This window comes from Silene latifolia, chromosome 9 (assembly GCF_048544455.1).
Source record: "Silene latifolia isolate original U9 population chromosome 9, ASM4854445v1, whole genome shotgun sequence".
NCBI classification, from domain to species: Eukaryota; Viridiplantae; Streptophyta; class Magnoliopsida; order Caryophyllales; family Caryophyllaceae; genus Silene; species Silene latifolia.
In genome coordinates, this window is record NC_133534.1 from 22537652 (window position 1) to 22609740 (window position 72089).

At 37.9% G+C, this 72089-nt stretch overlaps 2 protein-coding genes across 3 annotated transcripts; one reads left to right on the forward strand and one right to left on the reverse strand.

Annotated features, from left to right (window-relative positions):
* Positions 1 to 19167: 19167 nt before the first annotated feature.
* On the forward strand, positions 19168 to 19761 carry LOC141600708 (uncharacterized). The gene has a single exon (XM_074420954.1). It carries the CDS (start codon positions 19168 to 19170, stop codon positions 19759 to 19761), a length of 594 nt encoding a protein of 197 aa, XP_074277055.1.
* Positions 19762 to 21874: 2113 nt separating this feature from the next.
* LOC141602509 (GDSL esterase/lipase 4-like) lies at positions 21875 to 33950 on the reverse strand. Of its 2 annotated transcripts, XM_074422760.1 has the most exons (5): positions 33233 to 33950; positions 33027 to 33148; positions 31003 to 31230; positions 30662 to 30905; positions 21875 to 22254 (listed from the first exon to the last, which is right to left on the reverse strand). In XM_074422760.1, the coding sequence occupies exons 1-5, from the start codon at positions 33678 to 33680 to the stop codon at positions 22025 to 22027; spliced, it is 1272 nt and encodes a 423-aa protein (XP_074278861.1). In that variant the 5' UTR covers positions 33681 to 33950; the 3' UTR covers positions 21875 to 22024. The 2 variants fall into 2 exon arrangements, with proteins under 2 accessions (XP_074278861.1, XP_074278860.1); XM_074422759.1 differs by having other exon boundaries at positions 33027 to 33950.
* Between the last annotated feature and the right edge of the window lie 38139 nt (positions 33951 to 72089).

Genomic DNA, 72089 nt, shown 5'->3' on the forward strand with positions numbered 1-72089 from the left:
CAGGAGAGGCGGGTGGAGGAGGGCGAGTGTTCTGGTTGTTGGAGGTGGATGAGGTGTGACAGGAAAAAGTAGGGTGGGCGATGGCATGGAAGGAGGTAGGGTTGGGTGTGGGTGTCTCGGTCTGGTGATGTAGGAGTTCTCGATTAATAAGTTTTTCATGTAACTCGGAGAAGGTAATTGGTGTATCACAAGCGTTGACCGCATCAATGACAGGTTGATAGAACGAGTCCAACCCGTCAATGATTTGGTCAGTGACATCTTCGTGAGGGATGATGGTGCCTAGGAGAGCGAGTTCATCGACTACGGCCTTCACATTATTCATATAACCGGTAATGGACGATGAACCCTTGGTAATGTGTTTGAGTTTGTGTTTGAGATTTTTTATGTGACCACGTGACGGACGAGCATAGGATGCTGCAAGAGTATCCCACGCTTCCTTCGTGGTGTGGGTGCGGGTAAGAAGAGGGCTTATGGAGGCGGTAAGGGTGCTTGCCACGACGCCAAATAGGAGCTTGTCTTGCCGAAACCATGTACCATATAGGTCGGATTCGGAATTGGATCTTTGTCTTTTTCTGTGAGCGTGGAGGGTGGTGGTGGTACACTGTCACCGACGTAGGACGATAGTCCATATCCTTGAAGAAGTGACTCAAGTTGAAGCCTCCATCGTCAATAATTTGTACCGTAAAATTTGGCGACTGAGTGCAGATTGATAAGCACGAGAGGTTTATTTGGCTCGGCTTGATTTGGTATTGTATTGGACGACATTGTCGTGTTTTTTGTTTTTGGTTATTGAATTCTGGGCAGAGGAAGATGTGGATTCTCAAGGACAGATGCACAAACTTCCCGTCCATAATAATTGCATGGAAAAATAACTGATGCCACTGATTTTTTTTGGAATAATAATGATCATAAATTAAAAACCAGAGGGTAATAATTCGGTTATATCAAGGGGGGATCGCGGGGAAGCGGCATACTTGCCATTACAAAATCAATCGTACAAGTTTCAATTATAAAAAATAGGGCTTAATCTCAATCAAAACAACCATTACAAAAGATGCTATTAATTAAGTGGTGCCATATATGCATGGTAATAAATAATTGCTAAGTACTTCATAGAGTTCATATTTAGAAAATTAAAGTTTTTTTTGTTTTCTTTTTACTAAATTCACTAGTGGTTGTAATCAATCAATCAATATCAATCAATCAATATAAATCGATATTTGAGGCTTTTTTCAAGCGACGTGGTAGTCTCCAACTTTTTTAAAACACTTAATTAAATTTAAAATTAATTACTTACAATTTTTCTATTAGAATTAGGAAATAATTAATCATTTAAAATTTTCCTGTTAGAATTAGAATTTTTTTTAATATTTATGCACTTATTATTTTAAAATTACTTTTTTCAACTATTCTATTAGAATTAGAAGATTATTTCGTAATATTCGTGTTTATTTATATATATATGAAAACTTCGATATACTATATAAAAAAAACTTAGATATATTCATAGTCTCTATTTTTGTACGCATTATTCAATATGATAATTCACAACATAAAAAGAATAATATGGAAATAATGTTTAATAAAAATTAACATATATATAAAATAATATAGAAATATAGTTTAATACTGTAATTATCTAAACATCATATTTTAAATATTATATCTTATAATTTAGTAATAGTTTCAAGTCTTTGTAATTAATCCAAGTGACAAGCTGAAATTGTCCATTACACGATCCATTCATTGTGTATTTTATGATTATCAGAGCAAGCATGCCCATTTTATTTCATCGTAATAATTTCTCGACCCTCGCTGAAATTTTGCTATAATTGTGTATTTGCCTATATCATTCTAACATCTAGATTTGCACAAATGGGTTGTACAACCTCTACTACACACGTAGTAATATACTCTATATTAAACAACATTTTTTCTAAGGATGTTTACTTCAAAGGTATACGATAAGTTAGCTTAGAAAAAAGAAGTTTGACATTCCTCACGTCCCATCACTTATTTATCCTTTTAATTTTTATGAGGAATATATTAATCAAATAAAAAAATGAATTTAGGATGGAGATAGACCTGGCAAACGAGCCAACCAGGTTAGATTCAGGTTAGGAGTTAGGACAATTCAGGTTTTTAAGAATTTGGTTCGAAATAGGGAGTTGGGTAAGTGGTGGAGTTAGGGGGGCTAGTAGAGGCGAGGACGGTCAGAAATTTCATTGTTTTAGTTAAACTTTTCCAACTTTTTTCGAGTTTACCTTAAACCATTACCCGTTCGCCCCCTACTGAGATTTTCCGCCCCCGTTGGGGTTAATTTATGGCTCCGCCACTGGGTAGGGTTGTTTCAGGTTCAAGTCATTTTCAGATAGCTTATTATCACACTATTTAGGGATAACAGTCAGTTTCAACAATAAACATTATAACCCCCATTTTTTCCTCATTTTCAAAATTGAAATCAAACAATTTTAAAAGATTAAACTATACGAGTATTTAATGCTTCAACAATACTTATTTGTCATCATGCTTATATTGACCTAATAATAAAAATTATGTTATTTTACTAAATATTTTATTACTAAATGATTAATATATTGATAAAAAAACATTTGAAAGAAGGAGTGCACGCACATAAAAAAATATATAGTTTAGGAAAATAATATCATATGTCATATCATATATCTCATATTAGTTCATCTTCGACTTTTTTTGTGTAATAAAGACATGAAACAAGTAAAAAAATAATGTAAATAGATACAGAAAATAATGCTTTTGATGAGATCTCTCAAAATAATTATATACTATGAAAAAAGATAAATAGAAGTAAGACAAATATAGGTTAATCATCATCTTTATCTTCTTTTCACATACCCCACATTAATATGGTATAATTATTATTTTATTACCCTGCAAAAACCAAATGAGTTCTTTACCTTAAGTTGTTGCCTTTTTATTACTCTGAATTGATATCTTCTAATTTGACAAAATTTCATTAGGTTTCGATTCAAATTGGGCTTTCATGACCACTTGGATGGATTTTTCACTCCCCGTTCGTGGATAAATGTTTTCTTACTTATATTTCTTTAAATGTTGACATGCGTTTATGTGTTCAAACTGTAAAGCTAATTGGGATTTTTTTATTCGGTTTGATCAATTTAAAAAACTTCTTAAAAATATTATCAAATGACATTTTCAAGGAAATTTTAACATAAACAATTTTAAGTTTACACTACTTTTTCATAAATAGTCCAAGTTTTAACAACCCACGTTATTGCACGGGACATAAAGTCAACTTGAATGGCAAGTAATACACTCAAAAGGGGACTCTAAATGATCTCTGGCAATCCAACCACTACACACCAAAAGAGCAGACGGATACATTCATTTTGTGTCATGGGGAATCAGGAGGGGCGTAATAGATGGGTTAACAGGTGTTTGAGGCCCGATTTTATGAGTGTTGGTAATAAACCAAGAAGAGTAAAGAAAACGAATAGAAGAAAGTCACTGCGGGTCCAAGGGGTTTAACACTGAGTTGACCAAAACTACCAAAATATTAAGGAGAAAATATCAGAGTAAATCAAGACGAGTTGAAGTGATTAAGGTTTTAAAAGAGTATAAGATGAAGGTCAATTAATTAAAGGAGTAGAAGGTAAGCGGGAGCTGACAAAACGAGGGATTGACCCACATAGTGTGGATGATGTGTTGGAGTAGTGTCCTCCACAATACGTGCGTTTACATATTAAATCTCGTAAAATGAACATTAGGGATTTATCTTTTTATTTGTCCGCTGGTCATTGTTAATCGATAATGATTGGCTGACTAGAGTTTGACATTACTGTCGTGTGACGGCGGTGATCAGCTGATCCCTTTAGGTCACACCTATAGGAGGACGCCCAAATAGAATGAATTAATTGTTTGTATGAGATACGAGATAATTAATTCCTTGTATTATTTGACTTTTAATTAGTCACGTAAAAGTATTATTTGATGACGGGTTACGAACTCGGGTAGGGAAGATTTATTATTTAATTATGTGATATTTAAGTAATAAATTAATAATTTGGAATTTATTAATTAATTAATTTTATGTTTTATGTGTATATGTTTTGAGGTAGAATTAATTAGCTATTTATATTTTACAAGAGGTTGTAAAATTAGCTTATTGGGATAATATTGACACATTGTATGTTGATAAAATGGTCTTATGATTACTTAATAGTTAAGTAGTCATTGGTAGTTAATTTATATTATTTAAGTGTTAAATAATTAAATTAATATTTAATTATATAAGATAATTAAATATAAGACTTATAAGCATTTGTGGGGCAAATGTCGAAAAACGAAATGGACCAAATACAGTCCATATGTACCGGTTTTTTTAGGACTACATGTGTCCATTAAGTGGCAAATTCCACTTTCTTTTGTTCCCCATATTTGGCTATAAATACCCAACTATTCACCTCATTTTACTAGTTGAAAAAATTTGAAGAAAAATCTTGGTCTTAAGGGTGCCATAACTGGTTTCATCACCACTCTTGGAGACCAATTTTTCTTCTTATTTTGTTCATCATTTTTATCTAAAAACACATATAAATAACAACTAATAATATTATCAAAGTAATAATATTAATTAGTACATCAAATATACATATACAAGGTTACTACTACTATTAACTAGTTATTAATTTTAGTAGTATTTTTGGTTAATCTTGGGTGCCACCTTAGGAGACTACCTATTTTAGTAATTAAGGTGTTGGAGGATCATCCTTATTGTATAAGCTCAAGAACAATATCAAGGAAGGAGTCCTTGGGTTGTGCCCATATTCTACCATCAACAATGTAAGGACATTTTATCTTAAGATAGTTTTATACCATCTCTTTAATATTTTTCTTTGCATGCATGTAGATTTAGACCACAAAAGATTAACTTGTAATTTTGATATCATAAGATGAGTATTAATTTGGTCTAAATAACTAACATGATGCTCTTAGAATGATGGTGACGCATGCTAAAGAAGGCGAAACAGGCAAACCTCGAGAGGAGAGACTAACATTATGTGGGATTTTACCCCCACCAAGCAAGCTAGAAGAAAGGAAATTACGATGCTTGATACATGTGGAACATAATCATTTAAGGTTGGCCATGAAAAGAAGGGTAAGGTAAGGGCAAGAGCACTCTTTAGAATAAGAGAAGTCTAAGGAGTAACTTTTAATGTAGTACCAAGAGTTGATATAATGGTCACAATAGGGTTAAAAAGAAATTGAGTAACAAGAATATTTTGATGATAAAAAAAGAGCACATTAAACTCATTATCAGAAACATTTCAAGAGACATTGACAATAATAAAGATATGAAACACATGGTTGAGGTGGGGCGGATAAGGCCAAAAAGAATGGATCTAAGAGGCTTAAGGTTATACTGCATCTGTACTAGTCGTTTATCATACTTTAAATTCAAAGATCAAAAGAGAGGAGGCGTTTACATGTTGTATGTAACACATGCAAATTTAAACGAATTAAAATAAAAATGGATTGTCATTTTTTGTTTGTTTTACCATTTAAACCTCTGCAAACTACTATCTTATAGAAAAAATATGCTATCCAATAAGTGTTGATTAGTTTAGAATTAATTAACTACTATCTAAGCAATATTTATTGTTAATCAAATATGTTAACATTAAAATTGATCTATAGTCCCCTTCACACAATTAAGACTAAGGGTGTGTTTGGATAGCAAAAGTGGACGGAAAGGGAGGGGAGGGAGAAGGAGGGAAGAGAAAGGGAGTTAAGGGAAGGGGAGGGCAAATAGGGTGTAAGTGTTTGGATACAATTTTCTTCCAAATATTGTCTATTGTGGAGAGAATTTGATTTGCCTTTGAGGAGGGAAAATGGATCCCTCCAAATCTCTCCCCCTCTATTTCCCTCCACCTCTATTTGATATCCAAATAACGGATTTTATATCCCCTACTTCCCTCCCTTTCTTTTCCCTCCAAACCGCTCAATCCAAACACACCCTAAAACATCATTACGCATTTTACATTTATTTAGACAATTATTTTAAAATCCGTGCAATGCACGGGCATCACAGTAGTATGATTTTAGTTTACGGTATCCCTTTCGTCTCCGTCATTTGTTTAAACAAATAATTTGAACGGCTTGTACTATTTTTACTTAGCTTGTACAATATATATCCTAATTAATAGAGAACAAATTTTAAATATATATAGTGTCATAAAGTGATGGTTAAAACTCACTACCACAATAACATCCTCTCAATTTCGTTGCTCCATTATGTACAATTAAAAACTTGTTCTATATAATATTGGAGTGTTTTTTTAGAGTTTTTGGTGATGTAAAAAGATAAATACAATTAAATTTATGTAAATTATGTAACCAAGTATTTAGTGAGTCAAGCCAAGTACTTAGGCTTGATTGTTCTTAATTAAAAATGTATAAACTGAACGAAACTGAACTTACATAAATTTGTTGAACTTACATAAATTTAACGGAATTTGTGTTTCTCATCTTTGTATTTCTGACTTGGTGGCCTGTGCCAAGCTTTCACCCTACCCGACCTTAAACTTATATAATTTGGTTTGATTAATTTAATGAAGGTTTCTTCTAAACAAAAATAAAATAAAAGAAGAAGATCGAGTGGTGTTATATGTTGAACATAAATTAACAAAAAAAAAAGTGAAAAAAAATGCATTCGTTTTTTTAGTTCATTCATCTAAATATCATGTGTGATTATAAGTATACTAAGGACTTTGTTTGATTCATCCAAAAATTAATTGCATATAGAACGTTGTACTTTTTTATGAAATTAACTCCCACATTAAGTTCCCATGAATTTAGAAAATGCAATTCATGGGATCTTGAGCTCCCCATGAATTAAAGGAGTCGCCGAAAAGGCTACATATATACCGGGTGTACAAGGCCTTTGGTACAGAGGCTAATGAACGCGCGCCACGTGGGGTTTTGTAGGGGCCATATGAAATTTTTTTCAAATCAGTTTTTAGAGGGTTAAATTTGAAAATTTTGAATTTCAATTTCAAAATGAGACAACTTCTTAATTGCTCCACTTTCCAAAGGTCATTAGCAATATTAATATATTTTTTTTATACCAATCTCTATAGTAATTATTTTCTCTCTTATATTTATTTTTGGTTCTTATTTATTTTATCCATCTATTATTTCTTTTCTCTAACTAAAAAAAACGTTTCTCTCACTAAAAAAATAAGTATTTTTTTTTCCAAATCTAATAATCCATATTTATTTATTAAAATCTCATACTATATTTCAATTTTATCGACACCACCATCATCTTTCAAATATGAGTTATAGTCAATCTTGTTCTTGCGATTCACATTGTTCTCATGACTTGGTTCCAATCCGTCAACTCGTGAAGAAAAATGGACCTAACAAAGGGAGGTTTTTTATCGTTGTCCCTTATGGAAGGTATATTTATGTTTATAACTCTAATTAATTTAATTAGTAGAATATCTATATTTATAGCTCTAATTAATTTTAAATGCATCATTAGACGGAAGATTGTGGTTACTTCGTATGGGATGAAAGTGTGGAGGTTGATCGTAACATGAACAGGTTGATTGATCTAAACAACTCTTTGGAGGATAGATTACGCCAATTGAAATCGGAAAATATTAAATTGAAATCTCAGAAATTACGTGCTACTAAATCAGAAAAGTTTGCTCGTCGGTTACTTAATTATTCATGGGTTGTATTTGTACTATTACTATCAATTTATATTGTGATAATACTACATAAATAAGAGAAGAAGCTTTAATTTCGTATTCATTGTTGATCTAAATTTGTGTTGTGACAATACTTCTCTAATCTACTATTTTCGTATTCGTTGTTGATCTTTTTAATTTCGGTCTCGTTTTGTTATGGATGATTATTTTGGTTTTAAAAACTTAAAATCAATCAATTGCAAAAAGGAATAAATTTAATTTCTAATGTGTTAACTTAACTTTGCAAATGACATCTAGAATCGAAATTAAACAATATTGAGTAAGTAAATGAATCGACGAAAATGGCCCAATTGAAATACGTAGCCCATTTGAAATCACATACGTAACATAATTTTTCAATTGAGTAATAATGGGCCTAGTGACTGACGGCCCAAGTGACTTAGTTGATAAATACAATGAACACAAATTGTTCTATAAGACCTATATTTTGATTGGTTTTTCCCCTATTGGAGTCAGTCCTAATGCTCGGCTTTATAACATACAAACATACTCAATGAATAATAATGGCCCAAGTGACTAATGACCCAAGTCAATTAATCGATATCTATAAAATATAATTAAAAGGCTACCCTAAAATGACAAATAAACGCCACCTAGACAAAGCCACGTAGGATCCAAAAAGCCACCTAGATTAAAATTTAATGTGACGTGGCATATTTAAATGTGATATTACATATTTGGAATGTGACATGACGAATTAATGTGGAATGGATTATCAATTTATTATTACATGACATTAATTTAAATTATTTATCTATAAATTAATTTAATTCACTTATATCTATAATATTAAAGGATATTATCATTATTCTTAAATTAATTTTGTATATTAAATATATTGTCTTCCAAAATATATATAACCATTACAAATTTACATCAAATTTCATAATTTATAGTTAATATTGTCATTTTAATTGAATTTTTTGTAATAAAACATGTTAATAAATTTCATAATTTATAAATGAAATTGAAATTTTATTTGAAAATTTTGAGATAAAACATGTTAAGGAATTAATTAAACCTCTTCATATTACTAAACACTCACCATTATTAACATTTCCTATTTAATTCATTGTTTTTAAAATTTTTTGTAATAAAACCTGTTAATAAATTAATTAAACCTCTTCATATTACTGAACACCTACCATTATTAAAATTTTCATATTTTTTTTTAATTAAACATGTTAATAAATTGGTTACAACTCTTCATAATCCTTAACACACACCAAATTAATTAAAAGTTTTTCCTATTTAATTAATTTTTGTAATATAATATGTTAATAATTTTATTAAAATTCCTTATATTACTCAACACCGATAATTTTCATTAATATTTTATCCTATTTAATTCATCTCTTGAGGTCCTCCACAATCAGTTATCTACTTTAATAATACCACAAAATAAATTAAAAATTAAATTAAAATATGAGAATTTATGGCTGTATAACGATATAAAACTTATAATACCTTTAATAGTTTCTATTCATGTTATTTATTAAAATATGCCTATTTGTCATGAGTTTCTAAGTTGTGAATTGTATTTTATGGTTTAATTTATTTATTTGATTATATTGAGTATATATAGTATTATTGTCGAGTATTATTGTTGAGTATTGTTGTTGTTGTTGTTGTTGTTGTTGTTGTTGTTGTTGTTGTTGTTGTTGTTGTTGTTGTTGTTGTTGTTGTTGTTGTTGTTGTTGTTGTTGTGTCTAATAAAGTATATTTTAATTTGTTATGTTGTTGATTTTATGAATCGTTTGCTTTATATTTGAATTCATATTTTCCAGTTGGTTTAATTTAACAGACTTACATGTGACAATGTTTTGATTCGTTTGTCAATTTTTTGCCAGGTTGATGTTTTATCTTTTGGTCAATGTATTTTTTATATAATTTTAAAGCACCATAAAACATATGTGAATACAGATAAGGCAAACCATCATGTGGATAATCTGAAAAGGGAAGAAATACAAAAGACGCGAAACTGAGGTAAAATTAAAGGTAAAAAAATATAAGGTAGAAACTGATAAGTAATGGATGATTGTTGATCTCAAAATAGAAGTCTTATAATATTTTTTTTAATTTGTTATTAAACGTATATTGTGGTATAATTTTTCTATTATACTTTCCCGATCAACCTATTTGAATTTTAAAATTTTTGTATTCACGAGTATAATCATCTCTAACATATATTTTTCTTTTTCATTTTATATGAACTATTATCAAGGCATGTAATAATAGGAAGCGAAGGTGAACTTTCTGGTAAATATTAAATAGTATGATTTCTAAATTCTACTTCGTATGTTTTTAAGTTTATGTGTTTTTTTTTGTCAAAACAGGAATAATACATAAAACTTACTCTCATAATTTCCTAAAAAAAAAAAAAACTACTCTCATAATTAATGGTAAATAAATAAGTACAAATAATTGAATGAAATTTTTTTCAAATTTCATAATTTACTTTTTGAACCATCATGACTAATTAATCATTTTAATTATGTCATTCCCTATTCCAATTTAAGTTTTCTCCAACTCCCACCTTTTGAGGTTTTTTTATTAAATTTACTTTACTTTTTTAAGTGGTTTATGCTTTTTTAACCATTATAAGATGATCGTTGATCTCAAAATGGAGATCTTATAATATTTCTTTAAATTTGTTATCAAGCATATATTATTGTGTAATTTTACTATTATGCTTTCCTGATCAAGCTATTTGAATTTATATCTTTGTATTCATGAGTATAATCATCACTAACATATATTTTTTTTCATTTCATATGAACTAGTATCAAGGCTTGTACTAAAAGGAATCGTACTAAAAAGGAAGCGAAAGTGAACCTTCAGATAAATATTAAATAGTATGGTCTCTAAATTCTAATCCGTATATTTTTAAGTTTACGTGTTTTTTTTCAAAACCGGAGTAGATTATTGTATAGTCTTTAATACTATTTTTATTTTTATATAGGATCGTGGACATAAGTATAACAAGAGACGGATCAAATTCTTATAGTAGTAATAAGGAACTTAAAAAATTTTATGAACAATTCGGATTTAGGGAATATAGTTTTTTAGATTATTGAGATATTGAAATAAAAATTTAATTCGTAATACATGGAGTAGATACCGACCATACCGTTGAATCGTATCTAATGTTTTTCTATCGATATAATAAATGTTTTTCGGATGTAAATAATATTTGAAGCATGCACATGGTGATAAGACTTCAAAGATATTTCATTGGGAGGGTTGATGGAGATGTCTGGAAATAATTTGGAGATGACTATACTGAGGTGTTGCGTTTACAACCTTATAAGGCGTTATTGAAGATTTTTCCATACGGAATTTATTATATACAGATGGTTTCAACTTTTAATATTTAAAAAACTCACTTTATTATATTGGGAAGTAAAACACACGTATATATAATGAGTCGTCTTTGTCATTGCTCTGTTGTGAAGTTTCTCAAAATTAGTAGCTACTAGATTGTAACTTGCAGGATTCGATTTACAAAAATAAACCAAAGTTGTCAAAGAAATAAGGTATTAACTAACTAATTTCTATGTATTTCAAGACTGTATATTTTTAAATGGATCAACAACTAATTTCTCGAACAAATATTAACAATACAATAAAAATATCAAAACTAAAACAGATAAACCCGTGAATTTCACGAGTCACAAACCTTCGTTCATATTGAATAACCGACTTTATAACATACAATCATCCGAAATTCCATGAATTGACATCAGGCCTACCATCTTAAATCGCATCATGAATTGTAGCAGTATAAGATCTTGGTTTAGTTTCAAAATGAGACAACTTCTTAATTGCTCCACTTTTCAAAGGTCATTAGCAATTAATACACTTTTTTGTACTAATCTCTATACTAATTATTTTTTCTCTCTTATATTTATTTTTGTTTCTTATTTATTTTATCCATCTATTATTTCCTTTCTCTAACAAAAAAAATCGTTTCTCTCACTTAAAAAAATCGGTATTTTTTTTTCAAATCCAATAATCCATATTTATTTATAAAATCTCATACTATATTTCTATTTTTTCGACACCACCATCATCTTTCAAATATGAGTTATAGTCAATCTTGTTCTTGCGATTCACATTGTTCTCATGACTTGGTTCCAATCCGTCAATTCGTGAAGAAAAATGGACCTAACAAAGGGAGTTTTTTTTATCGTTGTCTCTTATGGAAGATATATTTATGTTTATAGCTCTAATTAATTTAATTAGTAGAATATCTATGTTTATAGCTCTAATTAATTTTGAATGCATCATTAGACGGAAGATTGTGGTTACTTCATATGGGATGAAAGCATGGAGGTTGATTGTAACATGAACAGGTTGATTGGTCTAAACAACTCTCTGGAGGATAGGTTATGCCAATTGAAGTAGCAAAATATTAAATTTAAATCTCAGAAGTGTGGACATGGGCCACCCGCGCCGCGCATGAAAGGTTTGAATAAGCCTACATTTATGGAGTCATCACTAATTTTTATGGAAAATTGGAACCGTTCGAATACCTCATGTCATGTCAAGACAAAAAGTGGTGACATGAACACTAAGAACTCGTTACCCTTAGCATTCTATGTCTAGAATGACTCTCGTGGATGTCAATGAACACTTATGTTCACAGAGTTCTGGAGTAAGGGGTGAGGGTGTTGGAATATGTGTCCTCCGACAATAATGCGATCACAACTGTCGATAATAATGATCACATGTTTAAGTCTCATTTTAAGAATACAATTGGGAAGTAATATTTTACTGTCAACTGGTCCACACATATCGGTAATGATTGGCTGACTAGAGTTTGACATTACTGTCATGCGACGGTGGTGATCAGTTGATCCCCTTAGGTCATACCTAAAGGGTAACACTCTTAATTGATTATTTAATTGATCGTATGACGATACAAGTTAATTAAATTACTTAAAATTGACGGACGATTTTGGAAGTAATATTTACGTGTCTCATTATAATTTGATTAAACAAGATACGGTCTAAGTGACCGAATTGTTATATTACTTAAATGAAATTATTGTTTAAGGAAACAATAGCATTTGAATGAATAATTTATTATAAATACAAGATGTTGTGATTTATAATTGGTAAATTATTTTGTTACAAGTAATTATGAATTACTAAGTCGATTTTGTATATGACGTATTTTTATTAATGCGTTGATTTTTAATATGTTAAAAATACATAACAATTTTACATGACATGTGACAAGTGACAAATTGACAAATTGACAAAGATAAAATGGAATCCATTTTATCTTAATATGGACCGAAATAATGGGGTGATTTAGGATTAATATTATGTTGATTTATTAAGTGGAAAACATAATCATTCTTCCTAAACCTAGACATGCAAACCTAGTGCCTCTTGTGAAGAGCACATTGCTCATGCATTGGCCCTCTTAACCCCTCCCCCTACCCGGTTTTATGAAGAGAAAACCATGGGTTTTTCTCAATAATTTTTACCATATACACTACTTGAATACTAGTGTATTATTCATTCAATCATCCATCAAAAATAGAGTTTTTAGAGAGATAAAAATTCTTCTTCCTTCTCTTTCTCTTAACCGAAATGAAGAGAACAAAGTAAAGATTTTTGGGTCAATTTTATTTAAATTAATATTGTTCTAGTATTAATAATATTAATTTTATTAAGTAGTCATCTTGGGTATTATTCCTTGGGAGGGATTCTATACTTGAATCCTTGTTCATCCATTTTAGGAAGCTCAAGAACAAGTGAGTAGGTGAACTCACTTGTGCCCAATAATCCGAAATCTTCAATGTAAGATGATGATTTCTTCCTTATTCTTATTATTGTTTACATGCATAAGATCAACATTTAATTTTATGACTAAATTAATTTGAAACATATATGAATATGTTAAGTAATGAGATATAGATTTCTAACAGAGGGTGCGTATTAGGAAGATCTTTAATCGAACACCTAATCCTGCCCACCTCGATAGCAGCCTCTACTAATGATTAGGGAAATCGTTCATATTTGATATGTTGTCGATATAATGCATGCAATACAACAAACAACAGATTAATCCTAGCATGTGAGATTAAACTAAGTCGGTAAACACGCAATTTAGCGAACAATTGGGTCGAAGTTGATGGTTAGGTTGAATTACATGTGAAGGCCACACAATTAAATCATATATAATAGATAATTAAATGTACTATAATAAATTAAAAGGATTAAAATTACAAGGATTACAAGGTTTAATTGATCTACGTCAAAGGCACGCTCAAAACGAAATTTTGGAGAAGAAAATAAAAGAAGAATTAAAAATAAAAGGTGAAAACTACGTCAGATTAGAGGTGGTAATATGATTAGTAGTTGATTTAATACGTAATTAGGAGCTACGTTAAAGCGAGAAAGAAGTTCAGGGACAGATGCCAGCCCAAAACAGGCGCAGCATCTGTTGCGTCCCTTGGAAGAGGCGCAGCTCCTTCTGCGTCTGTTCTTGAGCTGGACTCTGTCTGTGAAGTCAGAATCGTAGAATGTTAATGTTCATTGATAAATTTAAGATCGATTATTGATATACGACTCAAGTAGAAGTAATTAAATTGATTACATGCATCTGGAACCGTCATGAAACGAACTAAAGGTGAGAATTTACAGCGATTTACATAATTAGTATTAATATAATGTTTGATTTATAAAGATCGAAACTTGAACTTGAAAATGGAACTAGATTTGATGAACTGAAATCAAATAAAGAAAACTATGTACAAAAGTCGAACTCTTAAGACTCGATATAGGAAAATCGAACCTTTAAAATCCGGGTTTGAATAAGATGATGAAAACCCGCAAATATTGAATTATAAGGGATTTATGTCGAATTAAGCGTTATAATTAAAAAGGACTAATTAAAAGGATGTTTATATACTGAAACGAAAAAAAGAAATGAAAGAATAAGAGAAAAGGGAAAATTGCAGAAAGTCGAGGAAGAAGAAGAAAAGCAGGAGCAGGAGCAGCGGCAGGCTCAGGAAGAGGCGCAGCATATGCTGCGATTCTTCGCAGAGGCGTAGTTGCTTTTGCGTTTCTTCTCGACGTCAGACCTCCCCTAAATTTGTGAATACGGTTTGAAAAATAGTTTTTTAGACGGTTTTGAGCGTGCTTTTGATATAAACCTTACATTAATGATACAAAATAAAAAGTACAATAAATAAAAGTGGGATTTACACCTCATACTTACATGTTTGACGAAACGAGATTGACTAAGTTATCGTTTAGTGATTGCTAGACTCGAATAATGCGTGGAAAGTGCCCTTGTTAAAGGATTTAGATTAATTGATTAGATTGATTAATGTGGAGTAGGTCAAATTGGTCGGTCTATGCAACGTGACTGGGACTCAGAATATTTGGGCTTACGTGATCGATTGATCAAGCACGTAGGCGTCGAAAGCGAAGAGTGTGGTCTAGAATGCAAAGAGAGATAAAGAAGGGGCGGAACACTCGCGTGCCAAATATGGAGGCCGAAGGTCTCTATTTATACTAAACACACGAAGGAGTTTAGGTATGGCACGGATACGAAAACAAATCACGTAAAGATTCTGGAAAGCATGGAAAGAGGCTGGGGAAGAGGCGCAACAGGCACTACGACCTTTGGAAGAAGTGCAACACCTACTACACCATTTCCCCAGAGGTTTCCTCCTCTGCAAGCAAGATTTCCGCATTTTATTATGGAATTTCGGTAGATCTATAGTTCCTTATTCCACAAAACACAATATACGGGAGATATTTCAGTAAAAATATTTAATTTAGTAAGGAATTATATATCCAGAGAATTCCAGAACACTCCGAAATATTCCGACTCGGCATTTAAACTGTAGAAAATGAAGATGATTTTTGACCCGAACTCCAAATGAACTCTAATTACTGTCAAAACGACCGTACCGGTACGTAGATGACGACCATGATGTTGAATCAAGTGTTTTAGCTATCACTTGTCGATGAACTTATGAATTCTCATAAATCGCTCTGCATATCAAACATGCGACCCAATCATCACTGGGTGGTTGGCGGGAGATGCTGAAATGAGGTATCTAAAGAGCCCCCACTTTGACTGAGGCTTGGACAAGGCAAAAGTCAAAGTATAGCCATCGGGTCAATCGAAGATTACAACCTGACAACTATGGCGACGCGAGGCGGCTCAAAGGGTCTGGGCCAAGGACCTGTCGTCGGGAACATTTTAGAATCTGTCGACTATCGCCATAAGAAAAAACCGTACCTGGGAAATCTGCTTGTGTCGGTCCTCAAGCAAACTCTCACTGGGAACATATTGACGATTAGGAACATCTTGATCGTCATGGAAGAAATCTTGAGTGAGCAATACTGCAAAAATACCGTTGCGGAGAACATATATATTGACGACTAGGAACATCTTGACCATCATGGGGAAGAAACCTTGAGCAATACTACAAAATACTGCTGCGTTGGGGATATATATTGACGATTAGGAACATCTTGATCGTCATGGAAGAAACCTTGAGTAATACTGCAAAATACAGCTGCGGAGAACATATATATTGACGACTAGAAACATCTTGACCGTCATGGGGAAAAAATCTTGAGCAAGCAATATTGCAAAATACTGCTGAGGAAGATATAACGATTATTAGGAACATCTTGATCGTCATAGAAGAAACCTTCAGCAATACTGCAAAATACTGTTGCGATGGGGACATATATTGACGATTAGGAACATCTTGATTGTCATGGAAGAAACTTTGAGCAATATTGCAAAATACTGCTGCGCTAGGGACATATATTGACGATTAGGAACATCTTGATCGTCATGGAAGAAACCTTGAGCAATACTGCAAAATACTGATGCGCTGAAAATGAAGACTTGGGTGAAGTCCCCAGTTGGAGCGAGCACTGCTTCTTATACTCATTTGCATGGTTAGTAGCCACACAAGAATGCAATCTAATAGGCAAATAGCACATGTGGAAACAATTAGTACGTGAACCTTGAATGAGGAAGCACATAGGTTTTGCAAAAAAACATTCTTTACAAAAGTTGTTTAAAACTTGCTCAAAGAAATTTGTCGTGTGTAATGCGTTATGAATATTCAGTGGGCTTTAGACACACGACTGATGCAAACACCGACCTTATAGGGATGCGAAATGTAGACTTAATATAGACATATGACCGAAAGAGGCGACATGAGGATGACTCTGACATACTTTGTCTAAGCATGCGCAACCCCTAGCCAAGTATGGGTGACAACATGTATCATTTCCCAAGGTAGAAGAATTATAAGAATGATTTGTACATATAAAGTCGAGGCATGAGCCGTGGATCAGTTGTCTACTTGGACACCCTTTGTCACTGCTTGCTATAAAAGAGACCCCTTCTGAGGCACGATAACCTGGAAATTGATCTAAGACCTTTGTCATTGTCCGGACCAAGCACTATCTTGACTTTTGTGAGAAAGAATAAATGAAGGGTGGCATCTCAGAAGAGAATCCCCTAGGATGAGAAGATGACTCTGAAATTTGGTAAAAAGGAGATTGGGCGACAAGAATGAGCCCCCAGTAAAGAGGTAGAAATGGAAATTGTGGTTGGAAGGTTATTAAATGGAAAGGGATGGGTTTAAAATGGGAGTCGATATTTGAGGTTGAAATTTTATAATTGGGATGGTTGTGTTCATGAGGACTGCCTACATATTCACGTGGAGTGAAATCAAACCATATCGTAGTTCAGAGGTTTGGTTAATTTTGTTTGGGTGTTGCAGTTGTATCCTTCTTGTGTAAGAAATGGCTGCCTACGTATCTACCTGAAAAGGTGAAATCAAACCATATTCGTAGTTCAGAGGTGTGCCTAAGCTATATCGTCAGGGCCTTAAAGTGCATGGGTCAGGAGAATATATTCCTTTGGTGACTCGAAAAATTGATTTGAGATAACCCCCTCTGTTCATAGACCAAAGAGGTATAATTAAAAAAAAATCCTTGTCGTGTGAGCACACTTAAAAGTGAACCCTAAGGGTGAGTTGGGCATATCCCGTCCTAGGTAGCAAAGTATTTGAAGACTCCGTGTATGGGTCAAGGTGAAACTGGATTGGGTATTTGGGATGTGGGGCTCGAATATAAGAGGCTTTGATGAGCAAATCTCTAGAGCTTGATTTTGTGGAGTTAAGGCTCGATGGGGATTATGGCTTGGAAATGGAATCTCCTGACTTGATATAGCTTGAGCACATAAAGGCAGGTTAAAATGACGTGGGCTCAAGTTTCCATGTCTTGGCTCTAAGGATGGGTATACTCGACGAGCTTGAGAGGATTCTCAAAATTCCTAACTATCTCCCTGTGACGGTCTTAAGAAGGACTTAGGGCGTGTGATGGGCTAAGTGAGGGTGTTAGCTGACCATCTTCATCGATGTCTTGATTCTATATAGACTTCAGCATTATTCCGTTCAGCATTTGATTTCATACTCGTTCTTAATTAGGACTCAGATTCTTGGTCTGGAATATATCTCGGCTTTTGCTCAGATTCTTGATTCGGGTTTTTGAAGATAACTTTGACTTTGGATATTGACTTGCTTATTGATTGTGCCTTGACTCTTTTGACTTGGATTACAGGCATAACTGCGACCTTGGATATTGATCTTAGTCATTTCTCTTGATTGAGCCTTTGTCTTTGATGATGGCTCGTATTGTCTTGAATTTCCTTGCTACCATGGATTTGGGTTAGTGTAATACCCCGTAATTTAGTGAAGTTTATATAACTAATTTACGTAATTCAAATAATTAATTAAAAGGCATTTATATTAAAGACGATAATTAATTATAAAATAATAGGAGAGTCGGGGATTGGATATTGGGCCGTGAGATTGGTCGTGTATGGGTATGTTAGGCTCGTAGTACTCGAGTAGTATAATAATAATAATAATAATAATAATAATAATAATAATAATAATAATAATAATAATAATAATAATAATAATAATAATAATAATAATAATAATAATAATAATAATAATAATAATAATAATAATAATAATAATAATAATAATAATAATAATAATATTAATAATAATAATAATAATAATAATAAGAATAACAAGAATAACAAGAATAACAACAATAACAACAATAACAACAATAACAACAATAACAACAATAACAACAATAACAACAATAATAACAATAATAGTAATAATAATAGTAATAATAATAATAATAATAATAATAATAATAATAATAAAAATAATAATAAAAATAATAATAGTAAAAATAATAATACGTCCTGGTGCATCAATCTGGCTGGGAAATTGATAAGGTTGCCTCTCCCATTTGGCAACATATTCTGAACATCAGGGATGAGTTCATTTGCAAAGTGGGTTCCATGGATGCTGCTAAACAATTATTTTCCGCCTGGAAATTGCAGGGTAAGTTACCTCTGAGGGAGGTTTACAGCATTTTCCAGGGGCCATGCTCCCATTTGCAGTGGATGAAACCCCTTTTAGATGGTATAATTGTCCCTCAACATGCTTTCATCTCTACTTTGGCTGCTCATAAAGCTCTCCCCACTGTTGATAATATCTGTAGCAGGGGTATGCTCATGGTTAACCGGTGTGTTTTGTGTGGTATGGCTATGGAGAATCATCAACATCTTTTCTTCAGTTGCTCATACTCTACCAAGGTAATGCAGGGTCTTCTGATATGGCAGGGGTATACTAGGCGTATTCTGAGTCTCAAACATGAGCTCTACAAGCTGGCTAGGTATAAATGCAAAACTTGGAGGAAGAAGTTAGCTTGTTGCGCTCTTGCTGCTGGAATTTATGGGCTATGGCATGAAAGAAACAGGCGTATTTTTGTGGGTCAATCACGTTCAGTGGAGCAGCTCTTACGTTGGATTAAATATTGTGTCTGCGTACGTATGTATGCCTGGCAAAAGGGCATACTAAGTTATGATGTATTCCATGTACTCGTAGCTTAGGGATGGGTCGCCTTGTCTTCTTTTCTTTTGTGATCAATCATGTACACTCTGTTCTTTCTTATGAATGAGAATGCTGATCTCTTTCAAAAAAAAAATAATAATAATAATTATAATAATAATAATAATAATAATAATAATAATAATAATAATAATAATAATAATAACCTCGTCCGGGACACTCTTTTCGACATCTGTTATAGATCTGGTATTACTGCGGGAAAGGAGGTTGATATCGGTTTGGTTGATGGGCATGGGGGCTCTCTTCGTCCTGCGGATTTGTTGCTTTATTCTTGGGACAGAGGGCGTGATGTGTGTGTTGACTTGACAGGGTCTTCTCCTTTGACTCAGACTGGGATGACGGATTTTGTGCCTGGCCGGATTGTCGCTGATGCTGCTCAGCGTAAGTGTGCTAAGTACGGGGATTTGTGCGCGGCAGCGGGTTATGGTTTCCTTCCTTTCTCTTTCTCTTCACTTGGGGAGCTGGGTTCGGATGTTGTTGCCTTGCTCAAGCGGATCCAAAAATTCTCGGTATCTCAGGATGCGGGGGTTAGGGTGGCCGCTTACATTTTTACTAGACTTAACTTTGTTGTTGCTAAGGGTGTGGGAGCCCAGATTGTCTCTCGGCTCCTCACAAATTTCATGTAAACTTTTATTTTCCTTTTAATGAAACTGCGCGCATAATAATAATAATAATAATAATAATAATAATAATAATAATAATAATAATAATAATAATAATAATAATAATAATAATAATAATAATAATAATAATAATAATAATAATAATAAATAGTACTCCCTCCATACCATACAAATGGTAACATGGTAAAAAAATGAGGTTTTTAAGAAAAGAGGGTAAAAGAAGGGGTAAAGAGGGAAGAAAATAGGTGGGGTATGTAATTGTGGGTTTAATTGTGAGTTCGTAGGTGGGGTATGAAGTGACATTTTATGTAAATATCAAATGGGTATAAGAATAATTTGGTAATGTTGTGGGCTAAATAAGGAATGTTATCATTGGTGTGGTACGGTCGTATTAGGTAAGTGTTGTCATTGGTCTGGTACGGAGGTAGTATAATAACAATAATACCAATAATAATAATAATAAATATAATAATAATATTTTTTATTGTTATTAGTAATAATATATTAATATAATATAATAATAATCTATAAGTAATATAAAAAATAAAATAGTAATATAATAATAAATATAGTAATAATAATAATAATAATAATAATATATTAGTAATATAAATGATAATATTATTAGTAATATTATAATATATTAAATAATATAATATATTAATAATAATAACTAAAAAATATGATAAGTATAATATAAATATTATAAATACTAATAATTAATATAATTAATAATAATAATTATTATAATAATAATAACAATAATAATAATAATAATAATAATAATATATGTAATATAATAATTTATTAATACATAATAATAATAATAAAAATGAATATATTAATAAAATAATAATAATAATAATAATAATAATAATAAATATTAATATTAATACTAATACTAATAATATTTCCATTAATCATAATAATAAAATAATAAATAAATATAACTAAAGTAGTAATAATAATAATAATAATAATAATAATAATAATAATAATAATAATAATAATAAATATAATAGTAATATAATAAATATTAAAAATATTAAAATAAATTTAATATAATAATAAAAATAGTAACTAAATTAATATAATAATAATGATAACAATAAGAATATATTATAAAATAAGAATAATAATATTAATGTTGAAATAAACTAATCTGAATCGAATCGAACTAAACGATCCGAATCGAATCGAACTTAATCGAATGGAGTGAACTTAATAGAGTCAATCGAACGAATCGAACTTATTAGAACTGAAATTAAGTCCAAAAGAACAGGACCTTAGTTCAAAGAAGTACATTTTACAATGATTGCCTATGTTTTGTAGTCAGATATATTTGCATATCGAAGGAATTATGTTACGAGTAATTACGAGATTTAGATACGATGTACATAATTCATTACATCGTATCTAAATCTCGTAATTACTCGTAACAAATTATATTAAGTTTGACAATGATTATACAGAAAAGTAAACTTATTTACACTTGTATTTTTATTCTCTTTTGTCAATGTCTTGATATATGCGTATTTGTATTTCTCATCATAAAAAGAACTAATTACTGAAATTAAAACTACAAAAAAAATCCCAAAATGTAAAAGTAAGTATTAGAACATTAGTCAATGCTACATAACTTCTCCATATTGAAAGGCACGACGAGGTTGGGTGGGCCACTCCAAAATTCTTTAGCAAATTGTTCATTAGCTTTCTGAGTCGTATGTGCAGGATCAAAGAATAAGTGAGATGGTATATCTTTGCAAAGCGTGAAATTAGCCTTTTCCATACAAGTGAATTTGGCATGAAATCGACCACTTCCACAACACGCAGTTTGAGTTTCCTTGAAATCTAAAAAGAAGAATTAAAATTAACAAATTTAGCACCAAAACTCTAAAAAGGCTAAAATCAATTTTCATTATTATCATGCTCCCTCCCGTCGTTTTTTTATCTTAAATATGTCAGTTCGCATATATTAAGAAATAAATACAATAAATAATACGGAGTATTTCTCAAAATATAAGAATCCATATTATAAATGTGTTAACAATTATCATGAAAGAAATGATTCTATGAAAACTATGTCATCCCCTTTATTAAAAGAACAACCACAAAGCTGATGTGTCAGCATGTGGTTGAAAATTGAAACTATAAATTTTAAAGTTTTTTTTTTTCTTTTTTTTTTGAAAAAGTACCCCACCCACGTTCTTTTCAACATTTATATATGATTTGATTTCCTCTGTTGATATTTGAGTGAACTAATTTGCTATGATTAATTTACTTTATTAAAATTATAATTAATAATTTTCAGTGATATGATAAAAGGAACAACCAAGCGAATGGAGAGAGAAAGCTCTTCCTTCTCTCTAGTTTTTTAGGGCTTTCTCCAAGCAAATGGCCAGGAAGAAAAATCCAAAAAAATCACAGAGAGTAATTCGTAAACCTAAAGCAAAGACTCTATTATCTTTTAGTAATTGTTCTAATCTACGCTTAGACATGGATAGTCCTGAACCTTCGACGGTAGTTCCACAAGAAGCAACAGATGGAGTTCCAGAGGGAGTATCAGAGGGAGTACCAGAGGGAGTGCCACAATCTGCTGATGCACAGAAGGCTCGCACAGTTGGTGAAATTGTGGGCATTCCAGTTCTGGATATGACAGTTATTGTGGAGGATGCTCAAACGGATACTGAAGAGGAAGCAGAATCAGTGATTTTAGATGAAGAAGGGTGTACTACTGTTGGTAAGTCTCATTCTTCTACTGTCTCTCCTAAGGCGCCTGAAAAGCAATTGCTTCAGTTGACTCCTGAGGATGTTGAATCGGAAATTAATTATTGGTCAACTGCAGTAGTATGTTATGTATTAGGGGGCAATCCACCTTGGGAACATTTGTCTGGTTTTGTTAATCGTTTGTGGGGGAAGTACAAGTATGATAAAATTGCATTTCTTCCTAATGGTGCTTTTTTAGTTCACTTTCCCACTCTCGAATGCAAGAACTTGGTGTTGCAGCAAGGGTTTCCTATGTATGATAATAAACCACTTGTTGTCAAGCCATGGACTGAAGATTGTAGCTTAGCTAAGGAGAGAGTTAAAAAGGTGCCTATTTGGATACGATTATATGGGTTAGCCTTGAAATTTTGGGGTTCCTCGAGTCTGGAAAAGATCTCCTCTTTGATTGGCAAGTATATGAGATGTGATCGACCAACTATAGAGAAAACCAGACTTTGTTATGCCCTAATTATGGTTGAGGTGGATGTTGGACAAGATTTTCCAGAGAGATTGTTTTTTAAATATGAGATAGGTGTAGAGGTTTGTGTAGTTGTGGAGTATGAATGGAAACCTGATGTGTGTTCAGTGTGCAAGGGCATTGGACATGTGTCAGAGGCTTGCAGAAAGAAGGCTGAGACAAAGGCCCCTCCTGTTATGAAGCAGGTATGGAGACCTGTCCTCTTCCTCTGACTGCTGTGCCTCCTAGAGTGGTCCCAACAGTTCAGACTCCCCTTACTGTAGTTACTACAATGATCAGGCAGGAACATCAGTCTGTTACTGAGGGTGGGGTTCCTGTATCACCTAATTATGCTGAAGTTCTTACTAGCCCTAAGAAGACCGTGGAAGGGGGACTGGATAATCCACCTGGTAATCTTTTAAATGGATAACATAGGTAGCTGGAATGTGAGGGGTATGAATAAGCTTACTAAGCAAGTAGACATTAGGAGATTTCTTAATCAAAATAAAGTAGGCTTATATGGGTTAGTGAAGACTAAAATAAAGGACCAGAGTTGTGCTGGGGTGTTAACTAATCTTGGTCAGTAATGGCGAGGTGTGAATAACATTCTGCATCATCCTGGGGGTAGAGTGTGGCTTATCTGGTTAGATCAAGTTTTTAATGTTAATGTTTATTGTATTTCTGATCAACATATAACTAATAGTATCACTGAGATTTCTTCTGGGCATGTTTTTCTTTTCACTGTAGTTTATGGTTCTAATGATGAGGGGGAAAGATTGAGATTATGTGAGGAACTTAAGCTGATCAAAGATAGTTGTGCTGGTCCTTGGGTTGTGTGTGGTGATTTCAATAATATTTTGGCACTTAATGAAAGAGTAGGGAGACCTGTTCATTGGAGTGATATTGTGGATTTTAGGGATTGCATTGACTATTGTGAATTGATTGACATTAAAGCTCAGGGTGCTTATTTTATTTGGAATAACAAGCAAGATCCCTCTTCCAGGGTTTTTTCTCGTTTGGATAGATTTATGGTTAATGTGGAGTGGATGAACTTGTATCCTGATTCTTATGCCCATTTCTTGACTGAGGGCTTGTTTGACCATAACCCATGTGTGTGCTATAGGAGGTACCAGAGAATGCAAAGACCTCATTTCAGATACTTCAATATGTGGGGTGAGGATCCTCATTTTCATGAAATTATTAAGCAACATTGGCAAAGGAAAGTATCTGGTACCTGGATGTTCCAAGTAGTCACCAAACAGAAGTCTTTGAAGCAACCTCTTAGACAACTCAACAGAAGTAGATACTCTGATGTTGAGAAAGCTGTGGAGGTTTCTAAGCTTAGACTCTATGACTTACAGCAACAATTGCATCATAACACCAGTAACCTGACTTTGATGAATGATGAAACTACTGCTGCTGAGGAATATAGAGTTCTTGTCAAGGCTCATCACAGTTTTATCAGTCAAAGAGCCAAAGTGGGTTGGTTGTGTGCTGGGGATGAGAATACTAGATACTTTCATAATCAGATAAGAGCTAGACAAATGCAAAACAAAATTTTACAGATCCAGGATAAAGATGGTAGGGTGTGTTCTGAACCTCATCTTATTGAACAAGCTTTTTTGGATTACTATCAAGATCTCCTGGGAACTAGTACTACCACTCTTGATGTTTATTTTCCTTCTGTAAGAACTGGTTCTATGATTTCTGATCAGCATAGGAGTTTACTGATGAAGCCTGTTTGTCCTGAGGAAATTAAAAATTTCATTTTCAGCATACCTGCTAATAAGTCTCCTGGTCCAGATGGATTTACTAGCCAGTTCTATAGAGATTCTTGGGAGATTATAGGGAAAGATATCACTGGTGCTGTCATGGATTTTTTCTCTACTGGTGAGCTTCTCAAACAGATATATACTACCACTCTTACCCTTATTCCTAAGGTCAAACATCATGTGAGTGTGCTTGAATATATGCCTATTGCTTGTTACAATGTCATTTACAAATGTATCACAAATATTTTATGCAACAGGTTGGGTTCTATTTTACCTGACATCATAAATAGTAGTCAAAGGGGCTTTGTGAAGGGTAGAAATATTGTGGACAATGTGCTGATTTGTCAAGACATTGTGAGAATGTATAATAGGAGGGGGGCTTCTCCTAGATGCCTGATCAAGATTGATCTTAGAAAGGCGTATGATTATGTTTAATGGAAGTTCCTTCACCAAATGCTTCAGGCTCTAAAATTTCCTCCCAAATTTATTAAGCTCATAATGACTTGTGTGACCTCTCCTTCTTATTCCCTTCATGTTAATGGCAATACCTTTGGGTTCTTTCAAGGCAAGAGAGGATTGAGACAAGAGGATTGAGACAAGGGGACCCTCTTTCTCCTTTGTTGTTTGCCTTGTGTATGGGTATCTTTCAAGGGTTTTAGTCATTGTTTCTCAGCAGAAGGGATTTAGATTTTATCCTATGTGTGGCCATATCAAGCTCAATCACTTACTTTTTGCAGATGATCTTCTTCTATTCTGTAAGGGTAATGCTCCTTCTATTATGTGGCTACTGAGAGGTTTTAGTACGTTCTCAGCTGCTTCTGGTCTGACTTTAAATAGGGATAAGTCAAATATTTATTTTAATGGAGTCAGACATGAAGTAATGGAGGATATTCTTAAGATTTCTGGTTTTAATGTTGGTTCTCTACCTTTTAAATTTCTTGGGGTTCCAATTTCCTCAAAGAAAATCACCAAGTTTGAAGGGCACAAGCTAGTTGAAAGAATTGTAGCTCGTATCAGATCCTTAGGAGCTCATCAACTTTCCTACTCTGGTAGACTAATTCTGGTTCAATCTGTGTTGGCTACCCTTCACTCCTATTGGGCTTCCATATTTTTGATCTCTGCTTACAGGCAGGCAAGGCGGCAGGTGGACGGAGAGGGGGGTCGGCGGGGGAGTGTGGACCGTGGACGGCTGAGGAGTGAGACGGCAAGTGGGAGTGGGTGGTTGTATTTGGGGATTTTAAGGGTTTGGTTTTATTTTGTGTAGTTTGTGTTATTGAGTTACTGTATCTATGGCGTCTTTCCTATGCTAAATTATGGAATAAGGCTTTGATTGGTAGATATACTTCTTGGTTGGCAACAAAAAAGGATCATCTCTGGGTAAAGTGGGTCAATCACGTTTATATGAAAGGAGGGGATTGGGTTGATTACACTTATCCACCTGATTGTAACTGGTCTTGGCGAAAAATTGTGCAAGTTAAAGATGTTTACAAAGCTGCCTATGTCAATAATCAGTGGCAGGGCACCAGTAAGGACTATCGGGTTGCTGATGGGTATAATTGGTTGAGGCACAAGTCTACAAAAGTAGATTGGAGACATATCTGTTGGAATGCTCTGAACATACCTAGGACCTCTTTCATTTTCTGGGCTAGCCAACACAGACGGTTGCTGACTCTTGATAGGCTTCACAAGATGGGTATGGTACATCAAACTTCTTGTTATCTTTGTGCTGTAGCTCCAGAAACTCATGAGCATCTTTTCATTAGTTGTGAGTATAGCAAAAGGCGTATAGCATTGTTGCAGCAGAAAATACATGTCAACTTCCCTCCATCAAATATGGTGAATTGGTTCTCTACTGGTAGAGGCAAGAGTGGTTTAATGCGGGTGATGACTGGTGCTTGCTTTGTTGGACTGATATATGCTATTTGGATGAGTCGCAACAAAGCTAGGTTGGAGCAGCAGGTATTGTTGTCGTATGTTCTTGTATCCAGAGTGTGGAATGAAGTTAAGGAAAGATGGTTGCATCGTAACAAGACAACTCTCAAGCATGATGATCAGACTTGGATAGATGGCATAATCTAATTCTTTTTGTAGATGAAATGCTTAGTGTATTAGGCTGATATATGTTGATCTTGTATACATATTTGGTTCTATTTTTTGATATATATACTTACCCTTCACCAAAAAAAAAAATCAGTGATAAGTTGATAAATATTTAAAAATGAACAACTGAAAAAAAGAGTGAAAAAATTATTAAAATCATAACTTTAATTATGGACAAAATACATTATTAAAATAAAATTTAGCCAATTATTATTGGCGAAATGAAGAATAAATATTGAAATAAAAATAGAGTTAAATCCTCTTATTCTCTAGATGTACATCTTTAAAGATCTAAGGGTCGGCAGAAATTAATAATTAAAACTATAGGTTACAAAGATTGAAGAATTGAAGAATTCATTTAAACTCGAAACAAAAAACTCAAAATAAGTAATTAATATTATAAACATTAATAAAAAAAAGAAAAAAAAAGAGTAATTAATTGAATAAGAATATTTGTTTCGAAAATATTCGAGCGACGACTTCAATACTAATAAAAGCATTCGATCTCTAAAATTAAAGAGTAATGACACAAATAGTGATTAAATAGTAAATAATATTTCAAAATGAAAAGATGTACAATTAATGATTTATTAATAAAGAGTGAAAATTTGTTTGAAAACAAAAATTTCTACATAAGAAAAAGAAAATTAATATTGCCTTTTAAAACATTAGGTAGACTTAAATACAATTACCCATTAGATTTACAAAATTTGGGACAAAATAGTGGAAGTACAAGATTTTTCCAACCGATTGCATTAGAGTCAAGTCTTATAGAGTGGGTGGAGGCGGCGTTTCTATAGAGAAAAAAAGGGAGGTGGAGCCGTTGAGGGAGGTAGTAGTGCAAAGAGTTTTAATTAGGGATATTAATTGAGGGAGAATTTATATATACGAGATTACGATGGTGGGTAGAAATGGTAAATGAGGGAGATTACGGGTCATATACTAAGTTTAGACTTTTCAGATACAATTGTTCTCATTTAAAACGGCGTATTTATCTTAATTTTAAGGCGAGTTAAGTAAAATGGGTAATATAAAATTAAAGTCTAACAAAATAGTAATTGTACTATCTAGCTAAATAAGGTGTTATTTGACCCGTTTTATTTATCTTAATTTTAAGACGAATTAATTAAAATGGGTAAGATAAAATTAAAGTTCTTATTAGGTACTAACAAAATAGTAATTGTACTACCTAGCTAAATAAGGTGTTATTTGACCCGTTTTATTTTTGAAATAGATATACCCATTTTAAGTGAGACCAATTAAATGAAGTATATAATTAAGTGAGAGACAATTGTGAATATCTCTAATTAAGCGCGTCAAACGTATTAGGAGGATCGGGCCATACACGTTGGATCACAATTCACAATACGAGTCAGTTGCATATGGATCGAGTCAAAGTTAGACTTCAAGCCAAAATAGTATATGTCGTCCGTTATATTATCATATTTTGAGACGAAAAAACACACTTCGTAAAATTAAATCATATTTAATATTTATAATATAATTATACTCCCTCCGTATCATACAAATGGTAACGTGGTAAAAAATGGGATTTTTTAAGAAAAGAGAGTAAAACAAGAGGTAAAGAGGGAAGAAAATAGGTGGGGTATGTAATTGTGGGTATGTAGTGGGATTTTATGTAAATATCAAATGGGTATAAAGATAATTTGATAATATTGTGGGCCAAATAAGGAATGTTATCATTGGTGTGGTACGGTCGTATTAGGTAAGTGTTACCATTGGTCTGGTACGGAGGGAGTATTCATTACTAATCAAACTTATTTTAAACCAGTTATAAAAATTAATTTATTTTAAAAAAAATTAGTAGTTAATGATATAAAATTTATTTATTTTTTATCCTTAAAATATTGAAATAACGTGTTTCTATTTATTTTATAAACTATAATATTCAAGTATTAATGTTTTAATAATATTATTAATTTATCTTTGACCCAACGGGTCAAACGATTTGGATTTCAACCCTGAAATAAGTTTCGTGCGTGTTCGGGACAAACGGGTTGGGTTTCGACCCTGAAATAACTTTCGTGTTCGGGCACGGGTCATTAGTCAACATTAACAAGTCTTCCACCTAAGAAAACAGGAGCGGACCAAGTGTTGACGGATCTAGCTGTGATACATTCATAAATTGAAACATGAATCATGAATGTACATATATTTATAAACAGGAGCGGGTCACTATTATTTTAACGTTTGTATCATGTTTCATATGATAACCCAACATGAACCTAGCTAATACCATAGCACAACTGCAGAAGTGCAACAATTGTATTAATTTGTCCGATCTTATTCTTAGTTACCTTAACCATATCTTACTTTACGTAATTATTCCGATTATTTCAAATTTTTGATTATTGTGTGTTCATTTTCATCCGTAGAATTTAGTTTCATGTAAGTTAAGTTTTTTCTTTGAATCACCCAACCAAAGTAGCAACTCAAACTTAGCTAACAAGATGACATATCATACTACAACAAATACTTGGCCAATTAAACCTACTGTGTGAGATATGCTTCATGATATTACAACGTTCGTCATGTACAAACCCGCTAGTTGCAGTTGAATTATAATACAAATTGAAAATATGACTTTACACAAAAAGTAATTCTTATAATTATTATAATTTTTTTTACCATAATTGATAAGAACAAAATCGATAATAGCAACCCGTGCAATTTGGACGGGTTTAAGAATTAAGACTAGTATTCTACAAAAGTCATGGCCATATCACACCCCCTTAATGAACTTGTATAAAGGGTCTTTGTTCAAACCCAGTCTTGTTTAGAGTATCTTCTTTATTCCAATCATTTCTATATATTTGTGAAATATATATGAGTTATATCTTTATCAAATATATAGAATTGATTGAAATGAAATAAATGGTGTATTATTTTTGTAAAGAGTATCCAACCTTTTTGAACAACCAAATAAACACTACGATGAAGCACCTTTTTTCGTTTCATCTTCTAAAATTTTGTAATGTTCTTAGTGACCTATTTAAGCATTCCATTCATTATGATCAACTTGTGATCCATAATAATAACTTTAATTAATCACCTCTCTTTTTTTTTATTTCATATATTCTTTGTGCCAAATTAAAGTCAATGAAGAGAAGGAGGTAGTACAAGTTATAAATTGAAGACGTACCATATTTAGCGCCATTAAGCACACGGGCCATTAAGGATGTATAGAAATCATAAATGATGTACTTAAATCCAGGTAAATGACGAGCCCATGTATTAGCTAATGCAGCAAATCCAGCATTGTGCAATGTGGCCAAATCATTTAGGCCCTCTGCACAATGTGCATCATCTTGACGGTATAGCGGTAAGCACCCCATCGGCCCATAATTTTGAAATGCAAATTTCCTTGCTCCTTGCTTGTACATTCTCTGACAACGATTTCTTTTATTAGCAAATTTAGCAAACGTGTTTGGTAAATAACAGATTTTATGAAATTTGTATTGAAAAAGATAGAGAGAGAGTTACGGTGATGGCAACAGTAAAATTGCCGAGAATTTTGTTGACAAATGCATTGACAAAAGTAGAATTGAGTGGTTTCTCATTTTGTATCCAAATGTCAGTGTAGTCATTGGAGCCAATGTTGAAGACTAGCACTGCTTTGGATACGATCTCCTTGGTTTTCTTCTTTCCATATTGTAACTTCATCTTCCCAACCATTTCCTCAAATAAGTCTGTTTGCAACTTCAGATTTAGCTACATAAATTCACCGTCAAACATAACAAAATCAGTCAGATGATCAGATCACACGTCTTTCCAACTTTTTAAATTTTGTGATTATAAATAGTCCAATTTTAGACCTTATACGACTCAAAGTACAAAAAATAATGTTCTATGCTTGATGCTTCGGACCCTTTGTGTATTACTACTACTCAGTACTCACTCACCACCAATTTATTTGTTTACTATGTAGTATATATTTTTTTTAATTGAAGGTAAACAAATGATTGAGATAATAAATGGAGCACAACTTATCTGTACTAGTTTCGTTTTAACCATATTTGACGTTGGTTTATATTAGTAAAAATTGTTTATAAGAAACAAACGTAATATAATATACTCCCTCTGATCCAGACAGATGTAAACATAAGCAAAAAGTGGTTATTTAAGAAAATGTGGAAATGTGAGGGGTAAAGTAGGAAATATTGATTGGGGCCACATTGATTTAGGTGGATTAAATAAGTAGTGGTTGAGTGGGTGAGTGGATGATAAAGTTGTAAATAGGTAGTGGATGTAAGGGTAAGTTTGTCATTTTCATGCCAAATATGATATGTTTACAGTAGCCTGCTTCGTCCGTTTTAGGGAAGTGTTTACATCTGTCTGGATCGGAGGGAGTAATATTGAATGTGTGATAGGATTCGATGAACGCATGGATCATTATCAAACACATCCTATTAAACGGAAGTACATATCAAACATAAATAACCATCTAAAAATACTGCAACTATTATCGGGTGTGTTTCTAATTTTTCTACAAAACAATTAAGGGATACTCCCTCCATTCAACTCCACTTTGCAACATTGCTTTTTGCGCGGGTATTAATAAACGGATTAAAAAAACTATTAAAAGTACATAGGGAAAGGGAATGGTGGGGTTAAAGATATTAAAAAAATATAAAGGTGAGTTTTATGGTGGATTTGTGTGGGGTATGAATGACATTTTTTGTAAATATAGATTTTCAATAAGGATAGAAAGGTCTTTTACATGTCCAAATAAGGAAACCTGTAAAGTGGAGTTGAATGGACGGAAATAGAATACTTGTAAAGTGGAGTTGAATGGAAGGAGTATTCTCTTGTGTACCCCTCAACTTTTTCATTTTCTATAATATACCCATCTTTTCATGCAAAAAAACTTTGACCGTCAATAACTCTTGGCTACAAGTTCAGAATACGATAAACTTTTTTTTCAAATTGACCGTCTTTAAGAGGTCTTCCGTTTGAAAAAAAATCCACCGACGTCTCAACTCGTAGTCGAGAATTATGGTCGGTCAAAGTTTATTCGTTAAAAAATGTTTGATCAATCATAACTACCGGCTAAGAGTTCAAAAAGCGGTGATTTTTTTTTCAAATTGAAAGCCTTGACGAGATAATTGGTTTGGAAAAAAAAAATTACCGTTTTCTAAACACGTAATAGAGAATTATTGTCTGTTAAAGTTTTTTTGTGAAAAACGAGGGGTACACCATAGAAAATGAAAAAGTTCAAGGCTACACGAGAGAATATCCCAACAATTAACTTTGGTCTAGAAAATTGATTTAGACAAGTCAAATTTTAAATGGAAATTTGACTTTTATTCGGTTCTAACTTGTTACCTAAATTCATTTTCAAATGACCATTACGTTGCTTATACAATATACCTACCTACCAGGCTATCACGTCACTTATTGTTTTTTGTAATGTATAACGACTAACGAACCAATCAAAACTGAAGAATTCGCCAACACGGATCAATTATTAATAAAACGACGTAGAGATGTACATGATGAATACATACCGAATAATTACGACCGTCAACAAGCACACCAGCTGCTGCACCAGCGAAGTTGACGGACCTCGAATACTCGACTAGTACAGGATTTCCGTATGGTTCTGGAAATGGCTGATTCGCGTGTTGAGCTGCCAATAATACAAATATTTGTTTGTTTTTCAAAAAAATAAAAAAATAAAAAGGTAAATAATTAACAGATTCAGAGGGAGTACCTATATAATCGGGAATTAGAAGACCGTCAGAAAACCTACCGGCAGGTCGCTTGAAGTAGGTCTTACCATAAGGGTAGGAGTCTGCCATTGGTCCCATGCCCAAGAAAAAGGCTATGCCTGTGTCGTAAAGAGAATCGCCAAAGATATATACAGGACATGTAACGGCCTTCTCTACAACCTTTTTTTCGACAGGGTGATCTGGTGCCATTATTGCTGGAGTATTGATTGGTGGTGTGCTATCTCGAATGTTAATTGGGGCAATATTTGGCACCTCAAGCGGTGACAACGGCGGCGACTTTCGAGTAAGATTAAAGGGGGCGTCGTAATTCAAAGGAGAGTAAAGTATCAATGTTATGCACATAAGCATTACGAATATTGTAAGCACCATACCACATCTTGATTTAGCCATTTGAAAGTAGTGGAACATCTTCTTATTTTGAAAGCTCATCCTGGAAACAAAGATCAATTCACTTGACTTTTACACACATATATATATGTATATATGTGTATATAACTCGGATCGATCTTTATTTGTATATCCTTGAATTTAGTTTTGTTTGGGAGTCTACGTTTTCAAAATTGAGTTATGAATGAAAATAATGGATTTTGATGTCAACCAAGTATTACTAAGTTTTGATGTTTTGTTGATCAATGAAATTGATGGAGGCATGTTTGTGTGTCATACATATATTTAAAGGCGGCATTAGCAAATAAGATGATAGACTAATTCTAAGCTTGTCTGTATCATTGAACATTTCTGACATTGTGTGTATTATTATATTTCCCGCGACTTTCATCCTTTGAGTTTTATTTAATTAACATCCTAATCCTCCTAATACCTTTTATTTCATCAAAACGTGTTTGAATCTACCTTGATTATTTCTACCATTACCAAATTCATCTAGTTTCAACTTTTTTAGATTTCAGTTAAAACAATTAAAAAAGAATACCAAGGGACTAATATTTAACTACAATAATCTTCCTTCTTTCTTAGCTTCCCCAAATTATAACTAACAAAAATTTACATCCCTTAATTAAATTTATATTTTAAAAACTATGGGAAAAGCAATAGGATTGTTGTGTTCGTTAACTCCCCACTACCATGTTGTTGTACCTCCGACAGCTATTAGAGTCCTGGTATACTTACACGCCCCAAATCCCAAATCTCATATATTAATGGTGGACTTCATAAATTGTCGAACAAAATTTTAAGTCCATCCAAATTCCAATGTATTATGCCATTATATTCCATGCCCAACTAAAACTTTTGAATCAACACAAATTACCATAAATAATGTTCCCTCCGTTCTGGCAAAATGTTTTTCACTTTCATTTTTGGTGTATTATTCCATAGTTACATATTTTCATTTTGGTATATTTTGTCATCTTCGGTGTGCAATAGCAAAGTACTTATATCTGGAGAAATTTTCAGTTCTAACTTCATGTCCAATTTATTGTTACCATTTCAGTTTTTGGTCAATAATGTAAACAATAACAAATGGAGTGATTGTTTTTCTAACTCCCCTTCGTTTTTCTATTCGTCGTTTTAAAATATTTCACATAAATTAATAAGTTATTGTAGGGATGAAGGGGGGCCGAATGAGGTAGGGGGAATGCAGGGGGATGATTGGCGACCTCCGAGCTTGTAACACCCCCATACTCCAAGTGCCTTACCAGGACCACTCAGGTATGAAGATATTACCATCTCTCGGTTACCCGAGGCATGATATTCATAAGACAATAACGAAACAACTTAAATAATATAACTTCAGTGAAAAGTACAACTGAAATCAAATCCCAAAATACGGGTACAAGTTCTTAAAACCAACCGTCTCTTGAAATCGAAATGTCATAAAACTAAAAGACTACAAATGCGGAAGACTTCTATCGTCGACGGTGGCACCTCCCACTATCCCAAGTCAACTCAACTCAAACCCGCTCATTATCGCTCACCATCCCCGAATGGATCACCACACAGTTTACAAAACAACAATCGGGTCGCATACTAATCACACAACTCAATATATATCAACAATAAGATAAAACAGATGACTTAACCGTCACACACACAACCACACCAATTCCAACAATCCCAATCACCGATCGTCCACTTTGGACGGCCCCCGATGGGGGACCGCAGCCGTACCCACAAAATCCCCGCTCCTCATAATGAGCGATAACTCTGTCCATTAATGTGCACATCCCCTTCCGTGGCGGGTTCCACGAAGGGCGAAACTAGGGCGTGAAGCCACTCCCGCAAGTGACCCCACTCAGCCGAGGACACGCCTCGAGAACCAGAGACAAACAATCACAATCAACAAACCGTCACAAAACAATTACTATATTATTCAATCAACCACAACACATCAACAATCATCCCATTATGGGACTAATACTGAGTAGGAAATCCTACCTGGAAAGCACAACTATCAGACGGTCTCTACAGCTGTATCAAAAAGCTTCCTCTACGAAACCTCCTCCTATCATACAACATACAAATGCTACCAAATCACAAACTACTCAAAAACCCCCAAATCCCTAGATTAGGGTTTAACCAACTTAAAGGAAAGACAATAAAAAGGGTACATAGATCTTACCCTCGACGCAAGGATCTCAACGGTATAACAAACGATGAAAACCGACCTTCCAAACTCCGGGATTTGCTAACAATGCGATTAAGATGGTGAACGTACTTGCTTTCTCTCTTTGACAGTAAATTAGGTTTTGCAAAAATGTTTAGTATAATGACGAAGAAGGTTATATATCTTAATCGCATAATTAACAAAACCCGAGAAAAACTCCCCGTAAACCGGCTACTCGATCGAGTACCCAAGGTACTCGATCGAGTACCCCATTACTCGATCGAGTATCCTAGTTACTCGATCGAGTACCCAACAGGTCAGAAACTATTTTAAAACGCAACTTACCCTTACTCGACAGAGTAAGGCCTACTCGATAGAGTACCCAAAGACTCATAAATACGGAGTATTATAGTCTTCCCTCCTTAAAAAGAACTTCATCCCCGAAGTTCAAACCACTACTAAACAAAGGTACTCCCTCAACACTTCCGACTCAACAACCAAAACAAAACTCAACATAAAACATGTTACTAACCCAACTCATCCCGACAAACATACCGACACACATACAAAAAGGGTATAAAACTCTTAAAAACTCCTCGCGATCATCTCCTACCCCCCTAAAAGAAACAAGGTTACGTCCCCGTAACCATACATACCTGATCAAAGAGAAAAGGGTAACGCTCTTTCATAGCTTCCTCTGGCTCCCATGTAGCTTCCTCAGTCTCGTGGTTAGACCAAAGGATCTTAAGCAAAACTGTCTCGCCACTCCTAGTCTTCCTAACCTTTCGGTCAAGAATCTGCTTAGGCACCTCAAGATATGATAAGGACTCATCTAGCTCTAAGCTCTCTGCCTCTAACACATGTGACGGGTCACTCACATACTTCCGCAGCTGCGATACATGAAACACATTATGCACTCTCTCTAGCGCAGCTGGTAAAGCCAGACGATATGCAACTTCCCCAACTCGCTCTAAGATCTCGTAAGGCCCGATAAACTTCTGACTTAGCTTGCCTTTCTTCCCAAATCTCATAACCCCACGCATAGGAGACACTTTCAAAAGAACCTTGTCCCCAACTTGAAACTCTATGTCCCAAGCAATGTAGATCTCGCATAACTCTTTTGCCTATCCCGAGTCGCCCTCATCCGTTCCCCGATCATCTTAACTGTTCCACCATCTCATGCACCATCTCTGGTCCTAAAACCACTGCCTCAGCACTATCGTCCCAACAAATCGGACTCCTACATCTCCTCCCATACAAAGCCTCAAACGTTGCCATACCAATACTAGTGTGATAGCTGTTATTATAAGAAAATTCTATCAAGTCCAACCTCTACCCAGCTACCACCAAAGTCCATCACACAAGCTCGCAACATATCCTCAAGAGTCTTGATTGTTCTCTCAGTTTGTCCGTCTGTCGCAGGATGAAATGCTGTACTCATCTTCAAAGTTGTTCCTAACGATTCCTGCAACTCTTTCCAAAACCTTGATATAAATCTCGCATCTCTGTCAGACACTATGTCCTTAGGGACTCCATGTAACTTAAGCACGTTCTTTCGATAGGCCATAGCCAATTGTGCTTTGGTCCATGTATCTTTCATTGGAACAAAGTGAGCTGACTTGGTCAGTCGATCCACTATTACCCAAATCATGTTATTACCTTGTTGACTCTTTGGCAAACCCACGATAAAATCCATGGAAATGGATTCCCACTTCCACTCAGGTACCGTTAAAGACTGAATCTTACCTTGGTCGTCGCTGTTCCCCCTTAACTCTCTGGCATGTCAAACAACGGGCCACCAACTCAGCTGTCTCTTTCTTCATTCCAGGCCACCAAAACGTGTTCTTCAAATCCTTATATAGCTTGTCACCACCTGTATGTACTGAATACGGTGTGCAATGTGCCTCTGTCATGATAGTCTTTTTCAACTCCTCATCATTAGGAACACACCACCTACCGTCAAACCTCAAACTACCATCTGTGTGAATGGAGAATCGAGACACTGTCCCTTTCTCTACTCCAGCTCTCCACTCCACTATCTTAGGATCCAACGCCTGCTTACCTCGAATGTCATCATAAAACTCAAGCTGCACTGTCATATCACCCATGGCATCTCCTTTCTGCATCATATGTATCCCAAACCTCGCTACCTCATCTCTCAACCTCATCAAAGATAGAGCTGTACACAGTGAATGTACACTCTTCCTACTCAAAGCATCAGCAACTACATTGGCCTTCCCTTCATGGTAGATAATTTCCATGTCATAATCGCCAATCAGCTCCATCCACCCACTACTACAAAAACAGGCAACCACAACGGCCCTTTAACAACGCTTATTCACGAAAATCATCAAAACACGTTGTAGAATTTATTCCGCGAATTTTACCAAACTTAATGACAACGGTTATGCGTTGTTAACCGTTGTTATTTCTTTTAACAACGGGTCATACTTAAACAACCGTTGTTAATAAAAAAACTAATAACAACGGTTAAATTTTAACCGTTGTTAATGGTTTGGCGCCAAATTAGTGAAAAGTAATCACAACGGTTATATTAGAACCCGTTTTTAATACGTTTTAACAACGGTTGTAGTCTCAATAACCGTTGTTATTAATATTATGAAAATCTTAAGAACAACATATTGCTTTATTCTGCTATACGCTACAAACACAAACACAAGCTAATACTGCTACTATATCATCCTCCATTCCTCCCTGATCGTCTCTCTGTCTTCATCTCCGCCATCTTTGTTGTCACGTCTTCTCCCCCTCATCGCGCGTGTTTATCAATCAGGTATATATATGTTTCTTAGCAACGCTTATTTCGTTTATTTGTTTGCCTATTATTGTATTTTCCGAATTAGTTGCCTATTATTACGAATGTAGAATAATGACTCGAACTTGGATGATTGATGCAAATATGAGTGACCGCACCTACAAGGATGGTTTAGCTGAATTTTATGAATTCGTTTAGAACAATTTGAAAGGTTCTTCTAGTATTGCATGTCCTTGTGAAAGATGTGGTAATATTAGCTATATGGCTTTTATGGACGTTAAAATACACCTAGAAAAGTGGAGATTTAGTCGATCCTATACACTTTGGATTTTTCATGGGGAATCATTAGAGGAAGAGAATAACTCAGAAGAAGATGATGTTGAGGTACACGAAAGGCTAAGCGATGATCCCGAGTTTGCCGAGTTTTTGAGTTGGAAGAGTTGGAAGTAGAGAAGTTGAATGTTGGGTCTATAGATAATGAAGAGAATGATGATGATTCCATTGCTTTTGAAGATGTAGGTGATGACACTAGTAATTGGGATGACCTTATTAACAACATGTATGAGAAGTTGTGTGAGTCTGAAGCACCTCTTTATCCTGGTTGTAAGTTCACAAAAATGTCTGCTGTGGTGAAGTTGTATAATATCAAGGGGGCAAATGGGGTGAGTGACACGTGTTTCACTAGTTTTTAGCCTTGATAAAGGAGTTGCTTCCAGATGGTAATGTTCTACCTGTTAAGACATATGAGGCGAAAAAACTAATAAGAGGAGTGGGTATGAAATATGAGAAAATACATGCATGTCCAAATGATTGCATATTGTATCGGAAATTATATCAAAACTTAACCAATTGCCCTAAATGTTTGGAGTGGCGTTATAAGGATAAGGAAGGGATCCCGGCTAAGGTGTTGTGGTATTTTCCATTGATACCAAGAGTCATAAGGATTTATGCGAATCCCGATGATGCAAAAATGTTAACTTGGCATGAAACAGGAAGAATAAATGATGGAAAGCTAAGACACCCTAGAGATGGTAAGCAATGGAAATCGTTCGACGCTAAGTATCCCGAGTTCGGCAATGAACCTAGAAACTTACGTCTAGCGCCGTCCATCGATGGAATGAACCCACACGAAAACATGAGTAGCCAACATAGTACTTGGCCGTAGTGTTGGCTATTTATAACTTACCTCCATATGTGTGCATGAAAAGAAAGTATTTGATGTTGTCGTTGTTAATTTCCGGCCCTAAACAACCTGGAAATGATATAGATGTATATTTGGAACCTCTTCTAGATGATTTGCGATTGTTGTGGGATAGTGGGATAGAAGTATTTGATGCATATAAGAACGAAACTTTCAATTTGAGAGCGATGTTATTGTGTACAATAACCGACTATCCGGCTTATGGCGACCTTTTCGGGCACACAGTTCATGGGAAAGAGGCTTGTCCATTGTGTGGGGAGGATATCGAGTCCGAATACTTGAAGTCTTCTCGTAAGTATGTGTATATGGGAAATAGGAGGTTCTTGTCTCATGACCATTGTTATCGCAAGATGCAGAAAGCATTCAATGGAAGACAAGAACTTCGTCAACCTCCTAGAATTTTGAGTGGGCATGAAGTTTATCGGAAAGTAAAGCATATTGAGATAGATTATGGGAAGAAGAGCGGCTCTAAATTGTCTACTCGTGGGTATAAGAAAAGATCCATATTTTTTGATAAACTTCCATATTGGCCTCGACTGGAGGTCGCATTGCCTCGATTTCATGCACATTGAGAAAAATGTCCGTGATAATATTATCAATACCCTTCTGAATGTTCCTGGTAAAATAAAGGATAACGCCGCAGCTAGGGAAGATATGAAAATGATGGGTATTAGGCTAGAGTTGGCACCACAGAAGAGAGGTAATCGTACATTTTTACCGCCAGCAGCTTTTACCCTTTCACGGAATGAGAGAAAAGAGTTCTGTGCATGCTTGAATGGAATTAAAGTGCCACATGGTTATTCGTCGAACATCAAAAGCCTAGTGTCGATGCAAGACCTAAAACTCACCGGGTTAAAGTCACATGATTGTCACACTTTGATATGCTATAACTAGATTCTGTCTCTTCTTCCAGTCCATATGCGAGAAAGTCATCGATCCCGATGACGCGGATTCATTGCAGGACCTCGTTGTAACCTCTCTTTGTCAGTTGGAAATGTATTTTCCACCCTCTTTCTTCACTATCATGATTCATCTGACCATTCACTTGGTTAGGGAGATTTTGTACCTTGGGCCCGTGTACTTGAGATACCAGTATCCTTTCGAAAGATTGATGAAAGTCTACAAGGACTATACATCTAATCGGTATCGTCCAGGAAGGTTGTATTCTTTGAACGCGCTATTTTAGACGAAGCTCTTTCATATTGTTACGCTCATCTCTCCCCGAAGGAGTTGATTGGCGTTCCTAAGAATCGTCATAGTGACTGGATGACCGGAAAAGGTATTAGGGGCCGGGTTGAAAAAATTGTGACACGTGAAATGTTGCATTTAGCACACATGTATGTGCTAAACAACGAAGATGAGGTGCAACCTTATATTCAACAACACAAAGATGAGCTCAAATACGATCACCAAAACAAGACCGAGAAGTGGATTGCGAACGAGCATACGAAGACGTTTCCGGAGTGGTTTAGGAATATTGTCTTACAAATTGTACGATCAAACCGGTGATGACATCTCTCCTAGGTTACTACGTCTTGGTTTAGGTCCAAATGCCAGGGTCACCTTTTACAACAGTTTTGCCATTAATGGATATACTTTTTACACCCGCGAGCAAGATGAGGTGAGCACAATGCAAAATAGTGGTGTGAGTTCTGAATTTGAGGCAATGCACTTTGCTACTTCAAAAGATAAAAAGCCTATTTGGGGAAAATGCCTTTATTATGGTGTTATTCAAGAAATATTGGTACTAGATTACATTGATTTCACAATGCCTTTGTTTCGATGTAATTGGGTTGATAACAACATCCATTGTGTCCGAAAGGATAAGATGGGATTTACGTTGGTCAATATGGGTAAGGTTGGCAATAATAAGGATGATCCTTTCATAATGGCATCCCAAGCTAAACAAGTGTTCTATGTCACCGATCCTATGGATAAGAAGTGGTCTCGTTGTCTGTCTATAAGGAAAAGAAGGAGTAGTCCATCCGATAATGATGATGATGATCGGGATGTCGTTTTTGAGGGAATGGATCGGTCTACCATGTATCTTATTTCGACGATGTTGACACCGATCATGAGGACACTGAAAGCATCTATATGCGTGATGACCATGGTGAAGGTATTTGGGTTAACGAAGAAACTATGACATCCAAGAAACGCCCCGATCCCGAGATAGTTCATCGGGACATGTAAAGTATGCATGCATGCATCTTTGGTGTAAGTTGTCTTATTTTCTTGATCTTATTATTAGATGTGGATCTTTGGTGTTGAAATTGTCTGAATAATGTTGCGGTATGTATTGTTACAGTTTGGATTTGTAATGGAATTCTGATAATTTAAAAAAAAAAAAAGAGGTTCAACAATAACAACGGTTATATTTAAATTACCCGTTGTTAATACTTTTAACAACGGGTGTAGTACCTCTACCCGTTGTCAATTATATTTTTTGACATATTTCATTTTGGCGCAAATTTGGTGAACATATATTACAACGGGTATAGTTTACCCGTTGTAATAAAATTTTGACAACGGTTAACGTTTATTGACCCGTTGTTATAACATACAACAACGGTTTTGTTTTGAGCACCCGTTGTCAATAGGTTGTCTTAATAAAAAACTAATATAGAAACCCATCCAAGATGCCATACATAAAAACACACACAACATTATTACTCCAACCGTTGGTATCCTGTGTTAATTCTTCTCTCTTCCTCGCTTTTTACATTCTCGTCGCCGCCGTCTTGATTTCGAAGCCCGATTCCGTTGCCTTCCCGCTCGTTCTCTTTATCATCATCATCAACAGGTATGTTCACTTTAATTTTGTGTTTCGTCATTAGGGTTTTAAGATGATCATCTTGTTTCTTTTTTCGTGCATCTGTTTGTTTTTCGTTTTCTTTGTTATCTTTATCATCCCGCATCATCTACTTTACTCCTCTTATCAGGGTTTAGGATTTTAGAAGCTCAATCTGTTGTTTTAAATTTTCATTCCTATTAGGGTTTAGGGTTTTAGATAATACTCTGCATGTACGTTGTTAAGTTGTTCATTTCAAGCTATATCATTCATATTTGGGTTTTAGGATTATCATGGGTGAAAAACGTAAAAGAAGTCAAAAGAATAATGAGCCTGGTGATAATAAGCCTGGTGAGAGGGGTGCTACGAAGTGCAAGAGAGTCCTTGCAGCTATAGCCGCTAAACAGCTGTTCGAAATAACATGGAGTGAGAAGGGTTTCCCCTCTTTGGTCCAAATGCGGGTCTTTTCTCCGTTGGATTGGTGCTTGCACAAGACAGTTTGTGCCTATCCATTTAGATGATGTTAGAACTTTGAATCCAAAATTGGCGGAGTTATACTTGGCTCGTATAAAGGAAGGCTTTATTATACCCGATATAAGCCATGATGAGTATTTAATGCATAAGGCAGCGGAGGTCCACAGCGGGAAGTGTGCCGTTGCTAGGGATTGGTTGTATGTGGACAAGGCAACGGGGGAGATGCGTAAGAGCCCACCGGAAAACAAGTGTCCCACCATCAAGCAGGAAGAATGGGATCTTTTCAAAAAGATGAGAACTACTGAGAAGTTTCAGGTTAAATATCCTCGCCTTTTAACGATTTACCTATCATTTTTTTAATTAATGAGTCCTTTATATAATCTTTTTATTATCTCATCAACTTGCGCTTTTATATAATTATTTGAAGTCCGTTAGCACAAGAAATCGTGCTAACATTTCATGCAAGAAGGGGAAATTCTATGGTTCTCGAGGCGGTTCTGAGAAAGATAGAAGAGGACCTCGTAAGTAGCATGCATTATTGCCCTGTGAGACTTTATTTTTTTAATCACACTTGGACTTGCATTGATACACATTTACGTGTATAAATGTTACCATGTTAATGTGTAGGTGGCAAAGGGAGTGAAAGAGGTGGATCGGCATGTAACTTATAAACATGGGCACACGCCTAAAGGATCCCGGTCGTCGCATGACAAATACGATGTGGAAGTTTTGGCCAACATAGTAAGCATTATTTTATTAAGACGAGTTCATTACTAACTTTATTATTTTAGTCACAAATATAATTTGAAGTTTATTTAATATATTATAGGATAACGTATTGAAAGAGGTAGAAGAAGGGAAATTCACTCCCAGTGGTCGTAATGACGTTCTTGCTAGAGCGATCGGCCGACCCGAACATCCAGGTCGTTTGAGGGGCGTCCCGTTACGGGTTGGAGTAACGAAATATTATGGGAAAAGCGCCCGAGATAAAGAAGAAAAGGAAGACTAAGTCCGAGAAGGTCGACAATGTAACATTTATTCTATTATTTTCATTTAAGTTCAATTCACATGTTATTGTTGGGATAAAAATTGCTGACACATTACATTCTTGGCAAGCGACTTGATTAATGGCATCCGTACTACTAAAGTGAATCTTTCGGAGGTAAGCTTCGAAGAAGAAGTGAAGATGATGGAGGATGTCATTTCTAAAGGGGGTAATAATAAGGTACAACAGATTGGTGAAGAGGCCGCTACTACCTTGGCAATACATGAGAAGGAAGTATCGGTCAACGAGATTCGAAGGATCGGTACCTAATAATGCTTCAAGTTGTAACAACTAAAGCCGATCGGTACCTAATATACTTCCTTATTTTTTTTTTTTTTTGGGTAAGATCGGGGGTGTGTTCACCGCCAAACCGACATGGTGCCATTGAATTGGTTAATTTTATTAGGTAAATAATGGGTCTGAAAAGGAGATGCAACTTGATGAGAAGACGGTGATGGAAAAAAAAGATACATCCCCTTCAAGTCGGTTCCTGTTTTCAATAAGGTATGCATGAAGTGTTTAATTAGTTAAATTTATATGAATGCTGAAGTTTGTGCAAAAATCGGCCCGAGACAGAAAGCGTTTTTGCAAAATCTTTTGAATTTTGAAGCGTTTTTGCAAAGATATAATAATAATGTATGTATGTGTATATTCCTCAAAGCCGTAAACAAGAGGCCGTTATTCTTCTTTGACCCTAATAGAATCGAAAAGCCACATGTGCGTGTTGGCGGGGGTCTCGTAGAAAACAAACTGCAGCAGCAATGAAATCGTAGTTCATGGCGAAAAACTTTTGCCGAATCATAGAATAGTAGAGATAACTACGGTCAATCCAGGCCATGAAAACTTCCACGCCTGTCCCGATTCGTGACGACATTACCATTTCGGGAGATGCGCTTGGAAGTTTCATCCAATGGCTCGATACTCACATCTTCTTGGCGAAGATATCTCACTTTGAGAAGCGGAAAGCAGTTGGGGTTAGAAGAAACACCTTTATATATATATATATATGTGTTACATTTTTAATTGTTGAATGTTTTTATATGTTATTTTTTTTTTGTAGGGAACAAAAAAGGCGGCTTTGGCGGATAAGCCTAAGTCCACAGACATGCCAACGACCTCGACTTCACAACAACTTGATGAGGTATGTATTTAATTAAGTACGCTTTTATTTTTATTACTCCAACTAGGATATGTTATTACCTTTGGATTTGTTATTATTTTAATTATCTATACTACATGTGTAGGCTGGTGGTAGTAGCACCACATCAAAGACTCATTCTTTCCCGGCCGTGAAAGTTAGGAGTATAAACTCCACAATATATAAAGGGAAGGATTACATGCAAAAAGTAAGAACGGAGACGATGATGAGACTGTATGAGGAGGCTGGCCATCGCATAGCCTCCGAGCAATCGATAATTATTCCGCTCGAGGAGGATATTCTAGGGGGAGCGCCAAGTCGCTTATATCATGGGATGCTAGCCGTATGTAAATTTGGACTAGACCAGATTGATATATCACACATATTTGTTTGGATGAAGTAAGTTTCTTAATAAATAATTTCATAGTCTAATATTCGACTACTAGGTAGATAGTGTTTTAAATACCGGAATTAATACCGTAATAATGTAGGATATTGCAATTGAGAGTGATCCCCGAGAAGAAAATTCCATCTGATCACTACGGATTCCTGTGCCCCTATGTTTTATCTTTATTTATTTTGGATTTCTCGTTCGATCAACGGGTAGATTATATTGCTCAAAGAATTGACGACAAACAAGAAGTGATTTTTGGCGTTTATAATGAAAAAGGGTAATAAACAAATTAATATTACGTTTCCCCTACAATTGCATTTTCATAACTAATACTCCCTCCAAGTGATATGTATCTTCCCCTTTCTCTAATATATGTGAGGAGTATTTTATTGAAAGGGGAAGATTGATAAAACTTGGAGGGAGTATATGTACTTGTTAATAATGATGATGTCTCTTGATGTAGGACTCATTGGGTGCTAGCAGCCATCATGCCGACAAAGAAAAAAGTTTTCTGGTTGGACTCTTTACATCGTCAACCAAGCGAGACTTTTAAGCGCTTGATTAATATGTAAGTTTATAATACTGATTTATTTATAATAACATTAAGTTTCAATTTTTATTTATAGAAAAAAGCTCATTTTTGCCCCTACCAAAATGAGTTTACGCTCCTTTTTTTTTTTTTTTTTTTAAAAAAAAAAGGGCCTTTGAGAAGAAAAGAGCAAACGAGCAGGATCAACCCACGAAAGATTCTGATGTTGGCCCTGATTTTATTACGATAACAGGGGTACGTGCTCAAATACAATAATATTAAGTGCAAAATCTGTGTTTAATACTAATACAATACCTAAAGTTCAAGATTCTGATGTAAGCCTTCTCTCGTCTGTTTGTTTTTATGTAATAATAGCCTCGCTTGACCGGATAGCATACAATGTGGATACTACGCTTGTCGGTTCATGTTGGAGATTATTAGGCGAAGATATATCATTATTCCTCCAAAGGTTAGTAATTTAATAATGTGTTTATTACTTTTTTTAAATTAGAGTTAATGTTGTCTTGCTTGCTGCTATATATGCCATGATGTTGCTATGTTGTCTTGCTTTTCGCTATATATACCATAATGTCTTCTCTTTGTTTTTTCCAAAGTATGCAATCAACCCGTCGAGCAGTTGAGCAAAGTACTCAAATATAGATATAGACGAGGTAAGAGACATGTGGGGCAACTACGTCTTAGAATATATTAGAAATGCATGATACTCGGAGTTTAGATCAACTTATTAGTAAATTTTTGTTGAAGTTAGGGAATGATTAGTTCATGTAAATTCAACTCCTTGTAAGTATATATATATATGATGCATTTCTTTGTTGTGGTTGAATTGAATGTATTGAGTTCGATGAACCCATTTGTGATTTATCTTTGTCTTCTTGATATATGCGAGGTTTTGAATGGCATGAAACAAATTAAATTTTTCAAAACATTAGGAGTTCGTAATAAAAACGGTTACTAAAAAAAAACCGTTGTGAATACCTTTAACAACGGGTTAATAAAAATAACACCGTTGTGAATGACATTCACAAATACCCGCGCATAATATTCAACAACAGGTTTTAATCGAAGAACCGTTGTTAAAAGTATTCACAATTTTGGAGGTAAAATTACAACAACGGGTATTAAACAAAGAACCGTTGTTACTAATAATTTCAACAACGGGTATGTAACATAAACCCGTTGTGAAAAGACTTCATAATTTTGGAGGGAAAGTTACAACAACGGTTATACATAGGACAACCGTTGTTATATTATTCCCTCCAAAATTTTGAGACACTTTCCACAACGGAGAACACCCAACAACAACGGCTTTTAACCGTGGTGAATACTTTTAACAACGGTTTCACTAAATAATCAAACCGTTGTAAATACCTTCTACAACGGCCGCTTTAACAACGTCCGCTTTTTTATTTTACAACGGTTTTTACCCGTTGTTATAGGCTGTATCTGTAGTAGTGACCTCCTCTGTCTCATGTTCAACTCCTTTTGAGTGAAAATATACTTGAGACTCTTGTGATCAGAAAATACCTTAAAGATTGCTCCATAAAGGTAATGTCTCCATATCTTGAGAGCAAACACCACCGCACCCAACTCCAGATCATGAGTAGGGTAGTTCTCCTCATAAGGCTTCAACTGCCTAGAAGCATAGGCAATCACTTTACCGTTCTGCATCAACACACATCCCAACCCGTTCTTTGAGGCATCTGTATAAACCTCAAAGTTCTCGACCCCTTCAGGCAATGCTAAGACAGAAGCTGTGGTCAAACGCTCCTTTAATGTTTGGAACACCGTCTCACAACTCTCATCCCAACGAAACCTGTTCTCTTTCCTCATCAACGCTGTCATAGGTCTATCTATCTTGGAGAAATCTTTCACGAACCATTTGTAGTACCCAGCTAAACCCAAAAAACTCCTGGTCTCAGCAACATTATTTGGTTCTTCCCACTTTGTCACTGCCTCAATCTTCGCCGGATCCACAGCTACTCCCTCCTTAGAGATCACATGCCCCAGAAAAGCAACTTTCTCTAACCAGAACTCACACTTGGACAGCTTAGCATACAACTCATGCTCCCCCAAAGTTTACAACACAACCCTCAGATGCTCCTCATGCTCCTCCTTAGTCTTGGAGTAGATTAAGATATCATCGATAAACACCACTACAAACTTGTCCAAAAACTGTCTAAAGATCCTATTCATCAAATCCATAAACACTGCCGGTGCATTAGACAACCCAAACGGCATCACCACATACTCATAATGGCCATACCTCGACGTGAAAGCTGTCTTTGGTATGTCCACCTCTCTAATCTTCACTTGATGGTACCCCGATCTCAAATCAATCTTAGAAAAGAATGATGCACCACTCAACTGATCAAACAAGTCATCTATCCTTGGCAAAGGATACTTGTTCTTCACCGTCACTCGGTTCAGCTCCCTGTAATCTATGCACAACCTCAAACTCTCATCCTTCTTCTTCACGAAAAGAACTGGTGCTCCTCACGGCGATACACTAGGTCTAATGTATCCCTTCTCTATCAGATCATCCAACTGTTTCCTAAGCTCCTCCATCTCCTTAGGACCCATACGGTACGGTGCCTTAGAGATTGGCCCCGTCCCCCGGTTTCAACTCTACTTGTGAAATCTATCTCTCTTCTCGGCGGCAACCCGGAATCTCCTCTCGAAACACATCCTCAAACTCTCCCACCACTGGTATCCGATCAACTGTCGGACCCTCTATCCGGTCATCTCTCACATGGCACAATATCAAAGGACATCCCTTCCTCGGATATGACTTCAAAGTGTGATACCAATCAACTTAACTTTGGGTTTGACTAGAAACCCACGATAAGACACACTAACACCCTTAGGACCTCTTAAAGACACTTTCTTTTGATGACAGTCTATCTTAGCTTTATACTTTCCCAGCCAATCCATCCCAACTATCATCTCAAAACCGTCAAAATGAAACTCTAGCAAGTCTACAGGGAAATCAACTTGCCCAACTATCATAGGTACATCCCTATATAACCTCCCACAAGATACAGACTCACCCGAAGGTATAAAAACTTGCTCACTTACAGACTCATACACCCTCAAACCCAACCGTTTAACATGACTCAAGATACAAACGATCGAGAAGCCCCGAATCAAACAAAACAAAGGTATGAATACCATTAACAAGAAAAGTACCGGTGATAACGTGTGCATCCTCCTCAGCTGCTTTCTTCTCCATCATGAATAACTTTCCACTGGTCTTCTGTCCACCTCCCTGGGCAGTACTGGCTGATGTGGTCGGCTTAGCACCCGACCCTTGGTTGTTATTGTTGTTCGTTGGTGGTTTCTGATAAGAATTACCGCCGTTGCGGTTGCCTTCACTCTGGTAGCTCTGACTTCCCCGGTTTGGCCATAATCCAGCCGGTCTATTGCTCGCATAGCTCTACGCAGGTCTCTGGAAAGTTCCCGGTGCACTTGTGCACTCATGTCTCTTGTGGCCTACACCACCACACCTATAGCAGGTCACTCCCCAACTACCACTAACACTTCCACGGCCACGCCCAAAGGAAGCCCCAAAGATCGAACCCCGACCTGAAGAAAACCCTCTAGACTGATTGTGGTTGCCTTTCTTGTGATTAGATTGGCCACCACCCTTGCTCTCAGACTTCATTTTCTCACCACCTGACCTCTCCTGAGCCATCTCCACCAACCTCTCAGCTCTCCCAGCCCTCTCATAAGCTTCCTTAACATAAGTAAGGACTCCCACAGGTAACTTATCCATAATCTTAGGGGTCAACCCCTTCTCAAACCTCAGCGCCAAATTCTCCTAACTCAAACCCATATCCTCAGCATACCTAGACTTGTCATTGAACTGCCTGTAGTACTCGGCCACAGATATCTCAGCGGTCATCTTAAAACTGTCAAACTCTTCCCTCAACTTACTCCTCACATGCTCCGGTACAAACTCTTTTCTCATAGCCCTACGAAACTCTTCCCAAGGTATAGCAGGTAAACCTTGGTTCACATACAACTCCTTAGCACTCACTTTCACCGTATCCCACCACTTACCACCGCCTCCCTCGGATAGAACGCAGCTGTTCCACTCTCATCTCATCGGGACAGTGAACCAAATCTAATATGTTCTCCATCTCTCTAAGCCAGCTATCAAGAAGGTTCGGCTCCCCAACTCCCTTGTACTCTTTCGGGTTAAACCTCGCTATATAGAGGCTGATTTTAGAGTGATCAACCTCTTTCTCCTTATCCTTATCCTTATCTTTCCCCACAGTCTTTAAAGCCTCAGTAAGAGCATCCTGATGCTCCAACATCTTAACGATGTCATCTATGTTCATAAGCTCAGCTCTGGCATACAACGCATTCTTCTTGGGCGGCATCTTGAAACTATAACAGAAAAGGGGTGGATATAAACATACGCGCCAAAACCTCAAAACACGAAAACAAGCTGCCAGACCCTTCTCGATCGAGTTCCCAAACATACTCGATCGAGTAACAGGCTATTCGATCGAGTGCCCACTATACTCGATCGAGTGCCCCAACATCAGACCCCAAATAGACCTTCTGAGATCGAGTGACCCCCTACTCGATCGAGTGCCCGAGGTACTCGATCGAGTGCCCAAAAACACGATTCTGGACTCAAAATCGTCAACAACCCACCCGATCAAGTCAGTCCCACTCGATCGAGTCATGCTAACTCAGAAACGCTACCCGCATGCTATATCATATGCTAACATGCTAAAAACTTTGTAAAACCAACATTATATCATAACTAAGCATATAATGCTACGCATCTTTTCATACGATCTACGAAATCATTATATCATGTTATTAAACGCCACATTGTAAACATCCATCATATTTCTCATTCCAACAACAGTTCTACATATATATCATCAACCTTTCTTTCATATTCTCAACCTTCTACTGCATAAATCCAACAGTTACACACACTTCATCACATTCACACACAAGCTAACCAAACAACGCATACGACCTTGACATACATCCCCCATGTGACCGGTTCAAAATTGTAGGGCGAGTTCGCGACTTTAGGACGTCTCCCAAGCCTTTGCATTAGCTCCTACAACCTTTACCCTGGGTTCATTTTAATTGACTCCGTATGTTCATTAGGTTCATTGGTTACAGGTTTCAGGATCGTCTCTCTGATACCATTTGTAACAACCCCATACTCCAAGTGCCTTACCAGGACCACTCAGGTATGAAGATATTACCATCTCTTGGTTACCCGAGGCATGATATTCATAAGACAATAACGAAACAACTTAAATAATATAACTTCAGTGAAAAGTACAACTGAAATCAAATCCCAAAATACGGGTACAAGTTCTTAAAACCAATGTTCTCTCTTGAAATACGAAATGTCATAAAACTAAAAGACTACAAATGCGGAAGACTTATATCGCCGACGGTGGCACCTCCCACCTATCCCAAGACTCAACTCAAAACTCGCTCAATTATCGCTCACCATCCCCGAATGGATCACCGCAGTTTACAAAACAACAACCGGTCAAGTACTAATCACACAACTCAATATATATCAACAATAAGATAAATGAGATGACTTAACCGTCACACACATAACCACACCAATTCCAACAATCCCAATCACCGATCGTCCACCTTTGGACGATCCCGCCCGATGGGGACCGCAGCCGTACCCACCAAATCCCCGCTCCTCATAATGAGCGATAACCCTGTCCATTAATGTGCACATCCCCTTCCGTGGCGGGTTCCACGAAGGGCGAAACTAGGGCGTGAAGCCACTCCCGCAAGTGACCCCACTCAGCCGAGGACACGCCTCGAGAACCAGAGACAAACAATCACAATCACTAAACCGTCACAAAACAATTACTATATTATTCAATCAACCACAACACATCAACAATCATCCCATTATGGGACTAATACTGAGTAGGAAATCCTACCTGGAAAGCACAACTATCAGACGGTCTCTACAGCTGTATCAAAAAGCTTCCTCTACGAAACCTCCTCCTATCATACAACATACAAATGCTACCAAATGACAAACTACTCAAAAACCCCCAAATCCCTAGATTAGGGTTTAACCAACTTAAAGGAAAGACAATAAAAAGGGTACATAGATCTTACCCTCGACGCAAGGATCTCAACGGTATAACAAACGATGAAAACCGACTTTCCAAACTCCGGGATTTGCTAACAATGCGATTAAGATGGTGAACGTACTTGCTTTCTCTCTTTGACAGTAAATTAGGTTTTGCAAAAGTGTTTAGTATAATGACGAAGAAGGTTATATATCTTAATCGCATAATTAACAAAACCCGAGAAAAACTCCCCGTAAACCGGCTACTCGATCGAGTACCCAAGGTACTCGATCGAGTACCCCGTTACTCGATCGAGTATCCTAGTTACTCGATCGAGTACCCAACAGGTCAGAAACTATTTTAAAACGTAACTTACCCTTACTCGACAGAGTAAGGCCTACTCGATAGAGTACCCAAAGACTCATAAATACGGAGTATTACAGAGCTCGGGTTGGGTTAAGTTCAATATGGATGCGGGGGTGAAGGAGGGGGTCGGTGTAGGTGTTGGGGTGGTTTGTCGAGATAGCTCGGGGAAAGTTCTAAGGGGTATGGCTCATAATAGACGGGAGGTTTGGGAAGCACATGTAGTGGAAGCGGTAGCGGTCTTGGAAGGACTCGAACAAGCGCGGGAAGCAGGCCATGAGCGTGTTGTGGTGGAGAGCGATTGTTCGCATGTTATTGACGCCTTGAAGCTGCGCAAGACGGGACGAAGTTTATTCTCGCTTGTTTTGGATGACATTTTATGTATTTCTAGTTCTTTTTCTTCGGTTGTTTGGTCTTACATCAGTAAAAGAAACAATGTAGTGGCTCACGCGTTAGCACATGTGTTGCCGGTAGGAGATGGTAGAGTTGTTTGGATCGACAAACTTCCCGAGATTGTTGATCGTTTAATTGTTTCAAATTAATGAAGGTACCCCTGTGGGTTTCAAAAAAAAAAATAAGTTATTGTAAAAAGTTCCACTAATAATTAAGCGAAAAAATGACCTTTGCAAATAAATAAATTACTCCCTCTGTTCCGGTTATTGTTGTCATTTTCCATATTTGTGTGTCTCAATGAGTTGTTGTCCTTTCTATTTTAAGAATGAACTTGATGAACAATTTGATCATTCACACTCATTTTGTTCTACTTGTCATTTAGTAATTGATCCCTTCCTCTTTGTTTGGTCTTTATGCCAAAACAAAAGAATAACAATTAACCGGGACGGCGAGAGTACTATTTATTTTGAAAAATTTATAAAACATGTAATGCATGGAAACACTAAAATGACAAATAAAAAGAAAATGTGAACTTTTCTAAAACACAAATAAAATGAAACGGACGAGGGAGCAAATTATAACAATCATGATTTTATCATTTTAACAATCTGACTTGTTTGAACATATTCATAGTGTAAGTAGATTATACATTTGATGTACTACCACTAGTTGTGTTGTTTCGATCTGAACATTATAATAAAGTTTTTAAATATTATTTTAAAGTTTATGAGTTTACTATAAAGGTTTTGAGTTCACTCACTGGAATATTAAGCTAAAAAAATTATAATATAACTCAAAAACATTACATATAAGCTTAATTAAATTTAACTTTTGAGGGCAAAAATTAAAATGTAACTTATAAATTTTAAAAAGCTCAAAAAAAATACACATAAGTTTAATAACTGTTTGGGCTAAATTTTGCGTAATAGGAAAAGCCCACTTAGTAAAATTATTAAAAAATGGGCCTTGAAGGGAGGTATAGTGGAAGGAGGGTCCATAGGTGGAGAAAGGATATGTGGGCCAAGATGCGTGTGAAGAGAGACGGGGCCCACCGGGAAGGCGTCCGTAATTAGGAAAGGGTTCAGGGAGAACTCAGGAAGATAAGGGAGAATGAAGGGAGGCCGCGTGTTATGGCAAGAGTTATTATGGAAGTTATATTCCTTTCCATAATCAAGGTAGGATACATCTAGGGTTCTTACCCTATAAATAGCCAAGGAAGCAATCAAAGGAGGACATTCAAGATCTCAGACACACAATACTTTGTAGTAGCCAAACTTTACATTCCGGCACAATTGTATTCATCCTACCATTCAAATATAGTGCAATACTTGGCAGGGTACCGTCCCTCCCGCGGTTGTTCCCACATTGGGTTTTCCGCGTCACCAAACCTAACGTGTCAATTTACATCTCGTACTTATTTCTTTATTCACATATCAAATACAAACGATCTACCAAACAATTAACGAGTAAGACCACATTAACCCGAAACAACCTATTTGGTAAAAATCACCTAAACATTTTGGCGCCCACCTTGGGGCATTGTGGTCGTCAATCGTTGATAATCTAAATACGCAATGGATAAACAACTATCAGAAGCCATGTCAGGGAGCAGTCAACCATCGCTACCACCAAACTCTACTCAAAACCCGGCATCAACAGTAGCAACGCAGGCTCCCGGACATACCTCAAGAATCACACCAACGGCAAAAACCTCTTTGCCTCCTAAAACCCCTACTGTCACAATCCAAGCCAGATCAGATAAGGGAACGACGATCTTAGGCCTCACCCCACCACCCAGTCCAACACAAATCTTGCTTGCTGGCGTAGAGAACCTTCAGAAGGCCATGGAAAACATGAGAGAAGACCAGAAGAAAGCTGAAGCCGAAGCAAGGAAGAGAAACAGAGAGCTCTGGGCGCAGATAGATATCCTAAAGCAGCAATCTGTTACCCCACCGAGCAGGGTGAGTGAAGGAAGATTTCCAGTGGTGGATCTGATGCAGGGAGCATCAGGCGGCAAGAATTCGCTTCGACAGATAGCTGCCGAACTAGTAACAAGGTTGGATCTAGCTACAGTGCCGTCGGATGGAAGAATAACTCCACAAGGGCTAGGATATCTCACACCAGATAACTGGCCTCCAGCCAGCCACATGGAAGCACGAGCAGGTGGCACCCCTGTTAGCAATTTCGCAGCAATCGGCCAGACACTTGGAGTAGGATCCGAGGCGAACCAGCAAGTGAACTGGCAGCAGGGAACGATCGTAACCTCAACCCTTTAACTACCAGGACACATCAGAACCTTCTAGAGTTTGGGTCAGGAGGCAGCACATTGAATCAACAAGCAGCTGACAGGCGGACCCCAGATTCAGGCAGCATAACAAATCAGCAATACTTGGAGTTAAGAGAGATGTTAAGCAGAGTTCCGGGACTGCCACCCCCACTTGAGAAAGCAGCACCTGACAGTTATGCCGACTCACCATTCGTGGACGCCATATCCATCACAGCCATGCCAAAGGGATTCACAAATCCAATATGCCTCTCTTTGATGGCACACCAGATCCCTTTGACCATATAAGCCAGTACAAACAGAAGATGATGACAGTAACAGCCGTAGGGCAGGTCAAGGAGGCTTTCATGTGTAAAGGATTTGGATCCACCTTCATGGGGCCGTTACTTCGATGGTTTGTAAGTCTACCCAACAGGTCAATATCCACATTTGCTGAATTGGTAAACGCATTCACCCAGCAGTTTGCAAGCAGCAGGAAGCCGCAAAAGCATGCAGGAGACCTATACAGAATCGTCCAGTGGGCAGGAGAAACCATTGGAGAATACAATACTAGATTCAACAATGAAAAGGTGGCAGTACGAGAATGTAATGTTTCGACAGCAGTTGAAGCCTTCAGGAGGGGCCTCCACCATGACTCTGACCTATACAAGCAGCTGACTATGCATCCCTGCCACAGCTTTGAAGCAGTGCAAGAAAAGGCAGCTGCCGCAATCAAACTAGAGGAAGACATCCTAGCCAGAGCAAGCCTACCTAATACACCAAGTGTTTCCAGTACCTCAGCCGTAGAAAAATCAGGAAGAAAGCAACCTACCAGTAAAAAAGATGAGAGATATAGGCCATAGGGAAGGGAGTCAACAGAATCGAAGAAAATCAGCAATTCCCTACTCTAGCGGAGTATGGATTCACTACAGGCATCGGAGGAATCCTGAAGGCACTCAGGAAGATGGGAGACAGAGTAAGGTCGCCCAAGCCACCAGTAGAAGGACGGGCATGGCGAAAAGATAGAAAAAAGAAGTGTGAATTCCATTGTGACATTGGGCATAACACTGAGGACTGCTACACACTACGGAGAGAAATCAAGCGCCTGTACGAGCAAGGCGAGCTGAGCCACCTGTTACCACGTGGGGGCAAGCAGCAGGATAAGGTAGGCTCCGCGAAGCCTGCAACTCCACCTACATGCACCAAAATCATAAACGTGATAACAAGCGGCTCAGATATAAGTGGGCTGACGTATTTAGCAGCTAAAAGACATGCCACCGAGACCAAAGGAGATAGACCAGCAAAATCTTGCAGAATTTCTCACAATAATCTACCAGCTGTTACCTTTGATGAAGGAGATACATATGACGAACGGGAACATCATGATGCACTCATTATCACCCTATCAATGGCTAACTGTACAGTTAAAAAGGTCTTGGTAGATACAGGCAGCTCGGTCAATCTGATCATGCTGAAAACCATAGAAAACATGGGATTCAGCGAGAAAGATTTACAGAAGAAAACTATCCAGCTGGTAGGCTTCAGGGAAGAGACAACAAACTCACTGGGCGAGATAGTCATCCCAACCTATGTGGGAGGAGTCAACAAGCAAATCAGGTACCTGGTCATAGACGGACCCTCTACCTACAATGTCATCCTGGGAAGGCCGTGGCTACACCAGATAAAAGCAGTCCCTTCAACGTACCATCAATGCATAAAGTTCCCCACACCATGGGGAGTAGAGACAATACGAGGAGATCAGGAGGAAGCTAGAGTCTACTACAAGAAGGCAATAAAGTGCACTGCCAGCCCTCCCGCATAGCAATTACAGAAGCAGCCTGTCCAGGATGAGTACATCGAGCCCCCAGCGGAAGAACTAGATCAAATTAACCTGGACAAGCTGCACCCAGAGAGAACTGTGCTAATTGGAGCTGGATGCACAGGAAGCTTGAGACAACAACTAATCAAATTTTTGCAAGATAACTGTAGATACCTCATTTCTGCACCTCCCGCAAACCACCCGGTGATGATTGGGCCGCATGTTTAATACGCGGAACGATTTGTGACAGTTCGTAAGATTATCGTCAAGTGATTGCTCAAATATTAATGTCGACCTCTTAGTTGTCATCTACGTCCCGATACGGTCGTTTTGGCAGTAATTAGAGTACATTCGGAGTCCGGGCCTAAAACCGTCTCCATTTTCTAATAACTGTTAAATCCCGAGTCAGAATGTTCTGGACTGTTCCGGATATTTCTATTCCATATTTCACAAATTTTATCTTTTGGCAAATAATATTCCGTAATATTCGTATAAGATATTAAGGAAATCGAATTATTTCCGTCCTACCATAACTCAAACGCGGAAATCTTTCTTCAGCAGGAGGAAACCTCCTGGGAATAGACGCAGCAGGTGATGCGCCTCTTCCAAGAGACGCAGTGGCTGCTGCGCCTCTTCCCAGGCCCTTTTCTGCATGTTTCTCGTATCTTTTTCATATCTTTCCGAGATTCACTTTCAAAGAGTCTCCGAAACCCTAAATTCCTTCACGTGATTAGTATAAATAGAAGCCTTCGCTCCTCATATTTCTCACGCGAGTGTCCGCCCTTCTCTTCTCCCTTTGCATTCTAGACTTTGTTCTTACTTATTGGCGCCTACGTGCTTGAAATTTCGACCACGTAAGCTCGGATCTTTCCGGGTATCAGCCTCTCCGTTGCATGACCGACCAATTTGACCAACTACACTTAATCAACTTAATTAATTAATTAATCATTTTCCTCTTACGAGGGCACTCTCTTTGCATTCGCGTCGAGCATCACTAATCGATATCTTAGTCCTTCTCGTTTCGTCAACATGTAAGTCTGAGGGTGTAAATCTCTCTTTTATTTATTGTATTTACTTTTCGTATCATCAAATGTAAGATTTACGTCGAAAATACCATTAAAACCGATTTCTAAAACCGTGCTTAAAACCTGTTTTTACGGATTTCCGATGAGATAACCGTCGAGAAAGGACGCAAGAATCGCTGCGCCTCTTCAAGGAGCGATTCTTCTTTGCGCCTCTTCGTGAGGCCGCGCGCAGATTCTCGCTTCCTTTCTTTTTCGTTTGTCTCTCGTAATTCGTGTTCAAATTCTCGTCTTTTGCTTGCTTGCTTCTGTTAATTCTTCGTCTTAATATCATAATAATTCCACATGTGTTATAATCACCGTCATTCTCATGTTTAATTTGTCATAAATCCGACTTAAATCCCTAATAATCCAATATTTGCGGGTTTTCGTCATTAAATTCAATCCGGGTTGTAGGAATTCGATTTGTTCATATTGAGTTTCTGGAATTCGTCTTTGATATAGTTTTCATCTGTTCATTCACATGTTCGTCATTAATTTGTCATTAGTTCATCATGTTTAGTTTGTTTCATTCACCGATGTCACTAATTAATCGTTCCATCTTAATTCCGTCTCATCCATGTTTATTGCTTTCACGACCATCAATCATATGTAAATAACATGCTAATCACTTTCATCCGAGTAAATATTATTAATCGATCATTAAATTCACCAATTAACATTAACGGCTTGCAATTACGGCTTCACAGCCAGAACTGAGCCAAGGAACAGACGCAGCGTCTGCTGCGCCTATTCCAAAGGACGCAGCTCTGCTGCGCCTGTTCCTGGCTGAATTCTGCCTCTGAACTCCGTTGTTGCCTTGACCTAGTTTAATTAGCTTACGTATAACTAACTATTATCCGTAATATCATGCTAATTCCTGTGCGTTAATTTATTTATTTCTTTCTTTTATTTCTTTTTCTCAAATTATCCGTTTTAAAGGTATTTTCGACATAAATCGCCTATTCCTTTGTAATTAATGTAATTTTCATTATTGTAATTTATATTTATTGTATTTCTTTTATCATTTGTATGTTTTCACATGTAAATGAGCATTAAATCCTACCTTGACATTAATTGTTTGCTAACTAATTGTCAACCGACTTAGTTAAATTTCCACATGTTAGGATTAAAACTTGGATGTTGCATTGCATGCATATAGCCGACGATATATCGAGTACGAATAACTTCCCTAATCATTAGTAGAGGCCGCTATCGAGGCGGGCGGGATTAGGTGTTCGATCAAAAGAGCTTCCTAATACGTACCCTCACCCCTTACTCCAGATCTCCGTGAACACCCGTGTTCATTGGCATCCACGAGAGTCATTCTAGACATAGAATGCTAAGGGTAACGATTGCTTAGTGTTCATGTCACTACTTTGTGTCTTGAGATGACACGAGGTATTCGAACGGTTCCAATTTCCCATAAAAATTGGTGGCGACTCCATACAAAAATGCAAACGCTTGTTTCGTTTTCACCAAGCGCCCCGTGGGCGCCCGCGTCCACGTTTGGCGACTCATTGGGATCATACACTTACGTGTAGCCAAAGGTGAAACTTGAACAAGGTTAGGGAATAGTTTGTACAAGACAATTGTCGGTTTTCATAACTCGGTCTTCCTAGACCGTTTAATTCGGCCTTCCTAGGCCCAACCCAACCCATTCGACCAATCGTCCCGTCTAAACGGTCCTAATTCTTATTTGGGCATAAGGATGGATAGCGATTGACGTCATCCATACCATGATGCTTACTCTTGTTTGTATCAAGGGCCTTCACTACTTGAGGAAATGGACTAGGAATCGGCCTTACTCTTGTTTGGCACGAGCCTCTCCACAGACTTCGGGTTTGATGGTTAGGTATGGCAACCCACCCTTTAAACCAAAACCCTTCTAAATGCACTCAGCATCCCGTTATAATGCTTGTATAAATGTGTAAACCTTACGTGATCACCATTTATAAACAAAACCATGACGAATTTTCAAAAATCAAAACCCTTTTTCAAACAAGAATTTCGAAATAAGGCTTCCAATTAGCGCAAAATCCGGTCAAAACTTTGTCCGTTTGTCGTGTCAAAATTCGGGCCACAAACCCATTTCAAAACCTCACTTCGAGTCCACTCCTACAACTACACTACAGTTGACTAGGACACATATTTTCAAAGACCTTGTCTTTCTTCAAAACTCACTCAACACAAGTGGCACACACCCACTTCACAAGTCAAAACTTTTCCTCTTTTAGCAAGTGTGATAGAATGGTCGATCGTGTTTTGATTCGTCGCCGATCTCTTATCCAGTTTCCAAGATGCCCGGATCAAGTGATGAAACAAACTTCCACCAACTCCAGAATAGTAATGATCGAATCCTGGCCGCGCTAGCCCAAATGCAATCTACTCAAGAACAAACCTATGACCGCCTTGAACTCATCGAAGGCCGTATCTACGCCGTAGAGGGAAGGTTGCCTCCTCTTGAAAGTGAAGTACTACGTAACTCTGATGATGAATCTAGGGATGAGAATCCTTTCATGGGGATGACTGCAGCTGAGAAAAGACTCCAATACCTAGAGGAGCAATTGATGTACCTAAAGGGGGATGACATTTATAGGGAGAACAATCGCAAGTATGAAGCCGTCAATTCCAAATTGCCAACTAACTTTAACATGACGGATATCCCTAAGCTTTCAAGGACTTAACCGTATTAGGGACACGAATTGAAGATGACATCCGTAAAGGAATCTTGTCCAAAACGGTAGGTCGAGGATATCAAGGGTCCACAAGTCGTTCATACGGCTCTACTAGCAAGACCGATGAAGTTAACCTTCTTGAGCCATCCAAGAAAACTACCCCACCAAGGAAATTCACAAACCTTGGGGATACTTACTCCAACGCTCTAAAAAGGCTAATGAAGCAAGGTAAACTCCAACCCATTGGACCCACTCCCGAACCCGAAAGGAAGTCCAAGTTCTGGGATGAAAATTCATACTGTGAATACCATAGGGGCAAAGGGCACGACACAGAAAAATGCTACAAGTTGAAACACGTGCTTCAAGATATGATTGAAGATGGTCGACTCCCAATACCACCAGGAGGTAAACCCAACAACACTCAGAATCCTCTTGGAGTTCTAGTGATTACAAGTGATGAATCTACCTTAGATTGCTCACACCTCATTTCTCCCACCGAAAATGAAATTCATGCAATTGAGAAAGAAGGGCTCTACTCTACTATCTCCCCTACCATTTCCGACTTCATCACATGGGCAAGGAGTGTAGATAGACAAGTTTGGGAACTAGAAAGCATGGTAACAACCTTACGCAATCCCAACGCAACACCTAAAGAACGTGTACCATTGATCTTCTCTCAAAATGCCACTATGCAAGAAGTAGTCACCGTGGTTGATAAACTAGTCGATCAAATCATACAGCTAGAAGGTGATATCATGAGAATGAGGGAACTAGCTGCAGTCAATGGGGTTTGGGCCGATGACGATGAGGACGAGTATCTCATTGAAAACTCCCTAGTCAAGGTAATAGTCCAAAATGGTGAAGACCAAAATGTGGATCACCTAACTCGTTCGGGTCGCCCATATCAAAACACTACTCAAAACGGTCCAACCAACGTCGTCACACCAAATGACAACGAAGATGACCCCACTGACCATTTGCTCAAGCAATTACAGAAAACCAAGGCTGATCTTTCACCGGCAACTAAGTAGCAAGCTCATTCCCACATCGCTAAGCTTTACTGCAAGCTTTGGCCAAACTAAATGTAGCACATAACTCTACTCCTGAAGATATAGTCAACTTGGTCTTCCAAGAATCACCTAAGCTAAGTAATCCTATTACTTTCTCAGACGAAGACTTGCCACCTTTTGGCGCTAGTCACAACCTTGCTCTACACATCACTGTCATTTGTCTAAAGAAGAATGTGCCAATGACCTTGGTAGATGATGGCTCCGCGGTCAACGTCATACCCCTCAAAACGGCATACACGCTAGGCATGAAAGAGTCGGATTGGACTCCCACCAATCAAGGTGTACGTGCATATGACGGTACACGACGAAAAGTGGTAGGACTTGCTAACCTAACCATAGCCACGGGACCAATCGAACGAAAGGTTAACTTCCAAATAGTGGACATCGAAGCTTCATTCAACATACTTCTGGGAAGGCCTTGGATTCATGCTTCCAAAGCGGTAACATCCACCCTTCATCAAAAGATCAAGATCCCACTAAATGGCAAAGTAGTGACGAAGACTTCGTCACCCATCAAGGCAATAATCGAGAAGCAATCAAACAATCAAGTCCTTGCGGATCCCGTATACGAACTTGGGGGCTTCCAAAGTGTAAGCGTTATAGAAAGTGAGTTGGCACCCTTATACTATAATCCCTACTCCAACTTGGTGGTCAATCACATACTCAAATCCCAGGGATACTTCCCTGGAATGCCTTTGAACCCTATTCGGAAGAATACCTTCGCACCATACAAGGAAGGCAACTCAACGAGGATACCACTTGGACTAGGGTACAAACCCACAAAAGAAGAAGTTCTCGAAATGCTCGCCCAAGTCCAAAACCGCAAGCACGTGGGAATCCAAATGAGGCCATATCTCCCCACTTTAAATGGGTACTTTGTTCAAGAAAGAAGTTCAGAGCTCTTTCACGGGTTTCCTGAACCTTGGCACTATCTTGAGAGGAAGTTAGCCGGAATCGAGATCTTTCACGATTGCTACTTCATTCCTCCAGAAACGGTTCCTACCGTCAAAACCCGTCAAGCACCTTGCTTAGACGAACAAGCTGTTAGCCTATTGTTCGGAGAAGATCGATTCGTTAGGGCCACGCAGGATGAGATCATTACTATGATACTTCAAGACGATCGCTTCAACCCCACCGCGCTGATCACAGAAACCGACGCGAAGCAGCAGAAAGGATGGAGAAAATCAATCAAATGGACCAACAATCAAGGAAGACTCTTCAAGCTCACCACTAGAGAAGGAGAGATGTTCAAAGGAGAACCAGAAGACGATGAGTTCGAGTCGGAGTCGGAGTCAGAGTCGGAGTCTAGAGAAGTCATTAGAGAGTCTATTCCTGTTGTCATCCCCACTCCCTTCGTTTCTCCTAGCTTAGCCTCGAGTAGTCACAGTAGTTCGGGAAATGCCCCAACCACTGTCCCTTTGCCGCCACTGACCATGGATCAGTTGGCTTCTTTGTTTCAACTTTACTCAAATTTTAATATGAATAAATCAGGTTCTGCTTACTCTTTGTGTTATCTTGAGTGCAATTCTGTTTACGATGATACTGAGGATGACCAAGACCCAGACTCAATCGAAATACCTCTCTACGTAGCCAAAGAAATACTACAGGAAGGGGAAGGGTGACCAGTAATAGAGGACACCGAACCTATCAACGTAGGAACCGAACTAGAACCCAAAGAACTTAGGATAGAAACTACCTTGAGCTCTACCGAAAGGGCCGATTTCATAGACCTCCTAAATGAATTCAAAGACGTTTTCGCTTGGTCCTACAAAGACATGCCAGGAATCGACAGGGATATTGCCGAACATAGGATTCCGATTAAGCCAGGTTTCAAACCTGTGAAACAGAAGCTTCGACGAATGAGAACAGAATGGGCTCTAAAGATTAAGGAAGAAGTTGACAAGCAATTCAAAGCCGGGTTCATCAAAGTTTCCGAGTATTCTAACTGGGTTGCTAACATAGTACCCGTACCCAAAAAGGATGGGAGAATCCGTGTTTGTGTTGATTTTAGGGACTTGAACAAAGCGAGTCCAAAAGATGACTTCCCTCTACCCCACATTGACATATTGGTAGACAATACTGCAGACCACGGATTACTATCCTTCATGGATGGATATGCGGGTTTTAACCAAATCAAGATGGCCATGGAAGATATGCATAAGACCGCATTCGTCACCCAATGGGGAACCTATTGCTATACAGTAATGCCGTTCGGATTGATCAACGCCGGAGCTACATATCAACGCACCGCAACTACACTCCTACATGACATGATGCGCAAAGAAGTTGAGGTATACGTAGATGACATGATCGTCAAATCTAAGGAAAGAGAGGGACATATTGCGAACCTTCGCAAGTTCTTCGCAAGGCTACGAAAGTACAACATGAGGCTCAATCCTCAGAAATGCACATTTGGGGTAACATCTGGCAAACTCCTGGGATACGTTGTTAGCCAACGAGGTATAGAAATAGATCCTTCCAAAATCAAAGCTCTGATTGAAATGCCACAACCTCAAACAGAAAAAGAAGTCAGAGGATTCCTGGGAAAAGTACAGTACATAAGTCGATTCATATCGAAACTTACGATGATTTGTGAGCCTATCTTCAAGAAACTCAAGAAAACAGACCACACCATGTGGGATGATGATTGTCAAAAGGCGTTTGACCGAATCAAGGAGATATTGGCTAAACCACCAGTGCTCATGCCGCCACAACGAGATCAACCTCTTGGTTTATATCTCACAGTAACTGAAACCGCCATGGGTGCTATGCTGGCTCAAACTGTAGGAAGTGAAGAAAGAGCTATTTACTATCTAAGTAAGAAGTTCTTGGAATATGAGTGCAAATACTCACAACTCGAAAAGACATGCCTCGCTCTTGTGTGGGCAACGAAGAAGCTACGTCACTACATGCTTAGCTACTCCGTCAAGATATACTCCAAAATGGATCCAGTCAAATACCTCTTCGAGAAACCCGTCATCAACGAACGTCTGGCAAGATGGACTCTGATGCTCTCAGAATTCGACCTTAAATATGTGCCATTGAAAGTCATAAAAGGTCGCGCCGTCGCCGAATTTTTCGCAGAAAATCCTATCAACGACGCACAAACCATAGATACTTGGTCATTTCCCGACGAGGATATACTTCAAACAGATGTAGACTCCTGGGATCTATACTTTGATGGAGCATCAAAATTAAGAGGATTCGGAATAGGAGTGTTGCTCATTTCTCCTGAAGGTGAGCATACACCGATCGCTGTCAAACTCGACTTCGAGGTGACAAACAACGCTGCAGAATACGAAGCTTGTCTCATTGGACTACAAGCGGCAATAAGCTTAGGCATTTAAAACCTCCGAGTACATGGGGATTCATCACTGATCATCAACCAAGTTACAGGATCTTGGAAAATCCGAAGTGAAAGCCTCGCACCCTATCAGGCTAGGATAGACCAAGTCGCTCAATTCTTTGATCACGTAACATACCTACACCTACCTCGGGAGAAAAATCAATTTGCAGACGCTCTTGCGAAACTTGCATCTTTGATAAATATGCCAGATCACATGATGGAAATGCCTTTGTGCATCGAACGACGGTCAGAGCCGGCTTATGTCCACCAAATCACCGATGAAGAGGAAATCAGACAAGAGCCCTGGTTCCAAGCAATCTTGAATTTTAAGCTTAATGGTACCTATCCACCGGATATGGACAAGAGGGGACAATGTGCTATACGCCTATTAGCTTCCCAATACATTCTGATGCAAGGAGAATTATACAAAAGAACACCTCTTGGTGTAGTCCTACGTTGCCTTGATCATTCACAGGCACGAAAGGTGATGGAAGAAGTCCACGACGGAGAATGCGGTCCCCACATGAGTGGGCCTATGATGGCAAAGAAAATCACACGTCTGGGATATTAATGGACCACAATGGAATCCGATTGCATCAAATACGTAAAACATTGCCACAATTGTCAAATCTTCGGGAATGTACAACATGTCCCTCCTTCGTTGCTCTACACAATGACGTCTCCTTGGCCATTTTCTGCATGGGGAATTGACATAATCGGAAAGATAACCCCAGCCGGAACAGGAGGTCACTGTTTCATTCTAGTGGCAATTGACTATTTTACCAAATGGGTAGAAGCGGCTTCCTACACTGGTCTTACGGCCAAAAATGTGGCAAAGTTCATACAAAACAACATCATCTGTCGATATGGTTGCCCACATGAGATCATTAGCGATAATGGGTCACACTTCCAAGCTGAAACCGAGCAATTGCTAGCCAAATACAAGATTAAGCATCACCACTCTTCGCCCTATAGACCACAGACTAACGGCGCGGTAGAGGAGGCAAACAAGAATGTTGTCACGATTCTCAAGAAAATGATTGACAACTACAGAGATTGGCCAAGCAAAATACCCTTTGCCTTATGGGGATACCGTACATCCGTCAGGACGCCCACTGGGGCTACTCCTTTCTATTTGACCTACGGCATGGAAGCCGTACAACCAGTCGAGCTAGAAATACCATCCCTGCGTATTCTACTAGAAAGTCAAATCCCGGAGGCCGATTGGAAGAGGGATAGATATGAAGAACTCATCCTCCTGGATGAGCGTAGGCTACGTGCCTTACATAATGTCCAAACATATCAAGCACGTATCAAACGAGCTTTCAACAAAAGGGTTAGGCCAAGAAACATCAAAGAAGGAGACTTAGTACTCAAATCGGTTAGGGCTCTTTTACCTGTTGACCCAAGGGGAAAATTCAACCCTAATTGGGCCGGACCATTTCTAGTCAAATCCATACTCCCAGGGGGTGCGGTTAGAATTACAGACCTAGATGGGAATGAGTTTTCAAACCCCACAGACCTTGACCAACTGAAACGGTACTATGCCTAGAATAGGACCAAACACGCGCCTCGCGTAAACCCATGTGTCGCTCTTGTGGCACTAAATAAACGGCCCCTGGCCAAGCTGAAATAAGCTAAATGTCACTGTGCTCTTGCATTTTGACGAAATTGTCATCCTCATATCATCAAATAAACTAAATTCGCACCTCCAGAGTAAGCAAAAGCTCATGCTTATTTTCTATGTTCATTACAAGCTCTTGCTTCGAACAATTATTCTTTTACATTTACTCGAACTATGCGCAAGGGTTTGATTTCGCTTTTCAAGTGAATACGTAGGCAATCCTTCACAGGATTCAACCCATTATATCTAAAATGTAAATAGAAGGACATTTGCATTGCATTTGAAATTCGATAAGAATAATAAGTAGAAAATCCCAACGGTTTCATAACCATTTAACCTTTTATTTCATTCGTTTCCAAAATAATAATAGTACGTTACATAATAAAAATAGAATAGGCTAGGATTCTAAAAACCCCACCTTTTATTACAACAATAATAATAATAACCAAGTAATAATAAACAAAGACTCGGGCTACTCCTCCATCTTCCCTTTGCCCTTGTCATTTTTGTCATATTTCTTGTCACGACCTCGAGCTGGGCGCTCTTGCACCACTTCAGACCTAATCACCAACGGTCTTTCTCGAGGCCTGACTCTTCCATTCTTGCCAATCACCATCTCTGCGACAGGAGTAGTCTTTGATTTCTTTGAAGGATGAATGACCTGAAACCCGGCTTCTTCTTCTCCCTCTGTCAGATGCTTCTCCTTCTCTTTCTCTCCCTCGCGCACCTTGTAGTCAATAGGCTCGCGTTTCCTCAGTCTCTCGCGCTCTTCCGGAGTTGCAGCCTTTCTCCACCTCAGATAAGAATCCGACACCCACAAAGCATTGGCGGAGAAGTTCAAGAACCACATGTTTCTTTGGGCCCATTTAATAGCCCACTCCCTTCGGGTCTCGGTAGTAAGCGCCATAGCAGTCTGCGGGACGGTGTCAAGCCTCAGGATCGTCTGCTTCAGCCCAACTTGCCTCATCAATCTTTCCGGAAAGATGCATACCATAAACTCCAATCCAGGAATGCGCACGGACCTAGTGGGATCCAAAGAAGACACTCCAGTGACAGACTTGAGATGCCACCACGGTACGACCCACCTGATCAACGGACCATCATCACTCTTCAGCTTATTCTTCCAATAATCACAGACCCGAGTGAAGTCCACCATGTACAACCGCGTCCTCATCGCAATCGAACGGGAATGATAGGAAAGTGCATGAACTGGGGGCTCGATCAATCGGAGCCGTTCCATAAGCCAAACCTACCAAAAGCAGGTATTAGACATCAAAAAAAAAAAAAAAAAAAAACGAAAAAAAAAAAACGAAAACAAAAAAAAAGAGATAAAAAAAAAGTGTGTCTTTACCTGCAGAATGACGGGACTCCCCAAGAACGGCAGATCGCGGTTGGATTTCCTATTATCCAAGCCCAAAATAATCTCTCCTAAGCATAAGCAAGCTGGGCTCCTGCGCAGCTCTATTTGCTCAATAAGGCCCAAAAGACGGGGATCACCTCTCAAGTCTTCATCAACATGCCCTTGGAAGACATACACATGCAACAAACAAAAGCCAAATGCCCTCCTCCTAGCAACATGAGAAACAGTAGGGTCGGTCCTGTTGATGAATCGGTCCACAAAGTCCAACATTCTCACGCCTTTCGGGGTAATTAGACAATCCACCTCAAGTCTGGTCAGTCCAAGCAAGTCTCTGAATTTGCTCTTATACCCTTGCGAAGTGGAAGGAATGACAGGTAAATGTTCGGGGTCCCACCCACCAATAGCAGCAATTTCTTCAGGAAATGGGCAAATGTCACCTCCTGGGAACGCGAAAACATGATAATTCGGGTCCCAATAGTCAAGGCAAGCATCCAAGAACGGTTTTACAACCTTAATGAGTTTCAAACTCAATAAAGACCCAAGGTTATAAGCACCCATGTCATGCTTCTCCATATTTGAAAATTCATTGGTCCATTCCTTCAAGCGGATCTCCAAAGTATTCATAATGAAAAATTTTCTTTTGAAGATTTATTTTGGGAGTTTTATGTGAATAGACGAAAAAGAGACGGAAGATTTATGTGAATTAAAGCTCCGTCGACGCTTCTATTTATACTAATTGCTGTTTCCAAAAATCCGCCGAACGGACCGGACCGGACTTAAGAACAGCGCAGCACTGCCTGCGCCTCTTCAAAGGGACGCACTCATGCTGCGCCTCTTCCCGATCTCACTTCGTGATTTCGCGTTGGATCTTTCCTAATTCTATAACGCATGATTTCCTATTCCTGCGGGGTTTTATTTTGGTAAATACGAGAAGATTACCATGTTTCAGGTTTCCTAAATTCGCAGGCACGCATTTCGAGACAACGTCGACACCTTCGCTATTTCATCACACTTAATTCCTTTCCTTTTTAGGAAATAATTCTCATTTTTTTTAGGAAATAACTTTCATTTTCTTTTTGAGAAATAATTTTCTTTTGTTTTCATTTTTAACGAATTTCAGTATTTCATTTCTACATTTTCTAACTTATAGATTTATCTTTTTTCATTTTTTAGGGGGTAACCCTCCCTACCGTCCGGTCATTTCCGGCAAAATTTTTGCATTTTTGTGTTCTTTTGAGTCTCATTTTGCGCTAATTAAGGCCATATGTATATATAAATGTATGTTTTGCGTGATTTCTATGTAAATTTCGGCAGCATGACGCCGTAAACCGTTGTCTACCAAACCTGTTCAAGAACTAACCTGCAGATACAAGCAACACAACCCAGCAGCAAAGGCACTCAGGCCGTCGTATATACACCAAACAGAGCAAATGTACAAGCAAACTGGGGGCTTGCGCCCCAAACAAAGTCCAAAAATGTTCAAAATCAGATGTCCAAATATACAAGTCTACAAAACTACACAAAACTACTGCTGGGCGCCCTCCAACTCGGCAACTCTCGCCACAAGAGCAGCGATCTCGGGATCCCGAACCTCGAGCTCCCTCAACACGCGAGCTGTCTCCTCCCGAGACTGGGTCAACTCTCGCTCCAGCTCGCGGCCACCCTGTAAACAGCAATAAATTGGCTCATGTCAATCGATGCAAGCAAAATTGGAAATCAAAAATCAAAAAATCAAATAAGGTTCATACCTGACGACCTCGACCACCGACGAGTGCCTCGATGGCAGTACCTCGCAGCCGGTTGGCCACCCTCCATAGTGACACGAACCGGGACGGCGCAACCTGCATTTTCAAAGGAAATTCTCAGCAAATTGAACAAGCTCAATCAAATGTGTTCCTACACAAAAGTTATATAAACTAGAGGCTCACCCTCCGAATCAGATGCTGCCAGTCGTCTAGGCCAGCATCCGTCATAGCTACGTCCAAGTCACGCAGCTCGGAGATCGTCGTCCTCCCGGTCGCGTCAGTGTACTCGAGGGTCTCGGGGTACACTGGGGGCTCGATGCCCGCTGCCTCGACCTCCTGCAAAGACAAATAGCTCTCACCAATCGATGATCTTTTGTCGTAATTCTCAAAATCAAATCAAGAAAAAGTAAAAGATACTCACCACTACCGGCCAGTACGCCAACCTCCCGTAAAGGAACGCCGAGTAGTCCTCGCCAGGGAGAAGAAGGTCGTCGCCACGGCACCGGCCCAAGTCCGCCTCCCTCTCGGCCTCGAAGGCTCCCTAAACATCGTCCGGGAGGATCGACGGAACCGTCAACACGTCCCGAGAGCACCGACGAGCCAACCGCCGCCCAAGTACCACACAGGACCCATCGACGTCCTCAACAGCAGCCGGCTCGGGCTCCTAGGTCGAAGGACCTCAGCGACAAAAGGAGGCGCTCCAGCATACTCCGCCCAAGGTCTGGGCACCCACTATGACAAGATAAAGCAAAGATCATTCCTATGATCAAGTAAAGGCAAAGTATAAGAGGTATAAGTGAATACGGATGGGATACTCACGCTGCTCAGCTGAAGGGCGTTCACGTCCCGCCGGTAGACGTTGTGAGAAGAACGCTTGCTCTTCGTCCGGCACATCACCCAGTCCCTCACCACAGGATAGGCCCTCTCCAGCCGGCTCCGTCCTCTTGGGCGCGAGACTCGGGAAGTAGGAGTACACCCACGCCCTGTAGCGAGAATAATCAATGACAATCTTTCGTGATTTGATAAAGAAAGGAATTTACTTTGGTCTAAAAGAAGGTTCATACCTCCAACAAGAGCCTGGGTGCCCGACAAAGACTGGAGAAGTCCCCTTCTCTATCGCTCCGGACGAACCATGGCCCTCATGAAGCGGATGAGGACCGCAAAAACCAAAGAATGACCCGGTCCCAGCGCCTAGGGAACTCAGTCGAAAGAAAGGGAAGGAGCTTCGTCGTGACCTCTCGCCCTTGTCTCCGAGGTTAATCGAAGACGAAACCACCAAAGCCACGAGACGAGCCCCTGCTCACCAGACAGGGGAGGAGGAGCCGTCTCCCTCCCATCGATCGTCACCGGCGCGGGGTCTTCCCCGCAAAGTAGTCTCGAACGTAAGAACGGGTACCAAACCCAAGATCAGAATGACCTTCGGCGACAAGTTCCAGCCGATCAATCTACTCGCCTCGGTAGAGTCCGCCCTCATGGCAGTCTCCGGCCACACCATCTCCTCGGTCCCACACGGCAGACCAGAAATCATGCCGTAATCCTCCAAAGTGACTCCCACCTCACCAAAAGGCATGTGAAATGTGGAATTCGTATCCCAGAATCGTTCCAAGAAAGCGCGGACCAGGCTAAGGTTAGCCCGCAACTTCCTCTTCACGATATCCCTCCAGACCTGAACCAGAGGACCGAACGCTCCACGCTCGATCACGGCCCTCTCCTCCGCCGACAGCCGCTCGTAGTGCTCCATCGCCGTCGTGTACCCCGAGAACGACCTGATGTTCCCGGCCTCCTATTATGATTTGAAACAAAGCTATATTTAGTTTTGAATGAAATTTGAAAGAAATTTGGACAAAAAGAATGAAAGAGGACAGGTGGTGAGTAGTGAATTCCTATTTACCAAGCTCTTCACCGTCCTGTAGGACAGGTGACCCTCTGCGGCCCACACGAGGTGCCTACTCTCCCAGGTCTCAGCCCACGCAGGAGCTCCCCTCAGCTGACGACCTCCTCGCCCGATGTTGGCTCGTCTCGGGATCTCCTCCTCCTCGACGGCCTCCTCCTCGTGAAACTCAGCAGCCATCACCGCAGCGGTGAAGGCCTGCTC

Bases quoted from the DNA above. Each gene is read 5' to 3' on its own strand.
- LOC141600708 (XM_074420954.1), top strand. From the start codon at position 19,168: ATGGATGCTGCTAAACAATTATTTTCCGCCTGGAAATTGCAGGGTAAG.
- LOC141602509 (XM_074422759.1), bottom strand. From the start codon at position 33,680: ATGAGCTTTCAAAATAAGAAGATGTTCCACTACTTTCAAATGGCTAAA. The intron at 31,231-33,026 runs GTATGTATTCAT...GAATTTATGTAG, and splicing joins TTGACGGTCGTAATTATTCG to CTAAATCTGAAGTTGCAAAC. The intron at 30,906-31,002 runs GTAACTCTCTCT...AATCGTTGTCAG, and splicing joins ATTTTACTGTTGCCATCACC to AGAATGTACAAGCAAGGAGC.